Raw genomic sequence first — 72089 nt, 5'->3', positions numbered from 1 at the left:
GCTCCAGTCTTAATCCCTGCCATGGCTACAGGAAAAACAACACAACACTGGAGCAGAGGAGAGCCCGGTGGCAGAGCCCTTCTGAGAAGCCTTAGAACCAGGAATTTCCGTGACGACACAGCCCAGAGGGAAACCTTGGCATCTGGGAGCGCAGATCAGGAAAACAGAGCTTCTGGGTAGGAGGAAGAAAGACCTTCCAAAAACCAAGAGGCTGCTGGGAAAACAAGATAGGAGAGGGGCCCTGTCAAGGTGGGAGGCAGCTAACGCTCCTGCCGCCGCATCTTAGGATGAGTATGTACGAGGAAGGAATTTGGGGGTGGGGAGCAGTAGGCACTTCTGAAAGTGACCCCACTTCTGAAAGGAGCTGAAAGATTCATATTTCAGGACTATAGAACCCACAAATCTTATAGGCCTGGAGGGATGCTGAGGGGTTCCTGGAGGGAATGAATCTGAGCTAGCCAGGTGGGGTGGGACCCAGCACTGGTTTATTTTGGAAGCAGAAAGCTCATGGATGTATTTCTGGACCTCAAACAGGACAGGTGAAAGGAAGTAAGGAGAGAGGTTTTGTGTCTGTCTCCAGGGAGGGGATGGTGGTGTGGCTTTCCCAGGGAACACACAGAAACACAGACACACACACACACACACACACACACACACACACACACACACAGATACAGACCCACACAGACAGACACAAACACACACACACACACACACACACACATAGACACACACACACACACATAGATACAGACACATACACACACATAGACACACACACATAGATACAGACAAACACACACATAGATACAGACACACACACACAGATACAGACACACCCACAGACATACACACGGCACCTCTCATAAAATGCCTGTGACCCCGATGACCTGGCTGGGGTCCCCACCCCAGCACAGCTCCCCTGCTCTGGCTCTGCCGCTGTCAGCACCTGCCAGCAACAAGGAAGCCGTGTACTGGGGCTGCAGCTTTTCGAAGCTGCTTATGAAACCGATGACTAAGCCCCCAGTGCAGGAGAAGGGGGCAGCTCATGCCTAGCTCAGCAAGAACGAGTACACTACCAACTTGGTCCAAGTCAGCGGGGGCTGACTGCCAATGTTATGTTGGCCTAGTCCCCCAGAATGTGAAGATGGTAGGGTATGGTCCTTGCTGTGAAGAACCAGGCAGAACCATAGGAACTGCAGTCAGAGACACAAATCTACCAGAGAGAGGGATCCAGCAGCAGATGACTTCCCAGGGCATCTGTGATGGAGGCAGAAAGAGAACTTCTCCATCTGCATCGCTCAGCCTGGAGTTCCAGACTCCCTCTCCCCCATCCCTCCTGATCCAGTCAGCCTAGCCTCTGGCATCTTTGTGGCCTTCAAGTTTCTCTGTCTCCCACTGGTTCAGACCCTCATTTCAAGCCGTGGTCCGGTCTCCGTGCACTCAGTATCCCAGGCAACTTCCTACAGCTCAGCTCCAGTCACCTCACTCCTCCCTTTGAAAACCTTCTGTGATGTCCTGGGGCCCCCAGAATAAAGCCCCAAGTTCCTCACTCTGTAGTTCAAATCAGCCTAAGACCTAGAAGTAGAGCTGCCTTCAGTAGGTTTGGCTCGGGGGCTCATCAAAGTCCCTCTCCTGTCTGGATGTCGTCTTCTGGACCCCTTTGTCATGTCTTAATGCCCAGACAGGCTTTTCTTAGGGTGCCCAAATGGCAGCAGCAACTCCTGCCCCTCCACTATGTAGAAATGTAGAATGGGGCAGGGTGGGGGGAGGAGAGAGAGAAAGAGAGAGAGAGAGAGAGAGAGAGAGAGAGAGAGAGAGAGAGAGAGAGAGAGAGAGAGAGAGAAAGAAAGAAAGTGAGCTTCATGCTCCAAGGCAGCCTTCTTCAGTTTCTTAGGTCAGAATGAGTCATATGTCACCCTCAGACAAGAAGAGTTTTTCTGGTTAGTCTGTACTGGGGCTGTTTGCCCCACTTTGGGCTTGAAGTGGCATCCGTTACGGAGTGCCAGGGCTGCCCAACCGTTTGACATTGAGCTGTGACTTTGACGTCTACAAATATGTTAAACCACATGGACACATACAGCCCGAGGGCCACTGGTTGGTCATGCCTGGGGTCCTTCTGTTGAGATGTGACGGTCCTGACACTCGTCACCTCTTACTCTGTGCCCTCTTACTGACTCATCGGCCCCATGCCCTTTTCACACATGACTCCGGTTACAGGGGTGGAACCCAGACCCAGAGGTGACAAGGGATTTACCCAGTGTCACACAGCTGGTGGTTCGTGGAACTGGACTCCGAGCCCAAGCAGGACAAATATTTCTAATTATTACCACCTCCTGCCTTACCCGGTTGCCCAAACAGCGAGGGATTAGGATAGGCATGCAGGTCGCTGAGTCAACATTCTGATTCAGAAGTGTGAACACTGGCTGTTCCGCTGAGGAACGGTGAAAACACAGCCACGGCCTCTCCCTGCAGTCCCTGCAGCGGGATTCAGTATGCACAGACAAGAGCTGTCAGAAAACCCTGTGAACAGCAACCGGGGCACCCTGGCTGCAGAAAGCCTTGGCGATCCTCGGAGAACTGGATGCTGCCAATATCTAGTTGTCTCAGCAAGGCAGGCAAAGGAGGGTCAGGAAGGATCTGCTCGCCTCCAGCTGAGCAACAACAGGAAGCAGAGGCTGCCCACTTGTTAACACATTCCTAGGCCCTGGAGAGCAGAGCGCACACCGTACACTGAAGCCCAGCACCTGGTACCCGGTCAGCCACCCCATGTCATCATCCCTCTGAGCTTTCATCCGGGGCCTGCCTGGCAGAGTCGGAGCTCAGGGGTGGTCACAGGTAGGCAGGTGACAGAAGTAAGGGGTGAGATCATTCCTCCTCAAGGTGGTTAGAGAGAGCCGGGCCTGGTGGCTGGAGACTGATCCCAGCGCTGGGAAGCATAAGGCAAGAAGACCATCAGTTCAAGGCCAGGCTGGTCTACCTATTAAGTTTCAGACTAAGCTAGGCTACCTGGAGAGACCCTGTCTCAATACCGCCCCTGACACACACACACACACACACACACACACACACACACACACACACCAATTAAAACAACAACAACAAAACAAAACAACCTAAAGGAGAAGAAAAGATAAAGAAATAACAGTGTTTACCCCAGACTTTATGTGAGTGTGTTGATTTTTAAGCATTGGATACTATTTCCTTCTCATTTCTTAAACTCAGCATGGTAAACAATACACATGAATAGTCCAGAAATAGCAAGTGGGTCCCTTTGCTGTCCTGCTCTCTGAGTCACAAGCAGAAGCTTCTCATTACTGAGCTAAACAGCAGAACTCTATAATCCCCCCTGCCCACCTCCACCGCCCCATATCCCTCCATCCCCCCCACTCCCCCATCCCCTCTACCCAGGCCCCTGACTGCAGAAGTGGCTGAGTAGTGGCCATGCCCAACAGTTCCCAAACCCTACTGGGCCTGAGCTGCACTAGGACAGAACGGAGATCCGGAGTAAAGGGGGTAAATCAGGGGTGTTGAGGATCCTGTTCCCTTTTGTGCATGGGGGTGGGTTGTTCACAGGGAGAACAGTAGCAGGAAAGACAGCCAAGCAGAGGGTGGAGGTACCCCCCACCCCCACCCTCTCCACCAGGGCCTCCAAGGTCAATTCACTGGGGAGAGCCTTTAGCCCTAGAAAAGGGAAGGGTGAACCTGCTGCTGCCAGGAGGAAGCCACTCTCTAAACCAATGACAGGAACAAGGTCCTCGACGCTCCAGGGAGAACCACGGGACTGCCAGCGCCTCAGAGTGGAGAGAAGACACCGGCCATCGTGATTCTGAGACCAAACACAAGCCCCCACCCCCACCCGTCAGCAGATATTCCGAAGAACCTGACTTGCTCGTTATTTATTCTGGGTGCTTTGAGACAGCTGCGTCTCACTCTGGCAGCCAGCCTGGCCTCTAGATTGAGACCCTCCACCTCCAGACTGCTGGGGACTACAGGTGTGAGCCACCATGCCTGGCAAACTCTGGTTCTTTTGAAAGCCCATGGCCACACCTCAGTTCTGTGGAACTCAGCCACCTGGCCACTCCCCAAGTTCGGAGCTGAGCCACGGATCGATCACCCTGTCTGAGAGTCATCATCACCTCCGTCTGACAGCCAGAGCGCTTGCTCTCTGAACCCAGAAGAGCTCATCAATGTAAATTGGGATTATTTTAAGCCCGACACATCCGAAGGCAAAGACTTAACCCCTCCTACAGTCCCATGAAAAGCCAAGTGGTTGTCACAAACGCCATATGTTTATGGATATCACTTACAGGAGAACACCCAGACACTCTCTTTGAGTCCTTTTATTTCTGGCTTTATACATGATCGGAACAATTTTGATTTCTGAGTTGGCAGATCAATTACAAAGGGGAGAGAGGTTGCCTGAGACGTCCAGATAGCAATCTGAAGTAAAAATTGCCCAGCAACCGTATCCAGAATATAGACACACGCATGTATGCCCGTATAAATATGTATATCCGAGTAGCTAAAACTTGTATTTTCTTCATATTTTCCATCTTTACTTAATATCCTTTCATGATTCCAGAGTCTCACTAAGGTTGTCACAGTACTTTTAAAATGCCCTGTGTCCTTGGACCCCCTTTCCATGCTGGACTCTTTGGAAGGAATTCACAACACAGCTCCCCCTCCATGAAGGGGAAATGTCTCCATAAATTATTTGGAATGTTTCTATGCAGAAGATTTCTGGCTTCTCCACAGATTTATTTGCCTCATCATTTATTTATATCCACGTCTCCTCATGGATATTTATTTTCTACTTTGGGGTTAAAATTGTTGGGATCATCCCAGCTTTGGTCACCGGGAGCCCTTCCAGTTGGGCGTGAAGTCTTGTGCGGTTCGCTGTCATGGTTTCTGTCGCTTTTGTTTCAAGCATTTCCTTCCTTTCCGGAATATTCTCTAGGCTCATTTTGTATGTTTCCTGCCCAAGTCTTACAGACAGTCCTTTCTTCAAGGGCTCCTGTGTCCTTTCACCGGAGAAGGTATCGGAAGCAGGGCAGGGAAGCTACTAAGCTGGCTCATTGCTAAGGCCGTTGCTATGATGTGGTTGATATGACGTCGTTGCTATGAGGTTGTGGATGGACTTAGGGCCCCTCAGCCAACAGAGATGTCTGTCTACCTCTGTACACGCAGATATCTGTGAATTGGTCTGGAGGGAGCGCCGTTGTCAATATTGACTCAAGCAGGGGCTCAGGCAGATGTCTCCAGCTCTTGTCCTTTACCACGTAGACCCTTCTAACTTTCTTGCCATCTTACCCCGCCACGATCAACTGCCATGTGATTTGTTAATGGTTCAGGTCCTGTGTATATGAACATTCAAGTCAGGGTTGGTCATCTGAACCTCCTGGGGGTGGGGGGGGGGACACTTGTCAACCACAGATGGTCTTTGTGTGGTCTTCTCATGCTGCTTCTGTACCTTTATTCTCGGGAGTCCTCTCATTTCCAAAGCCGCTTAGCTCAGTACTTACTTCCCATTCTCTTTATGGAGGTTTTTTTGTTGTTGTTTGTTTGTTTTTTTGGCTTCTCGAGACAGGGTTTCTCTGTGTAGTTTTGCGCCTTTCCTGGAACTCACTTGGTAGTCCAGGCTGGCCTCGAACTCACAGAGATCTACCTGGCTCTGCCTCCCGAGTGCTGGGATTAAAGGCATGCGCCACCACCGCCTGGCTTATGGAGGTTTTTAAAGCCCCAGTTTGCGGATTTTCTGTTGACATGCCTTCAAGTTCACTGACTGGTCTGTCAGCTAGCCAGGTCTTCTCGTGAGCCCATCAAAGGCATTCTTCATTTCTATTACAATGTTTTTTATTTCTATTATTTCCCCGTTTCTTATTCTCAGAATTTCCCACCTTCCGATTATTTGTATCCTTCTCTTCTTCCACGTTGCCTACTTTTCCATTGCAGTCTTCCATAATTTAGTTCTTTTAAATGCTTTTGTCTGGGGCCTGAAGACATGGCTCAGCAGTTGAGAGTGTGAGCTGGTCTTGCAGAGGACCTGAGTATGGCTTCCAGCACACACACATCAGATGGCTCACAATTGCCTGTAACCCCAGCTCCAGTGGTATCTGATGGATGCCTCTGGACTCTTCAGGCACCTTCACACGGGTGCATCCACATATACACACAACTAAAATAAAGTAAATCTTGAAAAAGAAATTCCTTCCAAAATCTGTCATATCTAACTCCAGAGCTGATGGTGATTGCTTTGTTCATATAGACCATTTGCTTTTTAAATGCATATTTTATTTTTACTCTATGTCCATGGGTGTTTTGGGTGCATGGACGTCTGTGTGAGGGTATCAGAAGCTCTGGAATTGAAGCTACAGACAGGTGTGAACCGCCATGTGGGTGCTGGGAATTGAACCCAGGTCCTCTGGAAGAGCAGCCAGTGCTCTCAACAGCTGAGCCATCTTTCCAGCCCCCATTTGCATTGCTATGGGGTCTTAGAAACTGGGGTAACAGTCTTAGTGTGAAGTTCCTAACCATCTGGCTAACCAGGTTTTATTTACTGTTTTGCTGTAACTAGTTGTAAGTAACTGAGCTCCTCTGTGTTGGGGGAACTCCTAGGGAACTCCTCCTTACATAGATCTGGGCCTTGCAGCTCTCAGCTATAATCTATACTGCAGCTCCGTTGCTATGGTGATAAGGTATGGGAGGGCGTGTTATAACTTTCATTGTTTAACCTCAGTATTTCTGTGGACTTGTGCCACTAGACTGTGGCCTTCACATATGTGTCTTAATGTCTGCCGCCCTTCCAGTGAGACAAGAAGGCTAACAGGACAGAGCTGGGTAAACATCTATCCCCCAAATAGGCTGAGATGCTCGTGAAGTCTTTTCTCCTCAAGCATTACTTACCTTTGTTGCAGGGACCACTCTGAATGTATTTCATATTGAGCATTTTCCTCACCTTGCTGCCAAAGCCACAAGGGGCTCTTTCTGGTGAGAACTTGGCTGAGTTCCTGGGGTAGAGCTCACGACAGTGTGGGACTCCTTGTTTGCAGGTTCCAGGACCTTCACAATCGTTCATATTCAGCCCCCTGAATTGGAGTTCCTGCTGCGTCTGCTGCTGCGTCTGCTGCTGCGTCTGCTGCAGGCAGGCAGCCTGATCCCCTCTGGGCTCCTCTGCATCGCCTGTCTAAATGGGATTTAAGGTTTTCACTGCACAGTTCCATGATGGGTCCAAGAAAATTCAATGAGTTTTGGTTTTCCCAACTTGTTCTTTTTATACAAACAAGTGTGATACCCTCTAACTTCCAAACCCCCTCCATGCCAGAGCTGAATCCAGAAGTCTTTTGGGTTTTTTTTTTTCTAATAAAATCCGAAATATGGTCAATTCTCTACATCCACTCATGCATCTCTGAATCCAACCAACCATAGTGTGGTGGTTTGTTTAAGAATGTCCTGCGGGCCGGGCGGTGGTGGCGCACGCCTTTAATCCCAGCACTCGGGAGGCAGAGCCAGGCGGATCTCTGTGAGTTCGAGGCCAGCCTGGGCTACAGAGTGAGTTCCAGGAAAGGCGCAAAGCTACACAGAGAAACCCTGTCTCGAAAAACCAAAAAAAAAAAAAAAAAAAAGAATGTCCCACAAGCCAGGCGGTGGTGGCACACACCTTTGATTCCAGCACTCGGGAGGCAGAGACAGGCGAATCTCTGTGAGTTCGAGGCCAGCCTGGTCTACAGAGCGAGTTCCAGGACAGGCTCCAAAGCTACATAGAGAAACCCTGTCTCGGGGGAAAAAAAAAAAAGAAAGAAAGAATATCCCCCAGAAGCTCAGATGTTTGAATACTTGGTCTCTGGCTGGTGGTGGTGGTGTTGGGTAAGTTTAGGATGGGTGTGTGTTGTGGAGTGTAGTTGCTGGAGGAAGTTTATCACCGGGGTAGGCCTTGACATTTTAAAGCCTCATGCAATTCCCAGCATGCTCTTTGCTTCCTGTTTGTGGTTTAAGATGGGAACAAGCTCTCAGCCTCTGCTCTGGCCACCACATCTGCTGCCTGCTGCCACGCTTCCCTGCGTGACAGACTCTTATCCCTGTGGGCCCGTAAGCCAAATAAGCCCTTCCTTCTGCAAGTTGCCTTGGTCATGGTGTTTCACCAGAGCAACAGAAAAGTAACTGTGGTAGTCTGAACGTATCCGGCCCCCATAAGCTCAGGGAGCGGCACTATTAGGAGGTGTGGCCTGGTTGGAGGAAGCTGGATGACTCACGCCTTTAATCCAGACCTTGAGGGTGGAGGGCACACCTTTAATCTGGGCCACACCTTCTGTTGGAAGTGTGTCGCTGTGGAGGCAGGCTTTGAGGTTTTTTTTCTCAAGCTTCACTTGGTGTGACAGTCAGTTGACTTCCTGTTGCCTGCAAGATGTAGGACACTCCGCTATTTCTCCAGCATGCCACCATGCTCGCCGCCATGATGGACTGAATCTCTGATCTGTAAGCGAGCCACCACAATTAAATGTTTCCTTTGTAAGAGTTGCCATGGTCATGGAGTCTCTTTACAGCAATAAAAGCCTAACTAAGATAGTAACTAATACACACAGGTTGAAAGATGTATTTAATTGCATTTGAACTGAGCATGTTCAGATATTTTTTGTCATTATTTCCAAATAAAGTGTGAGAACAATTGTTTGCATAGTGTTTCCATCACATGTGCAATATAAGCCAACCTGAGGTGGTTTAAGGCCTGCTAGAGGATGGATATAGATTATATACAAATACCGTGGTGTTTTATACGAGAGAATTGAGTACCAGCGGATGTTGGTACCCTGTTTGGGGCAGGAACACAGGGAAGCCCTGGAACCAGTTTCCATGGATACGGAAAGATGGCTATACATAACATTCTGGACCTATTAGGGAAGGTCAAGGCATCCTACACATACAATCCTAAAGATAACAGAGTGCTATGATAAGCACCCTACGTCATCAAGAAAAGCCCAAGTTGCATTCTAAACACCCCACCAAACAAAGCGAAGAAGAAAGAGTTCAGTTCTGAAAGCCCATCAGAATAATCATTAAGCTTTGTCCGCCACCCAAGGGCTCAGCCTCTAACCCCTTAGAACCTCTCATCCTTCTGTGGTGCTAGCTCACCACACAGGCTCAGTACTGAGGATGAGGTGCTCAATCAGGTTAACGTCCTCTTGGTGATGATGTAAGAAAGTGGCTACACATTAGAAACACACACATAAATCAGCCTCCATGGACATGGCCCCAGGGAATCCTCTGGCATCAGCCACTCCTGGAGTCCCTAGTTCACCTACAGAGGGAGAGTCATCCAACTCTGCCGTGACCTGGAACTCTCCACCTGGCTTTCTCTCTCCCTGACCGAGAGAGAGCCCGCCCTTCAGAATCCTTGTGGCTGGGTTGCTGAAGCCAAGGTTCTGTACCTGATGTGCTAATGAATTCATGGAGGTGATAGGGAGGTGCAGGAAAAGTTCCTTTTTTTCCTCTTAAAAATTTTACCCTTTCTTTTTATGGGCGAGTCTATATACACACATACACAACACCATGCTGCCCTAAATAGTCAAGGTAATTTTCCCATCTCTGAGATCTCAGGATGTTCACGGTCTGGCCTGGTTTCTGCTCTTCTGCTTCTGGGACCAGCCTTCTTTCTCCACATTCGGGTTTGTTTAGTTTTTTTCTCTTGCTCTTGCTGGCATGGCGTTCCTCACAGTTGACGTTAGAATCTTCTCTCTTCTAGACTGAAAGCCCTAATGGCAGTACTCATGCCTGCTTTCTTTTAACTCATGTATTGCTCAAAGTGTCGAGAACCTGCAGTGGTCTGCACAAACGCACTGGACAACGTTTATTGTTTTTACTTCCTACTCTGCTAATTAATAATAAAGAACACGTATTGAGTGTTTACTGTGTACTAGGCACTGTTCTAGGTGATATATATATATATATATATATATATATATATATATATATATATATGTCATTTAGTCCTGTCTTAGTTGCCTTTCCTGTTACTTGATAAAATACCCTGACAAATGCCACTTAAGGGATAAAGGGTTTGCTTTGGCTCACAGTTCGAGGTTGCTGTCCATCATGACGAAGAAGTCACGTGGCAGGAGCTTGAGGTGGCTGCTTACATTGCATAAACAGCCAGAAAACACAAAGCAACGAATATCTGTCCTCTCCTCACTTTCTCCTTTTTACACAGCCCGAGGTTACAGCCCAGGGAATGGTGCTACCCACAGTGGACAGGTCTTCCCACCTCAAATGACTTAATCAAGATAATATCCAGCGGGCATGTTCAGAGGTCAATCTTCCAGGCGGTTCTAGAGCTCATCCAGTTGACAACTGAGATTAATCATTGCAAATCCCACCAACCCTAATGTCATCAATTGACTGAGGGAGACATGGGTGGAAATGTCCAGTGCTGCCCCGGGTCACAGAGCCAGTGAGTCTCAGCACAGCTGTCCCTCGGTCTGTATCTGGCCCCACTACCTTTTCAACCTCCTGGCCGCACTGCCTCCTGGGATGAATGATGGATCGGTTTGGCCCCCACCAGAGCTGTTCTTTGCTATCACCGCTGCTGAACAACTGTTGAGATACAAGACAGCTCTCCTTGTGCCACAGGATTTTGTCTGTAACTACAGTGACACTCCAAATGAGTTCCAGATTTTTCTTCCTAGCCAAGCAGTCCTTGCTCCTCTGGGAAGACCCAGGTGTGTGTGTGGAAAGTGTATCAGAGAGGAACAGCTCAAGTGGGCTCCTTTTCAAATGTGATGCCTGGAGAGGGGGGAAATTCACGAGGATGGTGGGAAGCCATGCTCTCACTCACCACTTCTCATCATACTCTTCTGCTGTCAGTCATGATCTCATGTCAGATCCATGAGACTCCTCCTTCTCTAGGCTCCTGAACCCTAGATCGTCCCGTTAGAACGAGACACGATGTTCAGCACACAGAAGCACAGCCATGAGAGCTGTTCTTTCGCTTCCATCACAGGGCTGTGAGAGGGTGTGAGCAGCGATGGTCCACAAACCACCCTCAGGAACCTCTACCTCAAACAGGCTGACAGCCAGGTTCTAGTCCCTCTGTGCCCGCTCTCGACCACAGCTCCTCAGACATAAATATGCGTACTATGAACTACTGATTAGCATGAAAAACTTTTTTTTTTTTTTTTTTTTTTGGTTTTTCGAGACAGGGTTTCTCAGTGTAGCTTTGCACCTCTCCTGGAACTCACTTGGTAGCCCAGGCTGGCCTCGAACTCACAGAGATCCGCCTGGCTCTGCCTCCCGAGTGCTGGGATTAAAGGCGTGCGCCATAGCATGAAAAACTTTTAAAACAGCCATTCCATAAGTTGAGTAAAAGCTAAAGTTCTGTCTTTTGAACAAGCCTCCAGGAGATGCTCACACTGCTGTTGGGACTACACTTTGGCAGCAGAGGCCTGGGTGAGCGGGATCTGTTCTAGGTGCTTAGCTGTTGAAGAGGTTGAGGTTGCAAGTGTGGAAACAGCCTCAAGTCTTGCTCGGAAGACACAACGGCAATGCTGTCAGCGCGTGAGAGGACACTGGCGTCCGCACTGGCGTCCGCAATAGTGGTGCAAAAGCTGCTGCTATTGGTGGTGATTGTAGCATCCGTGGGAGTGATGGTGTTTATGAAGACGGTGATGGGAGTGGTCATGGCGATCACGGTGGCCGTGGGTGATGATGGTCATAGGAAAGGTAGCATGGGGTCGTGGTGTACTGGCGGTGGTAGTGTAGGGAGATTGGTGGTGGTGGTGGTGGTGGTGGTGGTGGTGGTGGTGGTGTGTACAGGGTGTGATGGTAATGGTGGTGTTGGGGGAAGTAGTGATGATGGGGGTGGTTATGGCAAAATAGGGAGAAGGATGGTGGTGGTAGTGGTGGTAGTGTAGGGGAGTGGTGGTTGTGGTGTTAATGTTGGTGTGGGGGAAGTGGTGGTGGTGGTGGTGGTTACGGCAATATAGGGAGAATGATGGTGGTTGTGGTGGTGGTGGTGTCGGGGAGTGATGGTGATGGTGTTGATGGTGTTTGTGGCCATGGTGCTGGGGGCGACTGTGATGATGATAATCACACCACATCGCATGCTGCTGTAGAGTTTTCAATGCATTTCTGCATGGTTTCCCACGGTACAAAGAAAGAGAATAGGATCCATAGTCTAGGACACGGCTTTAAGACACAGCTCACTCTTCTCAGGCTGTGTGATGTCCAGCAGCTGCATTAACTCTCTCCCCCCTGTTTACCTCATACATTGTTCTCTAAAGGGACAGTAATATCCCTTAGTGCACGGTGTAGAGGTGTGTGCCTGTAATTGCAACACTTGGCAGGCTAAGGCAGAAGGATTGCTTCAAGTCCAAGGCTAGCCTAGGCTATATAGCAAGACTCTGTCTCAACACACACACACACACACACACACACACACACACACACACACACACACACACACAAGCTAGCACAAGCGCTCTTGAGGTTGTCCTGAGTCTCATATGAGCTTCATAAGGGTTCACATATTGCAAACGCACAGGACATCTGGCCTGAATCAGATCCAAGCTGTAGAGGAAAAGCTCTCCAGGACCCTTGCAGTGTGGTTTGCAAACAACGTCTGTGGTGTGACGTGAGTACCAGGGTGCCCTGTCCTGTAGGCTGCTCACTTTGTTCTTTTGTTTTGTTTTGTTTTGTTTTGTTTTCGAGACAGGGTTTCTCTGTGTAGCTTTGGAGCTCTCTCTGTAGACCAGGCTGGCCTCAGACTCACAGAGATCCACCTGCCTCTGCCTCCCGAGTGCTGGAATTAAAGCCGTGAGCTACCACTGCCCGGCTCACTTTGTTCTAAGAGCCCTCATCAGCCCGTCTGTGGGGCTAATTGCCATCTTGCTATTGCTCTTTCCTTGAGGCATACACCAAAAGACCTCCCAGTGAGGAAGGAGATCTGGAGTCTGGCCCCAGTGTGGCCACTGTCTCTACGGATAAGAGCATCAATATTCACTTCTCCACACCCCCTTGTATAATAAAAGCGTTAGGTTGGCTGTCTCTAGGGATACTTCTGTTATAAGAATGTGTGGCCTCTTATTTGGGTGGGTGGCTCCCCTGATGTCCTTCCTCTGGGATGAAGCAGTTAGTACAGAGGTCTAATTGGAATGCTGAGGCTGCAAGACCCATTGCTGGAGCCCTGGTCTACCCTGAACTGGCCCTGGCCAGGGGCAAAAGGAACCAGAACTGGTGGGTAGCACCCGACCCCAGCCAGCACCCACCACATGGCTCCACATTAGTCAAGCTTTGTTTTGAAAAGTTCCAGGGAGACATTTATTGGTATAAGCTGGAAGTTGGTTGGCCACATTAAGAACACTGCTTCCCCCTTCCTGCCATCCCAGGGGCTACAAAAGGAGCTTTGTCTGGTGTGGGGCCGCCAGTCCAGGATGTGACCACCAGACAGAATCACCCTTTAATAGGCTGCAGCTTCTGCTCAAAACTACTAGATGCTCCCAGGGCTGGGGTCCCCTTCCCCAGACTGGTGACTCTGAAGGGGAGAGCCTAGCATGAGCACTGGCTGAGGCCACTCTTCTCCCATGCTTCCCGTGTTCCGTCTGGAAATGAACGGAAGTTGCTAGGGAGCCAAACGGTGAGCAGGGCTGGCCTTTCTCCGTGGTTACCTCAGGAACACTCCGAGGTACTGTTCAGGCTCTCTCCTGGGTCAGGAGAGAACAGCAATTGACTCGGGAGGGACAGAACTGTGCGTTCCAAGCTTGCATCATGCCACTTTCCACCCTCTCCTCGTCTAACCTAGTGGCTGACCACACTCTATTGTGCCAGAAGGCTAAACCATGAGGCTGAGGAAATTCTGTTATCCCACCATTCTGTGGATCCTCTTCCACCCACCAGAACCTTTGGAGTCTCCTTCTACACCTTTCCAATCCACATACCCAACCTCTTGTCTGGAAAGCAGTCTAAGCTGGTCATGATTTCCTTATGGGCAGGGATAATCTTTCCTGTCTCTAGCCTCAAGCCTTTCCACAAAGCCTGGGCACACCTGGAAGCATCAAATCCATTTATAGGTTCCCTGGTGGAATGGGTGACTAGGGACATGAGTGAATGAATGGACGCCAGTGTGGTTACTAAGAAGGCATCCTTAAGGTGATAAGCCTCGGGCTGGAGAGATGGCTCAGCGGTTAAGAGCACTGGCTGTTCTTCCAGAGGACCTGGGTTCAATTCCCAGCACCCACATGGCAGCTCACAACTGCCTGTAACTCCAGTTCCAGGGGATCTGACACCTTCACACCAATGCACATAAAATAAAATTTTAAAAAAAAACTAAGGAGGAAGACAGCTAATGAAGAACACTGGAGGTTGTCTTCTGGTCTAAACACACTCACACACTCATACACATACTCACACACATACACACCCTCTCACACACTCTCAGACACTCACATACTCATTCACACACACTCATATACACTAACTACACACCTACACTCATACACATACACACATACACACTCACTCACACAAATATACAAAAAAAAAGAAAAATAAGAAAAGACAAAAGAAAAAGAAAAAGAAAAAAAGATGATAAGCCTCCTCTGGGTATGCGTTTGGTTCCTTTGCCTAAGCCCCACTGAGAGAGATATTGAATGGAGGAACATTTCCCCAGCAGCCAAAGACTTTACCTAATAGTGGCTTTCCTAAAAGTAAAGTGGGCCCTGCCCTGCCTGGAACGGAGTATGGGCTTGTTCATGGGGAGGGACCGCTGCACTGTTCAGAGAGACAAAGGCAGTAGCCTTCCAGTTTTCTGAAACTGTTACCAGGAGACTCTGCCCAGCCTGCAAAGAGGACTCCTGAGCACGATGGCTTCCTCAGCTGCAGGGAAGTGTAGAAAGAGTCGGCTTTGTCCACTGGCAGCCTGCCAAGTGTGTGGGTACTTGGTAGAGAGGGTACAAGCCAGAGGAGAGCTGGGGCTGGCTCATAGCTGAGGATCAGAGGACACTCAGTGGCAGGAACACTCAGGAGGGAACTGGAGTTTGGAAACACAGGCTTCATAGGGCTTCACAGGAGAAGGGAACACAGCCGAGGCTGGAGGACTGGAGGACACAAGTGTGCAGGGCACACAAGGAGGTCAGCGGAGCTCAAGGTCCGCGATGAGAACAGAAAAGAAATCTGAAAAGTCAACTGGGATCCGACTACAGAGGGCCTGGCAGAGTCAGAATTCATTTCGCAGGCATTTTAGGATCTTTCATCCAAACAGTGGCTTGATTAATGAAATAAACTCAAATTTGCTCAGCATACTCTACAATGTTAAGAAACATAATCGTCACAGTGAGTCCACACACAGTCTCCATTCAACTTGCTGAATTACACAGGTAATCATGACTTTTCATCTTGCGTACACCTTATGGATATGTAAACAAGAAATCAATCCAGAGAAATGGGAGTGGGCAATAGGGAGCATAACGTTAATGTGAGAACACAGGAAACAGAGGGACACACCCAAGAACGTAATGAAAAGAGGTGCCAGTGGTTTAGTGGGCCTTGATAGACATTTACAGCCAATAAAATGTCAATGGGTCCTAAGGAAAATGTCTCCTAGAAGACTAGGGAGGATTCCAATCCACACATAAAATGTATAGAAGCTTAGTGGTAACTGGAACGTGTCGTGGAATACTATTTTAAGATGTGTTACATTTATTTGTTTATGCTGTGGAATAGTTGTTTAATGATGCAAAGATGTGTTGTGTTCTTTTATGTTGCATTTGTTTAACTCTGTAAAGCTGTGTTACTTTGCCTGTGTAAAACACCCGATTAGTCTAATAAAAAGCTGAACGGTCAATAGTTAGGCAGAAAAAAAGGATAGGTGGGGCTGGCAGACAGGGAGAATAAATAGGAGGAGAGATCTGGGAAGAGAAAATCGAGGAGCAAGGAAAGGAGGAGAGGAGGGCATCAGGGACCAGCCACCCAGCTACACAGCAAACCACAGAGTAAGAAGTAAAGAAAGGTATATAAAATAGAGAAAGATAAAAGCCCAGAGACAAAAGGTAGATGGGATAATTTAAGAAAAGCTGGCTAGAAACAAGCCAAGCTAAGGCAGGGCATTCATAAGAAAGTAGAAGTCTCCATGTGATTATTTGGGAGCTGGGTGGTGGGACCCCAAAAAGTAAAGAGTTAAAAGAGGGACAGGATGACAAAGACCTAATTTTCATTCTAGAAGAAGAAGAGGGAGAGGGGGAAGAAGAAGAAGAAGAAGAAGAAGAAGAAGAAGAAGAAGGAGGAGGAGGAGGAGGAGGAGGAGAAGGAGAAGGAGGAGGAGGAGAAGGAAGAAGAAGGAGAAGGAGAAGGAGAAGGAGAAGGCGGCGATAAAAAAAACTATTGGAAAAACCAATCATTAAACAAGAAAGTTGTGATCCAAATAAGCAGTATTAGAGATAAGATGTTTTTTTACTTGATGTTGATACAGAAAACAATGAACTCTCCTTGATCTGGAGGCTAAGGAGATTGTCCTTGTAATGACAGAGATATCTGCCTTTGATATACAAGGAAGGGAAACCAATCAGAGCCCATCTCCAGGCTTTGTGCCCAGATAACCACACACAATTCACTACTCCAAATGTTGTTTGATGGTTTCCGTAATGGACCACAGACAAGCAGGGGGAAATTCACCGTGGCTTTATATGTGTTACCACAGTTGACAATGTCAAAATAAATAGCTAATAGAAGAGATAAGACCAGAGAGCGTGAAGAGCGTGGGTGCTGATGTCAATGTCCTCAGTGTCCTCAACGTCCTACCGTACAGAGTAAGAAGCCAAGTACCATTGATGGCTGTTGACACCTTATTACCAGAAGGACTAAAATAATGACAGGACCAGCCAGAATGCGGGTGTTGGGGGGCGGGGGAGGGGAAGGAACTGTTGTAGGGATTAGAGTTCGTGTGGTTGTGGAACCTGGTTAAATGGACTACAGAAAATGATGGCCGTGGTGTTTGGTATTGAGCCTGAGATCAGCAGAACTGGCAGCTTGGAAGAAAAGGTAAAACTGGGGAAGAAGAAGGTGGGCTTGAAATACACACGGAGAAGCAGGAGTCCACACCTGTCTCTCTGCCTCCGGTCTCCACGTGGGGACCTTTCACACGAGCTGATACCTCATCGTGGACCTGGCCATGCTTCTGACCCAGGACTCAGAATCACTGAAGGAGGAAGAGGAGGAGAAGCTGGAGGAGCCAGGTGCAGCAAGCATGTCTGCAAGGTGAGCTACATGCATGTTAGTGATACTCACGGGGAGACGCAGCAGTACCCGGCCCAATGCTGGCCTGTAGGCCGTACTGCTTCACTTCTGTCTACCAATTCTGCACAGATTTCCCTCACCACTAGCCTTAACTTGGCACCCAACTTGGGGAACCGTAATACACATCAGTACACTAAATAACTGGGAATAAACTGGGATAAAGGGAATGATTACAGGCTGCGGTTCCTGGTGGGAAGGGAAGAAGAGAAGGTGGGGGCGGGGAGTGTTTATTGAGGTTGAAACTTGTGAAAGGAAGGGGAAAGAAACGGGTTCCGTGGCGGGACAAAGTCAAACTGAGGCAGACCCAAGCAGACCTGCACTAACCTGGCCTGACACACCTTCGTATTTTTAAAGCATCCCAGGGTGTCCCTAAACAGCCTGTCCTTTGAATCTCCTTCACTGTCATTGGAGGTAGACTGCCCCTGCAGGACTAACAGGATTCTGAGCAGACAAAGTGGACCTTGAATGAGCTGGCAGCTGTCTGCCAACTACTCATCAAAGCTGGACAGCAAGGTAGCATTCGAAGGAGGTTCTGGGTGATCCAGCTCTGGGTCTACAGGTGGACTACATCTTTTATCAGAGCAGGGTGACAATAGACATTGTCGCCGGCTGATACACCACAGCACAGCAGTTTATCCAGCCCTCCACATTGTAAGGTTCCTTCAACCCACCGCCGCCAAAGGTCCATCCAGGCTCTCAAGAAAATGCCCTGCGGACTTGCCTACCGACAATCTGATGGAGGCATTGTCTCAGTTGGGGCTCCTCTTCTCAGATAACTCCAGCTTGGGTAAAGTTAAGAAAAAACTAACCAGGACACATCTGTTGAGCCACCCCTGCATCGATGGAATGAAGCCAACGTGATCAATGCCCGTCATCGTTTTAATGTGTTTCCATATTAGGTTCGCAAATATTTTGTTAAGAATTTTTGCATCTATTCGTTAAGGAGACTGATCTGTAATTTTCTTTTTTTGTTCTTCCTTTTGTGTCTTTATCTGGTTTTGATATCAGGATAAGAGGCCTTAGTCCAAAGCGTTTGGTAGGGTTTTTGTTTTTGTTTTTTTCTTTTTCATTTTTGTTTTACGGAATAATTTGAGAAGCATTGGTGTTGGCATTTCTTTGAGAGTCTGACAAAACTCACCAGTAAGTCCATCTGTGTCTGGACTTTTCACAGTTGAGGTTGGTTCTGCTTTGTTTTTTAATGTGTGGGGGTGTTTCCCTGCACGTCTGTCTGTGCGTACTTGGTGCCTGAGAAGATCAGAGGCAGGCATCAGATCCTCTGGAACTGAAGTTACAGATGGTTGTGAGCTTCCATTTGGGTGGGTGCATGGAACCAAACCCAGAACCTGTGCAAGAACAAGCGATCTTAACCACTGAGCCACCTTTCCAGCCCTTTATCTCTGATTTTATTCATCAGGGCCTCCTCTTTCTTTGTTTTGGTTATTTTGGCTATGAGTTTATCAATCTTGATTCTTCTTTCAAAGAACAAACTCTTTTGTCTCATCAATTGTGCGTGTGTCTATTTTATTAACTTCTGCCCTGATAGTAATTATTTCTTTGCATCTACTGATGTGGGGCTTGGCTTCCTGTTTTCCCAAGGCCCTGGATATATCATTAAGTTATTCTTTTTCAATATAAATATTTATTTTGTGTGGGGGGGTGGTTTTTGCCTACGTGTGTATGTACACCATATGTGTGCCTGATGCCTGTGGAGGCCAGAAGAAGGTGTCAGATCCTCTGGGATTGGAGTTACAGGTGCTGTGAGCCCTCTTTGGGTGCTGAGAAGTGAACCCAGGTCCTTTGCAGAAGTAGCAAGTGCTCTTAGCAACCAAGCCATTGCTCCAGGCTCCTTATGATTTCTCAGTTAGGCACTTAGAGCTTTAAACCCTGTCCTTGTTTTTCTTCCTGTCGCCGTGATAAAACATCCCAACCAAAAAAGAGTCCTGATGGCACTATGCCAGAAACGGAGACAAAACATCTTTCCACAGTGTCAGAACTTAGTGAATAACAATTGAGTTAGTTTAGTTAGGGTCTGTATTGCCGTGATAACACCCTGTTATCAAGAGCAACTTGGTGAGGAAAGAGGTTATTTCAGCTTACAGCTCTCAGGTCTCAATCCATCACTGAGGGAAGTCAGGGCAGGAACCGAAGGCAGGAACCAGAGACAGGAATTGAAACAGAGACCCCGAAGGAAGACTGCTTACTTCCCTGCTCTCCATGGCTTGCTCAGCTTGCTTTTGTATACCCTGGGGTGGCACCACCCACAGTGGTCTCATCCACATTAATCACTAATCAAGATAATACCCCACAGACTTGCCCATAAGCCAATCTTATGAAGACATTTTCTCAATTAAAATGGATTCCCTCTTCTCAGATGTGTTTAAGTTTGTGTCAAGTTAAAAAAAAAAAAAACAGCACAGACAATAAATTCATAAGGTTTGGAAGTCTCAGTGACAGCCCTGTGTTATAAAATCCACCTACCCCATACCCTGGCTGAGGCAAATTGTAAGCTCCTTATTCCAGTCTTAGTTACTAACATTAGCTCTCATCACAAAGCACACAGTAAATATATCTACATATCTCTCTACATAGGTATGGATTCCAGAATGAATACAGTTAAAGAGGCTGTGGAAGAGTTGAGGCCTTCCCAGGGGCCTGAGAAAGAGTCTGCACAGGCAAGATAATGGACCAGTTCACGGGGAGCTGCTGGGGAAACTGTTGAGAGAGAAGCTGCAGGCAGGTTTGAAAGCAACGCTGTGGAATTCGGCTGCAAGGTGAAAAGGCTGTGCTGGGTCCGAGCAGGAGACTGATCAGAAGCAGGTCCAGATGGGAGAGCAGATATGGATCGGCAGGCAGTCATATAGGCTTCCTCAGCAGCGAGGGACTGAGCTGAGCTGTGGCGTCCTCCGTCCTTGATACCACACCAGGTACCAGATGAGAGGTTTGTGGAGGACATGGCGTCTCAGTGTTATGTGTCCATCAGTTTATGGGGTCTAGGTGAGAGAGTAACACCCTTTCGTCAATCCAGTGTGTCTGATAAGTTCTTAGGCATGGTTTTTAATATACCTGTGTGTCCCCATAATTTTAAGTCTCCCCAGTAAACTTATAGGGTGGCCCCTTTCTAGTCTCAGGAATAAGTCGTTTATCACTCTGTGCTGGGTGGATGGTGCAATGTCTGGTCCACCCAGGGTCTGCAGGCATATTCTTCTTCCTCAAAATGGAGTCAAAGGCTGCTTGTAAAACAGTCTGCTAGGGCGATGCACAGCCCGAAAAAACACTGTTTTCTACAATATGGAGTAACTTTGAGTAGGCCGAAGCTTTATCTCAACACTAAAAGCAAATTGTGGAAGAAAGGATTTATTTGACTTACGGTTCTCGGTTTCAGTCTGCTATTGGAGGGGAAGTCAAGGCAGGAGCTTAAACACTACATCCTCAGTCAAGAGCAGAGAGAAAATAAACGCGTGGACCCTCGTTGGCTTGCTTTCAGCCAGCTTCCCCTTCTGTTATACTGTTCAGGGATCTCTGCCTAGGGAATGGTGCCGCCCACAAGGGCTGGGTCTTTTCACATCAATGAACAATTAAGAGAATTCTCCACAGATATGACTGCAGGCCAGCCTGATCTAGACAAGTCCTTACTAAGACTTTCTTCCCAGGTAATTCTAGGTTGTGTCAAACTGACAGTTAAAACCAACCAGAAACAACTTCCCCCTTAGGACTGTTTTCATTGCATCCCACAGGTTTTGGTATATTGTGTTTTCATTACCACTTGATTTCAGGATTTTTTACTTTTTTCCTGATTTCTTCAACTCATCATTCGATAACGCCTTGTTTAATCTCTATGGATTTGTGTATGTTCTATTGTAGATGTAACAGTCTTATTAAATAAGAAACACAGAGCCAAATGCAGAGTTAAAAGCCCAAGAGGTCAGAGCAGTAGCTAAGAACTGAGACTAAAAGTGCCTTTTTATCACCCGATGCCACTGCCAGTCTTTCCCTGAGAAAGAGGCCTACTTCCTGTGTGTCTGTCTTTTTACTGACTTTCTGTTCTGCCTTCTCATTGGTTGTAAACCCAACCACATGACCTCCTTGTCATTGCCTGTCTATACAGACCTCCAGGTCTTCTATGGTTGGTATTGAGATTAAAGGCATGTGTCTCCATGCTGGTGGTGTCCTTGAACACACAGAGATCTGCCTGTCATGTAATCGAGATTAAGGGCGTGTGCTACCACTGCCAGACTTCTGCTATGACTTGCTATTAGCTCTGACTCCCAGGCAACTTTATTTATTAACATACAAATAAAATCACATTTCAGCACAAATAAAATATCACCATATTCTATACTTTCTCTCTTTTTTTAATTCATTATGATCAGATAGAATATAAGGAATTGGGTTGGAGAGATGTCTCAGCAGTTAAGGACATAAACTGATCTTCCAGAGGACCAGAGTTTGATTTCTAGTATCCATATTGGGCAGCTCACAACTGCCTGTAACTCCAGCTCCAGGGAGTTCAGTCACCTCTGGCTTCTATGGGCACACACACACACACACACACACACACACACACACACACACGCACACACACACACACTTAAAAATAATGAAAATGAATATTTTTAAAAGAATATAAAGAATTATTTCAATTTTCATATTTAGCTGTGATTTGCTTCGTATCTTAATGCACATCTATTTTAGAGGAAGTCCCATGAGTATGCATCACATTGTAAATTAGGAAGAACACCTTTTTAAAAAAATGAGTGGAATAGGTGATGGGCCATAATTTGCCTTATTATTTTCCAGGTGTGAGCTATTGGAGAAATTGCTCCCCAGTTTTCAGATACATTGTCCTCTTTCTTTCCTCTGCCCCAAGACGCCCCTAACCTCTCCTCTCTACTGGCCTCTCCCAGGTCACACTTTGGCTATCCTTCATGCGTCACAGAGCAGCCCAGTGTTGGGGTCCCTGAGAAATACCAAGTGTGTTAATGGCAAGTCAGCAGGATGAGAGGCTTTCGGAGACCTGGTGGGGTCCCTCCCAAGCTGGGCCCCCCACAAGCTACAGAGCCGATGTGTCCTGTCAACGTCGCTGTCACCGTCAAGCACACGTCACCCTGAATTAGTGGCCCAGACTCTGCCAGCTGTTGCACCTCGGCCCTTATGTCTTCGGTGTGAATTAGAACATTCAAGCATCGTGAATGCGAAATTCAAACACTCACCCTGCGTGGCATTTTAATGAGACTCAACTGGGTTCAGCACATTCCATACTTAAAACTGTATGAAAGCTTTCTATCAGGATGACTTCCTGAGGTCTGGCCCATCACAGCCAACATAAACTATAGTTTCTGAGCAGATGGAAGGTGGTGGAGAATTGTGTCCAGGCAGATGGTGAACAGCCACAGGGCCCACCCTAGCTCTGATGAGCTGGATCATCAGAAAAAAAATCTAGGTCCTCACAAGCTTGGCAGGAGGAAGTGGTGTGGCGATGGGAGACTACCCCAAACTTTCTCACCAAACTCTCTTTGAATTACCAGTCCCCCAAAATGACACAGAGACTTCTTATTAATTGTGAAAGCTTGGCCTTAGCTTAGGCTTTTCCCCAACTAGCTCTTATAACTTAATTAACCCGTATTTTTTAATCTATGCTCTGCCACATGGCTTAGTCCTCTACTCTATATTGTATGTCCCACTTCTTCATGTCTCCCTCGTCTCTCTGGCATAATCCACATACCTAGATTCCTCCTCCTCTTCCTCTCTCTGCCCAGAAGTCCCACCTAACCTCTTCCTGCCTAGCTATTGGCCCTTCAGTTCTTTATTAAACTCATCATGGTGACATATCTTCACATCTTCACACGGTGTAAACAAAAGACAGACACTCATTCTCACGGAAAATGCTCCCCACACACCTTGATCTTGCTCTCTGTGTCATTTTCCTAATCCAAGTCACCTCTGCAGCACTGAGAGGCTCCCTTACACAGCTAGGAAAAGAGGTACCAGCATCCCATCCTACAGATGTGGCAACTGAGACCTGGAAAGATAAAGTGACTTGTCCAAGGCCAGGAACAGAAAATTAGTCGATCCTGTTCTGTCTATTGAATCAGTTTCAGTAGGTTTTGCTGGGGCAATGGCAGGGCTTAAAGCACTCTGTCTTGCTGTGCAGGCCACAGGCATGGCTGCCATCCTCATGCAGGGCTCCCTTTGCTGCGTCCAAGGTGCTTCTCCAATGGTCCTCATCCCCGGCTGTAAGAAGGAGAATGTTGAGAGGGGGCTTTCAGTGCCTTTGGCTAACGTCTCTGTAGCTTGGGCCAGCTGCACTGCCCCGTGGGCTCCTTCTCCTCTTCTCTTGTACCTGCTCTCCAAGCTCAGTCCTTGGCCTGCTGTTGTGCTTCCCGATCTCTCAACACAGACAGGACACTCCACAGCTCACCTTGCATTTCCCTGGCTCCTGTGCAATAAGGCAAAACAGTGGAATTGGGTAAGTGCCCCTGTGCCCCCGGCACTTAAGCCTAATAGGAGACAACACTAAGCTAAAGGACCCCAAAGTGGCATACTGGTCTGTGCCTGTCACCTCAAAAGTGGTTTCTATAAAGAGATGGTTCACCACTTGATGCTCTTCCAGAGGACCAGAGTTTGGTTCCCAGCACCCACATGGCAGCTCACAACCATCTGTGACTCCAGTTCCAGGGGATCTGATGCCCTTGTCTAGCCTCCACAGGTACTAGGCGCACACACACACACACACACACACACACACACACACGAGTACACAGACATATATGCCAGCAAAACTCTGACACACATAAAATAAAAATAAATTTTAAAAAGTTTAAGTAGCACCCGCCTTCAGATCACCAGGCTCTTTATACCCCATGTCTCTTCTCGGTGGATTAAGAAAATACAAGTGTGGGTGACCACCTGAGTCCCACCTGCCACCTGCCAGCTGAGAACACATCGTTAACCCTTTGCAAGCGCATGTCAACTGTACAGTGAGGTCAGTAAAAACGCCCGGTCTGACTGACTCCCTGTCGCAGTTAAAGAGTCAGAGGCTGTGTGTGTGAGGGGTCTGTGAGCTCCCATGTAACACAGCAAGTGCTGCTCATTACTGTTGCCGTAACCAGCATTATTGTTATTCCTAAGCAACCCTTCCTCACATTCTCCTTCAACAGCAACAGTGCCAATGACCCCCAGCCCCCTAAGCCAAGAGATCTGTTGTCGTTGTTTTTCTTTCTGGAATTTTCTTGTCTTCATCAGATACCAAAGGTTCCTTTTCCTTGCAGGGAACACATGTTCCTCCAGGCCCACAGTCCTCTTTTCTCCTGTGTGATTGGTTCAGAGCTGGGCACGTGACCCAAGCCAACCAATTAGATTTGGGGGGATCTTGTCGGCAAAGTTATAAAATAAAATGGCTCCTTCCTGCCGTGAGGATGTGAGTCCGAGTTTGTTTGCAATGGTGGGTTCTGTAATGCAGAGGAAGCCTGTCTGGCACACAGAATGCAAAGGAGGAAGAGTGTTGGCCTCCTGGCCAGAAGTCCTTAAGGCAGCTGTGGCCCACCTCCTTGGTGCTGAGATGAAGATGATCTCTCTTTCAGACTTGGTTTCTCCCCCTAGGGTTTCCTTCCCTCACCGGGGTCAGGTGTGAGGGGATGTCTGCCATTCAGAAGCGACAGACTCCAGGCTTAGGTGATATGTTCTACTTGTCTGGTCCGTTCCATCTCAGCGTTTGATCTGCTAGAGCTCAGACTGTCCTTCCCACTACAATTTTCTCCTGTTTTTTGAACGACTCTGTCTTCCACCTGGAGGGGCCTGACCTGAGGGAGAGCTGTGGGATTCCAGTTAGCCAGAGCTGCAAGGACTTCCCTCCTTAGCGTGTGACTTTGGGTTTCTCTGGCCCTCAGTGTCTGTCTATAAAGTGGGGCGCACACCGCTCTGGGTGTGGTCTTGCTTGCCTGTCCTCCCCGCTACTTGAGAGACGGAGGCAAGGGGATCACTTGAGTCCCTAAGTTGAAAACCACTTGGGAAACGTAATGAGATCCTGTCAATGAACACCTATAATGCAAGGTTATTGTATGAGAAAACATAGCTACAGGGCTCAGTGGAGTCTCAATAAAATGCTGTATATTTTTTGTGTTTCATGTCTTAGGCTAGCCTCCAATTTATTATGTAAGAGAGGATGAACTTGGACTTCTGATCATCTTGCCTCCAACTCCTGAGTGCCAGGATTGCAGGCACGCACGCCCATACCCGGTTTGTGCAGTGCTGGGGTTGAACCCGAGACTTCACGGATGCTACCCCAGCACTATACCAACTGAGCACAGAGCCACGGGCCTTACCGTTATTACTATTTTCAGTTGGGGGCCTTAATCACCTTTCTTTGAGTTCAAACATCAAAACATGAGCACAGACAGTCTGAGAAAATGAGGCCCAGGGCTGCCCGTGATGCTCAGGGTCCACATAGTAAAATGGGAGATGATAAAGCACTATAGAAACCAGGCTCGGGTAGGGACTGACTCTCGGAGCCAAGGGAGTCCTGGCCTCCCTGGCAGCCATAGGAAGCCAGTGCCACTGGTAGGTCTGAGGATCCATCCCAGGGAGGCCAGGCTGCTGGGTCTGGTCAAGACCGTGACAAAGGACCAAAGGACGGGTGCTGAGGAGGTGAGGTAGAGAGTGGGTCCCTTCCTAGAGACTCAGCGCATTCTCCGTTCTCAGTGTGCATCTGGCATGCTCCCCGCTGACTTAGCTTATTCTCCTTGAAGGAAGAGGAAAGGGCCAGTGGCTGGTGGCTAAGACGCCATCCTCCCCTGCAGTTGATAAAACAGTGACTTTGGGAAAGCCTTGGCCCCCTTGAGCTGGAAGAGAGAAGGCAGGTGTCTTCCAAACTCTCCTCCAGGGCTGGCATTCTGCGTCCAGCTGAGCCTAAGGCCCTAAGGGGTTAATGGGGTTGGGACCAGCCCACCATCACCCCAGGCTACACAAGGGTGTTGTGTCCAAGGAATACAAGGCATGGACCTGATTGATTTCTATGAATATTTACCCTGGAGGAATGATGGGGTGTGTGCCGGGTAGTAGGCAGCCCAGGGGATATTCGCTTGCTTGACAGTACCCCCTCTGTGACACCTCTGTGTGGAGAAATGAACCGGGAGCCAGGGGTGAGCATCCCCGCTTAACAGCTCTCCGTTTGTTTACCCAAAAAATATTGTTCCATCATAAAAATTCCCAAAATAGTTCCTTCCCTGGCCAGACTGACTGGCGGGCGCCCAGCTTGGGAGCTGCGCCACGCTGGAGACACGCTCCAGGGAGGTGAAATTAGCTGGGAAGGTCTGGAGCCACAGTTTGAGGACCACCGGGCCTGCATATCCTGTGGGGTGGCGCACAGAGGTAGAGCTATAGACTCGTCTCTGGGGTCTCTCCCTGGGGACCCTCTCCTGGCAGGGACAACTTATTTTTAGCTAAGAAGGGCGCCTTGGGCTCTTTGTGGGAGGCTGTGTCTCGTGGGCTGGAGGTGAGACAAACGCTCTCCCCTCGCTGGAATGCTCTCTCCCACACTCTGACTCTGGCTAATCCCTCCTCGGGCCGGTTTCCATCTCAAATGGTAGCTCTTCAGCCAGCCCTCTCTCCAGAGCAGCATGAACTAGGCCTCAGGTATAGTCGGCTAGGATTCTGCTTTTTCCCTTTGGAGAAACTGAGCACTGTTTGTACTTACAAATACCCGTCCCGGTGTTCCCCAGAGCCTATAAGGGCCTGGCACAGGGGCCAGAAGCCAGGACTCACGCCTCACACGTAACAGATGCTCATGAGATGTGTGTTCCTCTGTCCAGGACCCCAGGCATCTGCCAAGGGGTGCAAGTCTCTGGGGACCTGGAAAAATGAGAGACTAAGGGAGGATAAAGAAAGGATACCACTTTAACCCCCCAATTAATCTCCCTCGTGCCCCACCCAACCAGAGCAGACCCTCAAATAGGCAAGTCATTGACATTTAAGTGACAAGTTTTATCCTCACAGAGGACCTTCCCACAGCTGCCCAGAGGTATCAGTCTGGGTTTCCAAGTGACTGTGGGAAGGCACTATGGACATCCTGAAAGGTCTTGCTGCTATGTGCAGGGACAGCCCCACCTTCCCATGTCTTAGGACTGTTCATCTTACACTGAACAGAATGACCTGCTCCTTAGGCAGCATTGTTAAGCTTGAGGACCTCCCAACACTCAGTTAAAATGATACCTTTCAACCCAGCCTGATACAAGCTTCCACACCACATCTTGGGAAGAGAGAGAAATTGGGAGGATGAAGATGTTTCCTTGTGGACAGGCTCCCCCATAGGAATGAGCAGAAGGTGAGTGATGTCCTCACCTCTGGTCTCAGAACTACAAGATTAGCTCTTTTCAGTGGATTCTAAGGCTTAAGGTGAATCCTCCTATATGCCCTGGCCTTAAACTCAAAGCAACAACTTTGTAATCCACAAAACTATGTACGTCTTATTTTATATAATCTATAGGTATGTATACATATGCACATCCATATGTGCAATTTCCTGGCCTAGAACTCACTATGTACCCCAGGCTTGTGGTCCTCTTGCCCACTCTTGAGGGCTGGGATTTCAGACATAGCCACCTTGCCCAACACCCTGTTTTAATAGGGAAGTTAACTCGGAGAGTGGTTTCACCGGGCGGGACTCTCTTCTCTCTGGTATTGCTTTTCTCCTCTTAGCATCCAGCCATATCGCTGGATATGTATCCATGGCAGGGACATCAGGTTATCAAACCAAGCAGGAGAAAAACAGTCCCTGATATTATACAACTCAGAAATAACCACTGCGAACTCTAAAATTTTATTTAAAAAATGTAATTGGCACATAATTGCCATAAATAATTTTGGGCACGGTGTGCTGTTTCACCTAGTGTGTGATGATAAGAGCAGGGTGTGCTGGGCATGACCTTCACTTCCATGGTTTATCATTTCTCTGAGCTAGAAATGTCAGAAATCCCTTCGGGGGTGGAGACACAGCTCAGCAATTAAGAACGCTTGTTCTTGCGGAGGACCTGGGTTCAGTTCCCAGCAGTCACATCGTGGCTCATACTCATCTGTAGCTCTAGGTCCAGGGGATCCAACACCCTCTTCTGACCCCTGTGGGTACCATCCAAGAACATGGTGCACATACACATTTGCAGGCTAACACTCATACACATAAAAATAAAATAATATAATTTTAAAAATTCTCTCTGGGGGCTGGAGAGATAGCTCAGAGGTTAAGAGCACTAGCTGCTCTTCCAGAGGTCGTGAGTTCAAATCCCAGCACCCACAACTATCTGTAACGAGATCTGGTGCCCTCTTCTGGCCTGCAGGCATACATGCAGGCAGAACACTGCATACATAATAAACAAATAATTTTTAAAAATTCTCTCTGTTAGCGCCTTTGAAATACGCATTTAGCAGGGCTTGGTGACATAGGCCTGTAACTCCACCTACTCAAGAGGCTAAGGCAGAAGGATCACAAGTTCAAGGCCAGCTTGAGCAACTTAGTGAGAACCTGCCTCAAAATAAAAAGGAAGGCTTTTGAGTGACATGCTTGTTCAAGCCTACTCTTTCCCTGTGGTGTGCCTTCTATAGTTTTATTCTTATTTTTCATAAATATAAATATAATAATAATACTAAGTAGAAGAAGGAAAGTAGAGGACTGGGAAACAGGACATGATGGTTCCTCCTGTAGTCCCAGGACTCTGAAAGTGGAGTCAGGAAGATCAGGAGTTCAAAGACAGCCTCAGCAACACAGCTATGGGATCTTTCTCTTACACCAGGACACAGTGGCAACTGCCTACTAAGCTACTAGGCGACAATCCAGGTCTAGAGGGGACAGAAGCCAGATTGGAGACTGTCGCTGTTGTCTCCATGGTCTCAGCGCCTGGCTGGGCTGTTCCAGAGGAAAAGCAGTCACCACAGCACCACTGTGCCTTCCTGGACGCTCCAAGGCTGTCAATCAACTAATCACTTCTTCTGCAGTCAGGGAAGCTTGTCATTCCAAGAGCAGGGGCTGCTTTGAATACCTCACGGCTGCTCAGGGAGATTCTGACCCAGCCACTGATGCCCAGAGAGACTTCAGTCCAGCTGCAGAAACTGCCACAGCTGTCATGGCCACTGCAGAGGCTGCTGCTCCTATTTGAGGGGGTGCTGTGTTGACAGCTAGAACTCGGGACGTTCTCTTTCCCTCCCAACTGCCCCAGGCACACTGTCATGACTCCAGAGGGTGACACTTGGGCAGTGACAGCTTCAGCTGCTCCTCAGATGTCCCCACCATCTTGCAGGTGTCCTCAGTCAGGTCGAGAGAAGCACGGCCACCACCCATGACAGCTGTGACAGGCAAGCCCAGTCTTAAGTTAAAAAGTTGGTAGTGAGCAGACAGAAGGCTGTGGGCATGTATGAGTGACTATTTAACCCTTCCTTTCGCCTTCTCTCCTGTGGCTTCCTGGTGCTGCAAGCTGGGTTCCATGAAAACCTCATCCCAGGTGATTTTATTGCCTACTCACAGTGTTTTAGCACAGGTAAAGCGGGCTGCGCCCTTAGGAAAATAAACCGATCATTTTTACTGGGTATTGTTGCACACGCCTTTCATCCCAGCACTCAGGAAGCAGGCAAATCTCTATGAGTTCAAGGCTAACCTCACCTACATGGGCAGCTCCAGCCCAGGGACACCCAGCAGGTAGAAGGTGACTGAAGTTTCAGAGAGTGGCTGGGACCAGAGACTTTAAAAAACTAAGGCTGATGGGGCTAGAGGGATAACTCAGCAGTTAAGGATACTAGCTGTTCTTCCAGAGGTCCTGAGTTCAATTCCCAGCACCCATATAGCAGCTCACAACCATCTGTAACTATAGTCCCATGGGATCCAAATCCCTCTTCTGGTGTGCAGACATACATGCAGACAAAACACCCATATTCATAAAATACATAAAGAAATACATTTTTTTTTTCAAGACAGGGTTTTTCTGTATAGCCCTGGCTGGCCTCAAACTCACTTTGTAGACCAGGCTGGCCTTGAACTCATAGAGATCCACCTGCCTCTCTTTTCCAGGTACTGGGTATTATGTATACAGTGTTTTGCCTACATGCCAGATCTCATTACAGATGGTTGTGAGCCCCCAAGTGGTTGCTGGGAATTGAACTCAGGACCTCTGGAAGAGCAGCCAGTGCTCTTAACCTCTGAGCCATCTCTCCAGCCCATAAATCCATCTTTTAAAAATAAAATAGCCGGGCGGTGGTGGCGCACGCCTTTAATCCCAGCACTTGGGAGGCAGAGCCAGGCGGATCTCTGTGAGTTCAAGGCCAGCCTGGGCTACCGAGTGAGTTCCAGGAAAAGGCGCAAAGCTACACAGAGAAACCCTGTCTCAAAAAAAAATAAAAATAAAAATAAAATAAAAACTGAGGCCGAGAAAGACCACCAGTGCTGAGAAGGTGAGCACTGTGGACTGCTGAGAGAACGCAGAGGAGCAGAGGCTACGGAAAGAGCCTGTGGAAGATGACCGTCGGACGAGGAAGAACTTCGGAACTACAGGAAGTGATGGACCCCGGCTGAGTGAAGCACTCACAGATTCCTCACTGAGTGAGTAGTCACCGAGAGCCTTGGGGGCCACTGCTAGCATTAGCTGCCTGGTACAGGGCTGCCCGCACTCCACGCCGGAGCCATAACACTAGTTGCTGGGAGCAGCTGGCACCCACACCTTCCGGTCACTAACACCAGTGGGGTGCGTTTGCCTATGTGTAATGCCCATCTGAAGAGAACAGGAAGACCCTCTATCAACTAACACTCAGACTGAAAACTTTTTTTTTTTAATTCCATTCAGGCCATTTCCGGCCTCAGATAGTTTCTCTTTTCATTGATGAGAAAGGAACAGTGTGAAGGCAGCAAGGCTCAGTGCTGAGCACTAAGTAGGAAAAAGACTATGTGCATGCATTCTGTCTTTTTATAAGGGTTTCATTCCGTTTCTCTTTGCTTTCTTCAGGACTTACGGATCCCGTCCAACGTGGCTGTGGTTTGCAAAATCAGTGGTTTCGATGACTATCTGGGCTTTGGTCTTACAATGGGCACACGAAGGTATTAACCTTCAAAGAAAACAGCTCCCCTCAGAGCCCCTTGCTCCTGAGTACAGAGGTGCTTCCTCGCCTCGGCCAAATGGACTCCTATGGAATTTGATAATTGCCTTTCCAGTTAGAATGGCACATATTCACCACTCAGCAGATTTCAAGAATCTGTTAAAAATGCGGCTATAAATAGCACAGGTACTTCCAGAGTTCCTTGCAAATTCCCCGTGCTTATGAATAGCCTGTTGTTCAGAAGCCACCCAACTGCACTCAGCAACCGGGCTCTCCGGATCAGTGCCCCATCGCCACCCTTGTGTTTATTTAACCACCTCGTTCCAGAAATAATTGAAGATGACATTTAAGAAATGCACGCAATGTAATGAAAAAGGTATAGGTAAATAAAGGGGGGCGGGGTGAAGAAGCGGAGGGAGAAATTTCTGTTCTGGGGTTGGGAGAGACTATACACTTGCTCAAGATGAAGCTGTAGGGTTTTTTTTTGGGGGGGGGGGAGGGTCGAGACGGGGTTTCTCTGTGTAGCTTTGTGCCTTTCCTGGAACTCACTCTGTAGTCCAGGCTGGCCTCGAACTCACAGAGATCCGCCTGGCTCTGCCTCCCAAGTGCTGGGATTAAAGGCATACGCCACCACCGCCTGGCGAAGCTGTAGGTTTGAACACAAGCTTCCAAGCAAGTTAAGCAAAAGAATGAGGAGGTGGGGGGCAGTTTAGTATGTGATTTATATCACCCAGAAAATAAACACCAAGTGTTGAGAAATACGGCAACCCCTAGAGTGAAGACCTAAGAGAGTTTCTTGCACTGGTCCTTACAAAAACAAAGCAAACAGAAAACAATGTTCTCACGGTAGCTGTGACGAGGCGTCCCATTGGTTGTCTCTTAAAACATCCCTCAAGGGGGGGGGGGACTTCTTAACAGAGTGGGTTTATTGAAAGTGTTTCTGCAGGAGACCAAAGGGTTCGGATCAACAGCTGATGTGATTTAAGGATACTCTTTGGAACACACCCATTCGTCTGTGACCTTAGGGTCCCCTCGTCAAGCTTCCTTTTCCACCAAGGCACATTTTTTGAGGAAGCGCATGGCTGAGTGTGTGGCAGATGTCTCCTAACCTGGGATGCCAGGTGAGCACCACTCCATTTGCTTTAACTTTATCAAGGCCACAGAGAGTCTCAGTGTCCCCCGTGGGCAGTGCAGGGGAGTGGCCATTTTCTTTTCTTTCAGAAAAAGTCATGTCAAATTCTTTCCTCTTCCCACTGTCCTGGGTTACTTTCTATTGGTGTGATAAACACCGTGAACAAACACAGCTTGGGAAGGAAAGCTTATCTTTGGCTTACATGTCATCACAGTCGGTGAGTGAGCGGGAACTCGGGAGGAGTATGCAGGAACTCTGCAGGAACACTGCTTCCTGGCTTGCTCTCCATCACGCCCTCAACCTACTTCCTTGTACAACCCAGCATCACCTGCTCAGGGGTGGCACCCACTGCTCACAGTGCCCTGGGCCCTCCCACATCAATCATTAATCGAGAAAATGCCCCACAGATGTGTCCACAGGCCAATCTGATGAAGACACTTCCTTATGTGAGTCCCTCTTTTCTCAGGTGACTCTAGTTTGTGTCAAGTTGAGAAAAAATTAACCACAGACCCATTCGTCATCAGGGTCTTGTTGGCCTGTCACAGTTAGCGTCAGTTGTCAACTTGGCATACCGACAAAGAGGGGACCTCAGTTAAGAAATTGCCTCCAGGAGCCGGAGAGGTGGCTCAGCAGTTAAGAGCACTGACTGCTCTTCCAGAGGACCCGGGTTCAATCCCCAGCAACCACATGGTGGCTCACAACTGAATATAATTCCAGTTCCAGGGAACCTGACACCCTCACACAGACACACATGCAGGCAAAACACTAATGCACATATAAATTATTAAGTAAGAAAGAAAGAAAGAAAGAAAGAAAGAAAGAAAGAAAGAAAGAAAGGAAGGAAGGAAAGGAATCGCCTCTGTTGGATTGGCCTGTGGTCATGTCTGTGGGGCATTGTGCTACCCATGCTCTAGAAGAAAGGGAGCTGAACATGAGTCTGGAAACAAGCCGGTAAGTAGCATTCTTTCCTGGTCTCTGCTTTAGTTCCTGCTTCCTAGTTCCTGTCTTCAGTTCCTGCCTTGGCTTCCTTCTTGATGGACTGAAACCTACAAGCCAAATAAGCCCTTTCCTCCCCAGACTGTTTTTAGACATGTTGTTTTATCACAGCAACAGAAAAGTAAACTGAGACATGGCTCTATCTTGGGCTAGCTCATTCACACACACAGTACTGACTATGCGTGTGTGCATATATGTAAGCATGTATGTATATAACATGTATGCATGCAAGCATGTATGTATGTGTGTATATATATACATATATATATATATATATATATATATATATGCATGTATGTGAGACAGTCTCTCTGTAGTGCATGTTGGTCTTGAGCTCACAATCCTCCTGCCTCAGTCTGCTGAGTTATGGAACTGCAGCCACTGGAGCCAATTGCACAATATTGTCTTTAGACAAGTGTAGCTCGAGCCTCCCTTAAAATTTTCTAAGTCCCCCTGCTGCTCTAGAACAGTAGTTCCCAACCCTCCTGATGCTGTGACCCTTTAATATAGTTCCTCATGTTGGGGTGACCCCCAACCATAAAATAATTTTTGTTAGCCGGGCGGTGGTGGCGCACGCCTTTAATCCCAGCACTCGGGAGGCAGAGCCAGGCGGATCTCTGTGAGTTCGAGGCCAGCCTGGGCTACCAAGTGAGTTCCAGGAAAGGCACAAAGCTACACAGAGAAACCCTGTCTCGAAAAATCAAAAAAAATAATAATAATTTTTGTTACTACTTCATAACTGTAATTTTGCTACTGTTATGAATTGTAATGTTAATATCTGTTACACAGGCTATCTGATATGCAACCCCTATTGTGGGAGACCAGCCCCCACACTTATTTACCCCAGGGACTCTTGAAGAATGAGGGATAAGAGACTTAGTTAGAAATAAAGGGGAGAGACAGAGACAAAACACAAGGTAGACTTGGGTGGGCCTGGATCCTTATCCACCGGCCCAGAACTTTATTCCAAAGGTCTATTTATAACAATGCCAAGGGGTGGAGCAAAAGCCCTCCCCCTTGCTAGTTACAATCACCTGGCACCCAGGCCCATGGTCCAATCAACCTCTTATGCAGTCCTGCTGGGTACAGCCACTAGGAAACCTAGTGGGCTCCAACACCCTATAAAAGGGGTCACGACCCAGATGTTCAGAACCACTGCTCTGGCCCCTATCTTCCCCCCTTGGCATGGCTCCAAACCTTTCACTTCTCTACTCCCTAAATGTATAGGGTTGACCAGATGTCCTGAAGGGTTCCGGGCTTCATGTCTATGAAGCTGTTCTGAGTCTGGGTTCCAAGGGGATGTCAATGCTAGCACATCAGTCCTTCTAGCAAGCTGCCAGAATGATGCTGACATGTTGGTTGTGGGTGACTCTTGCTCATATCAGACACATCTTGTCTTAGTCAGGGTTTTTATTGCTCTGACAAAACACCACAACCAAAGCAACTTGGGGAGGAAAGGATTTATCCAGTTTACACTTCCACAGCCCTGTTTATCATCAAAGGAAGTCAGGACAGGACAGGAACTCAAATAGGGCAGAAACCTGGAGGCAGGAGCTTCTACAGAGGCCATGGAGGAGTGCTGCTTACTGGCTTGCTCCTCATGGCTTGCTCAGCCTGATTTCTTATAGAACCCAGGACCACCAGCCCAGAGACGACACTACCCACAATGTGCTGGGCCCTCCCCCATCCCATCAATCATTAATTAAGAAAATGCCTTACAGGCTTGCCTACAGCCCGATCTTACGAAGTTATTTTCTTAATTGAAGTTCCCTTCTCTCAGACGACATCAGCTTGTGTCAAGTTGACATGAATCCATCCAGCACACACTTCTATTAAGCTATACAAGCCAGTTCTTCGTTGTCCTAGTCCAGCGCATACCTAGTAACCTAAGAGGAAAATGCCTCTCTCTTCCTTCAAACTACTCATCTGTGAGGAAAATCTCAAGCTCTAGTCTACCGTTAAAACAGTAGAGCTAGTGAAACCACAAATATACAGCCATACAAAGCCATATAAAGTCATACAAAGCCATACAAAGTCATACAAAGTCATACAAAGCCATACAAAGTCATACAAAGCCATACAAAGTCATACAAAGCCATACAAAGTCATACAAAGCCATACAAAGACAAATCAACTGTACATAAGAACAGCATGGCCGGGCGGTTGTGGCGCACACCTTTAATCCCAGCATTTGGGAGGTAGAGGCAGGCAGATCTCTGTGAGTTCGAGGCCAGCCTGGGCTACAGAATGAGATCCAGGACAGGCTCCAAAGCTACACATAGAAACCCTGTCTCGAAAAACCAAAAAAAAAAAAAAAAAAAAAAAAAAGATAAAAGAACAGCATGACACCCACGGCATCCAGAGCAGTGGTTCAACTCTTTAATACAGTTCCTCATGTGGTGATCCCCAACCATAAAATTATTTTATTGCTACTTCATAACTGTAACTTTTGCTACTGTTATGAATCATAATGTAAACATCTGATATGTGTCCCCAAAAGGGGTTGTGACCCACAGGTTGAGAACCAGTTCTCTAGACTATTTGCAAATTCCCTTTCCCAGAATGTGCAATGCTAGCATGCAAGCTCATTCAAAATGATTTCTTAATTTTATACTTTATGGGAGCACTGATTGTGCTGAAAAGCAGTGCTTCATTTTGGCATGAATTCCATATGGCTAGGATTTCATCTATACAAGATTTCATCTATACGTTGCATCTATTCATTTATACATCTATAAATAAGGTTCAGGGATTCACTAAGCCTCAGAGCCATCATATTGCATTGCTTTCATAAGAAAATGCATTTCCGGTTCCAATAATTACTGGACAGTTGGACTTCTGGTAAGGGAAGCCAGGAAATTCTTATTTGGTGTCTTACACACTTACACACTCAAGATGGCAAGAATTGGGAGTGAGTAATGCCCGGGACTCTATACAAGGCTTACAAATACTTATTCTAACGAAACAGACAGATTCTTCCAGAAATGGTCTCTTTCACATTCACCTAAGCTCTGGGTATAATAAAAACAATCAGGACAAAATAAACATAAACATATCCTCTGTGTGTGTATTTGCACATTTGCACACGCACTAAGAGATACAAATATACACAAAGGGTTCCCAGATGTGAGAATTGGATCAGACATTAACACGACTTCAGCCAGGTGTGGGGGTACACACCTGTAACCCCCACCCTCACAAGGCTGAGGCAGGAGAATCACCAGCTCAAAGCCACTCTGGTTACACTGCTTGGTGTAACAGGGTCAGTTTTGATACACTGGGAATTTGTACTCAGGAGCACTGGGTTGTGAAGTCCTTCCAGGGAACAACACAGACATTGGGGGAAGTTTTGTTCCTTCCCTTTCCAGCTACTGAGAACAGAACAACCCTTATCAAAGAGTATTGCAGGCGCTGTGTGAGGTGGTACATGTCTGTAATCCCAGCACTCGGGATTCTGAGGCAGAAGGATGGCAAGTTCAAGGCCAGCCTTGCTGTGTAACAAGACACTGTTGTTCACACTTTTGATCACGAAGATACAGACAGGCAACTGTATTTAATTATATTGCATTCAGTGAGAGGACTATTGAGTGTTAAAATGGAAGATGAGGCCGGGCAGTGGTGGCGCACGCCTTTAATCCCAGCACTTGGGAGGCAGAGGCAGGCAGATCTCTGTGAGTTTGAGGCCAGCCTGGTGGACAGAGCGGGTTCCAGGACAGACAGAGCTGTTACACAAGGGAAATGCTGTCTGGAAAAACAAAAGCAAACAGAAAAGGAAGCTAAAGCTGAAAGCACAGCAATTTAAGGGACAGGACTAAGATCCTGAGATTAAGTTACCTCACCTCTCAGAACCTCACAGAAAAGAAAGGTCGAGCCAGATTCATACGGCAGACCCGTTCTAAGTCAGCCTTCAGGACTGTGTCCCTTCAGCCAGTCAGAGTCACTCTAGGTTGTCATGGTGTCCATGCGGGCTTCGGTGTCCACCAATCCCGACTGAGAACCTCTGCCGTGTTTCTAAGGCAAGGAGTGACCCCAGCCCCACGAAGATGAATGTGCGTATGCCCTCACCTCCTCCTCTTGCTGCTAACTCTCAGTCACCTCCTGTACACACAGGCTTACAGGCTGCCGAGCATCAACAGTGACGTTAGGACCCTGAAGGTATGAGGAAATAGTTGATGGTTTCATAACAAAAAGCAGAGTGCTTGGCAAGTGTGTCCAAACCACATAGCAAGGCCGGGGAGTGTAATGCTGACACAGTGTAGGAGGAGCCACGGGAATCACCACAGACTAAGCCCTCCCTCTGCCCACCTGCTCTCGCTGCGCTCCTAGAGCCCAGACCACAGGCCTGGATGGGTTAAGGATGAGTTTGCCCTCCTGGGTCCACCCTCTTAGAACAGGTGGCCTCTGAGAATGTTTACCAGCTGTAGCCTTGGTCACACAACAGTCAGAGAGAGCCCCAGCACAGTAGCACAGGCCCCGGAATAAAATGAAGGGTGGGGTGGGAGTTGGGTGGGGTGGGGTGGACCAGGAGGAGGGCCTCCAGATGCCTGTGTTACATTTTTATAATTCTAACAAGTCCTACGTGGGTTTTTACTTTGTATGTCTGGAGGCTAATCTAGGGTACACTGAGAACTCAGAAATGGGTCCTGCCCTGGGCTGAATGCTTTACTCTGCCTCCAGATTCTAAGTCCCAAGAGGTCTGGGGCTTTGTCTGTCTGCCTTATCCATGTAGATGTGGCTTCATAGTCACTAAGTCACAGATCTTCATTATGTGCATATCACATGCTTGTTAAGTGCCAAAAAAAAAAAAAAAAAAAAAAACAAGCAGATGTTGAGGGATAAGGAATTTATTTTAAATGAATAGCGATGGCGGGGCTTGGAATAAGGCTCCATGGTGGATCTGCCTAGGGATGGCACCACCCACAGTGGGCTGTGCCCGTACACATCAATCAGCAACAACGACAACAAAAAATGCCCTATGCATGTCCCCACAGGCCAGTCCTAGCAAGCTTGAGGCCCTGGGTTCTATCCCAGTACCAAAAAAAAACAAAAAACAAATAACAAACAGACAAAAGAAATACACATCACAAAAGCAAAGACAAGAGAAAAGGAAGAAAGAAGAAAAGAAAAGTTGGAAGGCTGATTGGTTCAAACCAAGGAGGGAAAGAGGGGGCCCCCTGCATGTTGGGTCAAAGCTGGACAGTGAGCATCCACCCCAGAAACTTCGGCCTCATGAGCCAGTCAGTCTAACCCACTCTTTGTCCCCAAAGCACAACGCATTCTAGACGTCAGACTGACAGGCTGCCAACTCTTGGGATGTATTGGGCAGACAGAGCTACCAAGGCTCCTGCCTAGGAAAGGAGCCTCCCTTTGGCTAAGAAGCTGGACACTGAACTATGGTTCTCCTTGAGGAGGCCAAACCCCACTCCATTCTCCACCCCTGAACCTGAGAGGCAAGCAAGGCCAACAAACCCCCACAGAGCTGCTGTTCCTCTCTCCTCTTCCTCTCAGTCGGTAACTTCTGAATTCTGCGGGCTGTGATTGTCCTGCACCCCCAAGGACATTTACACCAAGAGAGGTGTGAGGTGCTGGCATCAGATGGTGCCATTAACAGCAGGGGGTGGGGGTGAAACTCCCCTGAACACCTGACCTTGTGAATTCCACAGCCTGCTGACTCGGTCTGTCCTCAGGGCTTCTCACACCCAGGACCTGCTGGGAGAAACGGGGACAGGGCACCTCTGGCCTCTATTCGCTGCTTTTCTTACCAACTGAAGTTGGTTCCAGGGCGTATTGTGGGCAAACAAACCAGTGTGGGCTTCCGAGGGCTTAGGAGATAATGCCAGAAGAGAATCCGGCACAGTGCCTGGAAGACAGATACTTGCATATGCTATTTGTTGAGCATTGTCCTAGGCACTGGCCACCAGACTCTGAGCAAAATTAAGTGCTGTTCTTCTGGAGTTTCTCTTCCACTAAGGGAAAATATATAAACAAATCAGATGCTGTGAAAAGATAAGTAGGTGGTGGTACACCCCTGTAATCTCAGCATGCAAGAGGTGGAGGCATTAGTTCAAGGTCAGCCTGAGCTACATAAGACTCTCTCTCTCTCTCTCTCTCTCTCTCTCTCTCTGTCTCTGTCTCTCTGTCTTTGTCTCTCTCTCTGTCTCTCTGTCTGTCTCTGTCTCTGTCTCTCTGTCTCTGTCTGTCTGTCTCTCTCTCTCTGTCTCTCTGTCTCTCTGTCTCTCTCTCTCTCTCTCTCTCTCTCTCTCTCTCTCTTTCTCTCTCTCTCTCTTCAAACCAGAAATGGGGATGGAGGTGGGGGAAGAGCGTTGAGGAGAGTGAGAGGCTGCCATCTTGGAGGGAGGGCTAGCACACGTTGAGGTGATGGAAGGTGATGGGATAGCCTCACCCAAACTTGGCTATGCCTGAACATATGGAGAAGCGACAGAAGGACCAGGTCATCATTACCCATGCCTCTACCTTAATTTGAATATCACCCGTCAACCGGCACTCTGCTGACGTTGTTCTGTCTGCTGAAGATAGTTTCCAGAGCCTCAAGCCCCTGTGGCAGCCCCCATGGGGTGTGCTTTTATGGAGTTCCTCTCTCTCACTTTCAAATGGAGTACTTCCCAGGTGCTGCCTCAGTTTCTCCAAGATGGACAGTCTTTGGAAGCCTACATATCAAGCCATGCAAATGAAGTTCCTGGATCTGGTACTTATTGGCGTGTATTCTGGGATGGGACAGTTTCCTCCTTCCTGGGAGCCTCCATTTTCTCCCCAGTAGAGCAGAAATTGGAACTAGCACCAACCTGGACGGTGGCGCGAAGGTAATAAAAAGAGATGAGCCAGGAAGGCACTTAGCCGGAACCCAAGCCACATTCTTTCTCTCTCTGTAAACTAGGCTCGACCTTTTAACCTCTCTGGTGCCAAGATGGCTGTAGCCTGGAGATTTCCCCACTCCCACCCAAGAAGCTGAAATCCAAAGACCATTCACAGTACACAGCTGGAGTAGAGAAACAGTAAAACTGTAACTGGAGAACCTGCCGGAGCCATCCTCCTGTGAAAGAAAGAGCCGCTCTCAGAACACCTGCTGCCAGCCCCACCTGGCTCCCTTCCCCGCTGTTCTCAGCAACAATCCTCTGATCTCCCCTGACAGGCCTCTCCCGCTCCCTCCCCGCCACCAGTCCTCAAGTTTCAGAGGGAAAGTTTTCCCGGCTTAGGAGTAGAGCAAGCACCTGGCTCCCAACCCATCAGCACGTTCTCCTCTCTTCTCCACGGATACTGGTCAAGGACAGGGTTGTTGTGGCTGGATGTGCGAACCTGTTAAAGCGTGGTCTAGGCCTTGAACACAAAGGACCGTGAAGATACCAAATGCAGTAACATTTATCAAAGCATCGAAAACACGATGCTTGAGGGAAATGAATCCTTTCTGGCTCTCTCCGGTTTAGGAAGTACAGTCTCTTCCGTGTCCCCCCCTCCCCTCCTACCACGCTCTTTTCCCGTCCTGGCTTATGGGTCTCCGCGGCCTCTCTTTCCAGCTCAGACCCACCTTCCCCAACCCATCCTACCATCTCCCAAATCCAGAAGGTGACAAAGACTGAGTCCTGGACCCCGGCCACGCTACCAAATCCCAGGCCTGGCTTCTTTGCATTTGTCCCTTAGATATCCCTGTCACCACAAGATATTCATGCCGAGCAGGGACCGGAGTCCTTCCGGGTCATCAGCTCTCTCCCATTTCACTGTGAGCACATCTGTTTGTTTGCAGTCTGTGGAGAGAAAATGCAGCCCTCCTCTGACCTACTGGGAAATGTTCGGGTCTGCTCTCCCTGCCCATGTGGAAATGTATTCCACTGTAACAAGACAGCTAATGACCATTCTGTGTTCACCCTGAACTTGGTGTAGACTTACTTCTCACTCCTGTCATAGGCCAGGGAAAAACATAGCCATTCGGGGACCCAATCTCCTTCAAAGTGGTGGTCAGGGACTCAATCCCCTTCAAGGTGGTGGTGTGTGTCTTCAACTAAGGCCTGGAGTCCTCCACACCAGCATCTCAACATCCATCAAACAGACGAAAGGCAAGAGAGAGGATAGCGGATCACAGGGGAGGAGGTTTCATGGTCCAGGCCTCCAGGTAGTTAGTGCATTGCACTTTGCCCCACACTCCAGTGGTTACAATCATGTCACATGTCCCCACCTAACTATGAGAGAGCCTGGAAAAGATGCTCTAGCTCTGAGTCCTGAGTCCTGCTGGAAAAGGAAGGATCACTGGACACATAGCAATGACCTAGGGATGTGTGCCTGGATACTTAGTCTGTCCTCCCTCAGGAAGACCCAGACAACACAGAACTCCCCAGAAGCAGCCCAAAATCTTCTGTTCAAATGCCCATCTGCTTCATGGCATTGGTCTTACCCAACTGCTAGACTTCAGTCAATCAACAAACACTTCTTAGGTACAAAGGGAAATCTTGACAATACAGTCCCTGCCCTGGAGACACTCCCAGCTTTAGGATCTCACTTGACTTAAGGAAAACATTTACTATGTCTTCACTTTTTGAAATCCCTTTTCTTTGTGAAATGGGTTAGGTACTTCAAAGTCTATGAGAACATCACGAATATGTCTCAGACTTTCAGCCTCCAAGATTGCTACATAAACAACTGTCTTGTTATAGCAACAGAACACAAGCTCATACAGTTAGTTATTCATTACCCACAAAACCTAATCGGCACAAGTATCAGATAATATCTGCTGTGCTTTCTGAGATACCACAGTGAACAAGTTGTGCCTTTCCCCCTGAGATGACACAGGACCTGCCCCACAAGAAGGTAGACCTAGCCAGGCAGTGGTGGAGCATGCCTTTAATCCCAACACTTGGGAGGCAGAGGCAGGCGGATCTTTGTGAGTTCAAGGCCAGCCTGGTTTACAGTGCTAGGACAGCCAGGGCAATGGAGAGAAACTCTACAGAGCAAGATCCAGGACAGGCACCAAAACTACACAGAGAAACCCTGTCTTGAAAAACAAAAAAAAAAAAAAAAAAGAAAGAAAGAAAGAAAAAAAGAAAAGAAAAGAAAAAGAAGAAGGAAGAAAGAAAGAAAGAAAGAAAGAAAGAAAGAAAGAAAGAAAGAAAGAAAGAAAGAAAGAAAGAAAGAGGAAAAAAAGCAGACATCTACCAGATAAGAAAACTAAAAAACTGAAATCTTTAAACCAAAGGAAATTATCATCATATCTTCTGCTGAGCAAGTACCCATCCTCCCCCTTGTTCTGGCAACAACACCTGGTCTTCCACTTAGAGAATATCTTAATTTGATTCTCCAAAAACAGACACAGAGTCAAGTACAGGTAGATGATTTAGGAAATAATTCCAGGAAATATCACAAGGGAGGGAGAAAAGTGAACGGGGAAGGATGCCCACAGAACGTGTGTCATTCAAGGACTACTCCAGGCACCTGGAACTCTGAGAAACAGTGTAGAATGTGACCCCAGAGCTATCCCCGAGTGATGAAAGAACTGGGGGATTTATTCAGCTGCACTATGGGGACTGCATCTAGAAGCATTAGCTCCCCAGCACTCTGGCTGGCTATGTTCACACTGGTTCTGAGGTCAGAAAGCCCTCGAATGAAGAGTTGCAAGTTGACACTTGCAGTGGTTGAGAATTGAATCAATATCTACTGAGATGATAAGGGCCAAGGGCATGAGGATAGAGCACTGGTTTAGACCGTTTCTCGAGCCTTTAACAGAATGCCTCAGTCTGGACAATCTACCAACAATACAAAACAATACAAATCTATTTTGACCATGGTTCTGGAGGCTGGGAAGTCTAATAGCATGGCACTGGCACCCAGCAAGAGCCTCTGTGCTATGACATAACATGGCAGAAGAGCAATTGAGCCTGTGTATGACAGAGGACGTAGTATGAACACCCTCTTTTCATCAGAAAGTTCTTCCCGCACTGATCCATTAGTCCATTCATAAAGGCAGAGCCCTCCTGACCAGGCTGCCGCTTGAAGGCCCCACGCCTTAGTACTGTCACAATGGTCGTTACATTTCACCATGAGCATGGTGGCGCAAGCCTGTAATCCCAACTACTCAAGAGGCTGAGGCAGGAGAATTGCCAAGTTATAGGCCAGCCTGTGCTACAGTGTGAGACCCTAACTCAGTAAAACAAAAATTGGAGAGTTGTAGCGATATCTCTGTGGGCAAAAGCACTTGCTATGCGAAATTGAGGATCTGAGTTTGAATCCCCGGAACCCACATATAAAGCTGGGCATGGCCGTTTGAATGAGACTCACCCCCACAGGCTCATATGCTTGAATGTTTGATCCCCAATAGGTCAACTGTGTAGGAAGGATTGGGAGGTGCAGCCTTGTTAGAGGAAGTATGTCTCTTGGGGTGGGCTTGAAGTTTCAAAAGCTCGTGCCAGGTCCAGTCTCTCTCTGCCTGCTGCCTGCAGATCAGAATGTAAAGCTCCAGTACAATGCCTGCCTGCTTCCTGCCTTGATGATCGTGGATTAACTCTCTAAAACTATAAGCAAGCCCCCATTAAACGATTTCTTTGTAGGAGTTGCCTTGGTCATGATGTCTCTTCACAGCAATAGAACAGTAACTAAGACACTGAGAATAGCTGCATTTGCCTGGAACCTTAGCATTGAGGAGTGAGGTGCAGAGACCGACGGATCTTGAGAACTCACTGGCTAGCCAGCCTACTTGAAATGCTGAGCTTCAGAGTTCAGTGAAAGACCCTTTCTCAAGCAAATAATGTAGAGAGTCATAAAGGAAGACACCATATATGTTGATATGGCCTCCTTGTGTGTGCATATGCATACCAACACACACATAATACATGGATGGATGGATGGATGGATGGATGGATGGATGGATGGATGGATGGATGGATGGATCCCTAACTGTCCTGAAACTCACTTTGTAGACCAGGCTGGCCTTGAACACACAGAGATTTGCCTGCCTTTGCCTCTTGAGTGCTGGCATTAAAGGCGTGTGCCACCATGCCTGGCCTCAACATGAGTGTTGAAGAGGACATTCTAATTACAGCAGGAACCAACAATATCTGCCACAGTGACTGTATTAGCCTTTCTTTACGATAACAAAATACCTGGGCAGGTGCCTTTATAAAGAAAAGAGGTTTGTTCCTGAGCCTGTTCGGAGCATCACGGTCTAAGAGATTGGGAGTATACTTGCGAATGTGTCTCCATCTGTCTCTACCCACTTAGTACCCTTAATATAACATTTTTAGAATTACACATCAGTGTAGTTGGGGTTGTGGGGGTGGAGGACATGCAGCCATAGTAATGGTCTCTCATATGGTCAGCTGTTTTTGTCCTCTTGGGTCACATGTCAATCAAACCTGTTCTGTTTTCGGGTGATTGACACACCAACTTAAACTAACTTAAGATAAAAGACCTTATCTTTTCATCTCACCATAGAGCCCAAGGCTATAAATTGGATCCATGGCTAGAGCCAGGTTCTTGGAAGAGCTTGTGAGGATTCAGTCTTTCTCTCTGCACTGATTTGTCTGTATTAGTTGGTCTCCCAGCAGGCTTTCTCCATGTCAGTGAGAAACCCTACATTCTCTTGGCCATGGTTACAGTTCTGGCAGAACAGGAAGAAAATCTGAGTCAATCAACAAATCTCAGTCTTCAGAGTTATGCTGGAAATATTAGGCAAATACTGCTACACTGTGATGAAGAATAGCCAGGAGTTGCCAGGAGCCACCAGGAGCCACTCCATGGAGAAAGTCTGCTGGGAGACCAACTAATACGGACGAACCAGTGCAGAGAGAAAGACTGAATCCTCACAAGCTCTTCTGAGAACCTGGATCTAGCCATGGATCCAATTTACACCCTTGGGCTCTATGGTGAGCCGAAAGGATAAGTCTTTTATCTTAAATTAGTTTAAACTGGTATGTCAATCACCCGAAACCAGAACAGTCCTAATGTTAATCCACGGCATCATCAAGAATCTCCAAAATGCATATGGGCACAGTTCAAGCTTCTGTCGCCAGCATCTTCAGTTCTATTAAAATCTGGAGCTCTCAAGTCCACCACCCCCACCTCTGTCTTCCCATGATCCTCTCTGAACACACCCTCCACCCACTCAAAGCCTTGCTCACCTCACTGTGCCCTCTGTGTCCACTTATCCCTCTTCAGTATTTGTTTAAATCCTACTCATCATTCAAGATCCAGCTCTCTCCTGCCTCCTCCAAAAGCCACCCTGGCTATCCTGAGCCCCAGAGCACCTTTGAGCTCCTGGGTCACTTGCCTGTGGTATTCACATTGCGCTTACGTTCATCTTGGCCACCATTATATCACGGAGGGGAAGGCCTGTGTTCCTCACACTATCAGGACTAGGAGTCTTATGGGTAACTGTCCTTACTGTTCTTAAATGTTCAGAATGGACTAGAACTACCAAGTGTAAAACACCACTCTGGGCTAGTCACATCTCTTTGGAAGTGTCTTCAAGATAAATAAGTGGCCATAAGGCCTGTGAGGTGTCTCAGTGGGCGAAGGTGCCTGCAGCCAAGACTGACATCGTGAGTTCGATCTCCCAGAAACCACATGGTAGGAGAGAACCAACTCATACAATATACTGTGACCTCCACTCATGTGCTATAGTTTATGCAGCAACACACACAAATAATAAAAGCAAAAATAAATAAACATAAAGAAGTGAATGGTGGCAACCACCGCTTATGGAGTTGTATAGACTTTAGATCTGGTTACATTTTGGCATGTGGTGGTTTTATTATTATTATTATTATTATTATTATTATTATTATTATTTGCAATGCTTTTTTATAATAAAATTTATTTAAAAATTAAAAAATGAGATACTGTTTAAAAAAATGACAACTGCCGGGCATGCCTTTAATCCCAGCACTCGGGAGGCAGAGCCAGGCGAATCTCTGTGAGTTCGAGGCCAGCCTGGGCTACCAAGTGAATTCCAGGAAAGGTGCAAAGCTACACAGAGAAACCCTGTCTCGAAAAACCGGAAAAAAAAAAAAAAAAAAAAAAAAAAAAAAACCGACAACTGTTTCAGTTGGTAAAGAACCTAGAACACAGCATTTCTGATTTTTCCATTTTTGACTAAAATTAACTAATTCATGTTTTTGAGGGAAGCTCAGCTGGGACTCCATCACTCACCCACACAATGGGGTACTGCCTGCAGACTCAAGTCTCTTGAGTATCTCAGGCCACAGACCATATACCCCTTACAGTGAGTGCATCAATCTTGACTTCCCAAAAGCCTTTATTAATCTCTCTGTCTTGAAAGGGCATTTGTGAACACACACACACACACACACACACACACACACACACACACACACACACACATGGATGCACATTTCTTATCTTTGCTTGCTCCTGGATGCAGACCATGTAGCTTAGACTTTACTACTCAGACACGTCCACATAAGACTTTGAAATGGAAGTGAGCTGCATGAGGAGACAGGAGGGAGGCAGATACATTTTGTGGGTCTAGGTCACAGCAGGTACAGCAGATTTCTGGTTGGACATGACAGTGGTACCTCATCTTCAGCAAAGACAAACACTGTTCACAGTTGGGCAGTGACGGCAGCTCTCTACAAACCCAGGCTGGCTGTGTGGCTCCGGGGACATAGAAGTCCTGCCAAGGGCCCATTCTTCTGATAGTTCCATGGTCTCCCCAATATCTCTAAGCAAACTCTTTCCTCACCTAGCTAGTGTGGACTGCACTGTCAGCAACTGTACATTCTAACCCACGCCACTGATGCCCACTGGTAGGTTGTGTGACCACTGCTATGTCCCAGGTACAAACTGAAGTTCTGGGACCTCGCCTGGCTGACGGTCAGCTCTGATTTCTCTTTTTGACTTAATATCTGACTATCTCCCCCGAGGAGCAGGACTGAAGCATTGCGTCAGGGTCGACTATGTGTCCTGTGTGAGCAGCCGAAACAGGTGACCAGAGAAAATTGCTGGTCCCCTGAAGGGTTTTCCTAATCTGCCTGGGGATTCACAGATTGGCCTTTATTCTGTTGGAAGATTTCACTAAATAAATGTGAAATCACCCAGTGCCTAGCAGGTTTTCACGGGACTAGGAAATCACGGTTTAAAAACACCAACTGTTTCTTCAGTATATCAAGCTTCCCTGAACTCAACAGACCAAGTTCCCCTGCTCTGGTTCCTCTGGTCAGCTTCTGACTCAGCTAATTTCCCCTCGCTTTGGGGGCCTCCTAAAGACCTTCCTCAGTTCCCCAAGCCTCGATGCTACCCAGATGTCTAAGCTACATTTGCCCCTGACCACGTTTCCGTAGAGGTTGGGGGATCTGGAGCCAGGATCAGGGCTGAGACTCATCCTCCGTACATGCCTTTATCTTCTGGCTGACCCTGAGTTCTTCCCTCTGTTTCCCATTCCAGCTGGCTCCAGACTAGGCCAAGGAATTCCCCAGTCAGCACATTGGGCTGCTTGTCCAAATGTTACGACCTCCTTTAAGGGTGTCACGAGATCAGAGATAAAACAGTCATGGGGATTCCCTGGTCGTCCGTCACATGTGGAAGCTCCTGCCTGCCAGGTTCATCACCCTGTAATCATCAGAGATGTTCCACCAATTCTCTCCAACGCCCGTTCCCAGCATTCATTCATCAGCCATCTGTCCTGCAGAAACTGCTCTGGACTGAAACCCTGGGAGGGAATAGTTCGCGATGGCTCGCCAGCAACTGTCACTGACAGTCTTTTATGGCCATGTCCTTGCCAACAGCTTAAAGGAAGCAAGGTCCCAGGAGGCCCCCAACTGTCTAGTCATGTGACCTTCTTGGCTCTGATGCAAGGACGTCCTGTTCCTCTCAAAGTGATGTTTCTATTGAGGAAGTCACTGTGTCATATGTGGGACAGGAAAAACATCTACTTCGAGTCCCAAAGCAATCACTCTGAGTTAGCTCAGCCTTTTCAAGAACCGCCTGGACAGCAGAGAAAGACCAGTTCTGAGGGAAATGATGGAAGCCTGTGTTGTCAAATGAGGGATGACCAGTTGCCAGGAAGAAGGGCAAGGTTTGTCACTTTGGTTCTCAGGATAAATATTTCCGGCCAGCCATGCATGATGCATGCGTGGAATGCATGCATGGAATGCGTGCATGATAGGAGCATCCATGTATACATCCCCCACACCACGTTGTAGAGACCTTGGCACACACCCAGCAGATAGGGAAGGAGCATATCCCTACACACAGCACAGTTGGGTCCTGCTGGATCTGGAGTGAATCCCAGAGGCCCAAGTGGTAAAGGTCTGGTCCTCAGCACATGGCACTATTGGGAGGTTCTGGAACTGTTAAGGTATGGGACTTAGTAGGGGGTTGTCAGATCACTGAGGGTGTACCCTTGAGGGTGATGTGAGACCTGAGAAGGCTCTCCGTGGCTAGCTGGCTTTTCCTGAATACAAAAAGAGGTAATAAGCATCACTCACATATTTCCTTGAAGAATTCTGGGAAGCAAACCCCGAACTCACCATTTGCACACCACTCAGGTAGACCAATGGAAACAAGAGTTTATCCAGCAAGCCCATGGACCCCCACACTGACTAGAGGATGGTTTGGTCACATTTCTTTTTTTTTTTTTTTTTAAGATTTATTTATTTATTGTGTATACAGCATGTATGACTGCAAGCCAGAAGAGGGCACCAGATCTCATTAAAGGTGGTTGTGAGCCACCATGTGGTTGCTGGGAATTGAACTCAGGACCTCTGGAAGAACAGTCAGTGCTCTTAACATCTGAGCCATCTCTCCAGCCCTGGTCACATTTCTTAAGGACATAAGAGAGCATGGCAGCGGGGATGGGGGGGAGGGGGACGTGGGGGTGGGGGGAGGGTGTTGTTTTTATGAAAAGATCATCTGTGGGGCTAGAGAGATGGCTCAGACGTTAAGAGCACTTGTTGCTCTTGCAGAAGGCTGGGATTCAGTTCCCAACGCCCCTGTGGAGGGTCCCAGCTGTCTCTAACTCCAGTTCCAAGGATTGACGCCCTCTTCTGGCCTCCATGGGCACTGCAAGTATACAGTAAAATATTTGTACACATAAAAATAAACAGAAATCAATCTTTGGGAAAGAAGAAACCATTTATGTTCTCAGAGCCGTGCTGTTTAGTTGGACTTCCTAGCATGTTGGAGGTGTTGGGCATATAAAATTCTTGGGTAAATGGGTTTATTTTACTTAGAGAATGTTTACACATCTCTGTGGTCTCATCTTCCCCAAGAACCATTTACGTCTTAGGGAACTAGAACGATTCTGAGTCTGTTTTTCACTTCTCACTCATCAATCAACCAATCAATCAGCTAATTAATGTTCTGTATTTTCCTGGTAAAGAAAAAGGCAGGTGGGTAACTAAGGTTACTATAAGCCTATCTGTCTAACCCCGTGCTTACTACTAGGAAAACCTAGGCCACACAAGTGGTTTCTCCAGAAGTCCCGAAGGGACATTGTTTTGAGCATCTAAGTTGGTGACAGCAAATATTGGTGTGCCTGCCACTATTTTACACTATTGTAACTTTACACCACTGACCCTCAGAGGTTTCCCAGCCCTGCATTCCAGCAGCCACTAGCAACCAGCTGGGCTTCAGTCTTATGAAGGCGTCAGCTCATGCTCTAGCTCTAGTACATGGTGGCCTTTGGTTCACCTGAATCAATCTAGAGATCTTCATAAGCCTTTTTATAACAATCGGTGAGTATTGGAATCACAGAATTACAGATTGCAAATGAACTTTAGAAACCATCCAGTTAAATTCAGAACAAGCCCAGAGCATCTGGTGTTGTAGATGGAGTGTGTTAGTCACTTGCCTCGTTACTGCAGCAAAGTACCCGATGAAAGCAACTTGAGGGTAGAGAAGGTTTATTTGGCTTGTGGTTCCAGAGGATACAGTCCATCACCACAAGGAAGACACAATGAGACCAGGAGGTAGCTGGTTACATTGTGTCTACATCCAGGAAAGAAAGCAACAAATTCTTGTGTTCACTTTGTCCCTTTTATTCAGTCCATGAGCCTAGTCCAAGGAATGATACCGTCCTCTTTAAAGTGATTCTAAGTGCCACCAACATCACAAGTCAACAGTCAAGATGAAAGACCCTAGCCCTTTAGGCTTACACCCCCCAAGCCTCAGGAAGAGAAAAACTTCAAGCACCAGGAAATGAGAAACTAAAAATCTAGTTCCCAGGGCAACCTGACTCAGCCACTACTCAATCACCCCTGTAACAATATAACAATATAAAAAGATTTCTGTTAAGAGATGTGCTCAACTGTGACTGGGATAGTTGCAGGTGTTCCAGGAAGGACCACCTTGACCTGTGTGTAAGCTCCACTCCCGCCGATACCCCCCTTGAGGTTTACGTAATTGTACCCCCTCTGTGATCACCCTGTGATCAGGCCATGAAATTGTATGGGAATTGTAATCTTATGGGTTTTGTGGGTTTTTCCTTTAAAAGCCCTTATGGGGCTGCAGTAAGAGGCAACTCTTGCTCTTGGGAGCAGAGGAGCCCTTCTATATAGAAGCCTAATAAATCCTCCCGCTGTTGCATCAACTGGACTGAAGTCTGGGTTCTTGGGGCGCCCACTTGAGACCCTAAACTTTGGGGTCCAACAAAGAGTCACTATAACATGGAGAAACTAAAACGCAGAGAGGTTAAGCAACTCGCCCAAGGCCAGAGCGCCAGCCAACACCATGAGCCGTCCCTCACACCTGTGTGCTACTCCACAGACAAGAGCTTGTATGTGAAGTCTCTCCTAGGAGCCTTCCTTCACTCATTCAGTAAACACTAACAGAACTCTGCTGTGTTCCAGGAATGGTGTGGAAGACTACGAAAACAGTAACTAGAAAGAAATAGAAGTTCCAATCCCTTCTCTATATCAAGCAGACAGCCTTAGAGTGCCCACGCCCTGAGCAAGGCAGACAATATAACTCGGCATTTTAGGTTCTATGTGGATGACAAGAGAAATCATCAGGACACTAGTTAACACGGCAGCTCTAAAATACACACCTCTCCAACCGCTTTTGGATGCGGTCACCACTGCTGTGGCACGTAGGTGCCAACTAAGTTTCTAAAGTCATTAGGCATTTCCTAATCTTGCCCACTTGGGACTGTTGAAGGTATGAAGGAACTTTTCTCACCCTACTTCTCTATTTATAGAGGGATGGACTGGGAAGGGGGAAACCTTTCCAAGCCTGTTGAGTCAACTTCAACAGGTTTTTCCTGAAGACCCGTGACTCTCTCCTCATCCCCACAATCCACATAGTGTGGTGAGGGCACAGATGTGAGAATATGAACTTGCCCTGAGTCTGTCTCCTCTAACCAGCTGGCTCATCTGGGACAAGTGACATCATCTCTCTAGGTCTCAGGTTCCCATCGCTATGAGAAATGGGTAGAGGCAGGAGAGGGCTAATCTTCTCACCCAGCAGCACATAACAGTTCTGCTACGCCAAAGCAAAGACAGGCTACTCAACCATGCTTCACCTTTTCTTCTAACCAGACGCTCTCCGAAGCAGCTAGCTATGCAACAGAACAACCCAAAACCAAAAATCTCAGAAAAGACACTATGGTCTAGTGAAGCCTAAACTCCCTAGCTCTGACCATAGATCCGACTGACCGTGTGACCAGGACCAACCAGGTCATCAACACATGTCCTGCTGGCTTCTCTCATCACACAGCAGCGATGCAGAGGAAGCCAGATATTGAAATGCTTTGCCCATTGTGAAGGAAAAAAGGAATTGGCCTAAGTAACTTGGAAAATGGTGTTTGGGTTGGAATCTGTAAAGCTAAAGACAAAAGGATAGATTAGGGGCTGGAGAGATGGCTCAGAGGTTAAGAGCACCGGCTGCTCTTCCAGAGGGCCTGAGTTCAATTCCCAGCAACCACATGGTGGCTCACAACCATCTGTAATGAGATGTGGTGCCCTCTTCTGGTGTGCAGGCATATATGCAGGCAGAACACTGTATACACAATAAATAAATCTAAAAAAATGAAAAGGGTAGATTAGGTTCTCCTAAATATATAGATGAACAACTCCCCAAATATTTCTTTTGTCTACTAGAGTTAAATAAATTGTAGATAACAGGTAGGTTTCTACTGTCCAAGTAGAAGGAAGCTCAAATGAGTCTTGTAGGGCTCTGATCAGAGTCAGGGTGGCCAGCATGAATTAATTTTAATATTTATATTAAATATATATTATATATATATTAAATATATTAAATATTATATATATATAGAGAGGTGTATGTGTATATATATATATATATATATACACAATACATACATACATACAGACACACAGAAATACAGACATGCATATATATGAGTTAGTATCCATCCATATATTTCCTGTCTCCATCCCCTGGGACGCTCTAGAGCAACTGTACCATCAGCAAGGAGCACCCCCAGCACTTGGAAACTTGTTTCTAGATGCCATCTTCAGGGCTGGAGAGAAGGCTCAATAGTTAAGAGCACTTTCTGTTCTCGCAGAGGACCTATCATAGTTCCCAGCACACAATGGCCTATAACCATCTGTGACTCCACTTCCAGGGGACCTGACCCCTTCTTCTGGTCTCCAAGGGCATCTGCACATACATGGCGCATATACATATATTCAGGCAAAAAAATTCATACAAATAAAATAAAAATTAATAAATCTTAAAAAACAACATTTAAACACCATTCTCCAATAAAAGGAGCCAGGGCTCCTTTGAGAAAGGACCAGTTCTAACATGATGAGCCAGGAGCATCTCAGTGTGCTGGAAAAAAAGGAGATGGCAGAGGAAATGGGGGCCTGTCCAAAAAACAAGAGCTTTGGAAGCCATTCCAATGACTAAGATTGGAACAATTGGGTCAACAAAATAACAGAAGCATTAGATGATAGTTCAAGGAATAAAATAAGTATCCGCAAGCCCACATTAATGTGAATAAATTACGGATGTGAAGGTGGGAGGGGGAGAATGGGTTGACCAAAAATAAGGATCTATGAAGAAGATTATGGAAACCTACCCCTTCATAACCTAATTAAAATATATAATTATATAGGGGGTTTGACCGAGGTATCCTGCATGGGTGAACAATCCTGCTCCCAGAAGACATGGGTTATGAAATGAAATTCTCGGCGCTGGGCACAGGATACCTCCCTATGAGTGTGGGCACGGGAGAGGCTCCACACAGCCCCAAGAGAACACACCTGTATCCATTGCTCTGGGTTTCCCACTATAACTAAGTGGTAAGTAAGACCCTGATGTCGAGGACATCACACGCTTTGGTTTCGGGACTTGAAGAAATCAGTCTGGAACTGAGCGGGGAAACTTCTTCCCTGCTGTTCAACTTTCATGGTACCAGAGGGTGCTATTCAGACCACCAAGGGAGGAAAGACCCCAGTGGTCTTACCCCGTGCTGGGTGCTGAACACTATGATACTGGACTGGCAGATGAGATGTGCCCACTGGTGCGATAGTATCACGGCTATGGTGGTATTTTATTTGTACTGAAATGTGATTTTAATTGTATGTTAATAAATAAAGTTCCCCAGCGGTCAGAGCTATTAGAACCATAGCAAAAGCTGGGCATTGGTGGTGCATGCCTTTAATCCCAGCACTTGGTAGGCAGAGCTAGGTAGATCTCTGTGTGTTCAAGGATACAGCCAGCATTGGAGACACACACCTTTAATCTCAATACCAACCATAGAAGACCTGGAGGTCTATACAGACAGGCAGTGACGAGGCAGTCATGTGGTTGGTTTTACAACCAATGAGAAGGCAGAACAGAAAGTCTATATAAAGACAAACAGACAGGAAGTAGGTCTCTTTCGGAGAGGTCTCTTGGCTGAAGAGGCTAGCTGCAGCAGGCGGGTAAGGCTCTTAGCTCTGATCTCTTGGCTTTCGTCTTTGCATTGGTTCTGTGTTTCTTATTTAATAAGATGGTTACATCTACACATGGCTGTTCTGGGGGGAACCAACCAGTGGTTGGATCTGAGGCCAGCTCCACATGAGGGAATCCACTCCGGGTACTACGAATCTGGTCAAAAGCAAATAGCTGAGGAAGCCGTAGGCCCTAAGGGGGAAGCTACTAACGTTTTGCTGGTCAAATTGTTAAACTGGCTTCTTAAATATTTACGTTATACACATAGATCTGTGCTGCTCTCAACCTTGATCAGAAAAGTTTTTCATAATAAGCACTAAGAGCCAGAGAATCAATTGGTCAAAGTGGTCAGCACAGGCGGCTGTTAGTGTTCAGCCTTAAATGAGACATGTATCAACATATCAACATGCTCTCTCTCTCTCTCTCTCTCTCTCTCTCTCTCTCTCTCTCTCTCTCTCTCACACACACACACACACACACACACACACACACACACACACACACACACTTGGAAGACTACAAGAGCCGGAAGATGGAGAAGGGTGCTGTTAACTTGGCTCTTCCGGGCATTCATGGCATTTGCACTTTCAAACCCAGCAGCTGTGCTGCCCTAGGCAAGGTCAAGACAGCAAAAGCCCAGCCTGGATGGAGGCGGAGTCACAAGGCTCCACCCCAGCTAAGGTTGTTGGGGGAAAGAGAGTCATTTTTTTTCTGGGGCTGTAGACACTTGTAGGCTGCCCCTACTCAGTAGACGGCCCCACACCCATGCACACAGGGGCAGCGTTAATTGGACTCCGTGTGTTATTTTTAAAAAGAAGACAAGGAGGAGAAAAAGTTTGGAGGGGGAGATATGGGGAGGGTTGTGGGGAGTTGGAGTGGGCAGTGGGGGATGGATGTGAACCAAATACATTATATACGTGTATGAAATTATTTTGGTTTTGGTTTTGGTTTTTTGTTTGTTTGTTTGTTTGTTTGTTTTTCAAGACAGGGTTTCTCTGTATAGCCCTGGCTGTCCTGGAACTCACTCTGTAGACCAGACTGCCCTCAAACTCACAGAGATTTACCCGCCTCTGCTTCCAAAGTGCTGGGATTAAAGGCGTGCAGAACCACCACTTGGCCTGAAATTCTTGAAGAACAAATAAAAACTACTTTTTTTCTTTTAAAGAAAAGTAAAATAAATTACAGACAAAAGATATATTTTCCGTTATAGACAAATTCTAATTCCATCTGTAAAATCTTGTCTGGAGGGAGAGCATCTCCTTTCTCACTGTGAACATGGTCTGGACTTAGTGACTCACTTCAAAAAAAGTAGAATATAAAAAAGAAAAAAACAGTCTCTTCCCAGTGGAGAAAGACAGCTGGCCCCCTTAGCCTCGGGATCAAAGTGATCCCTCCCCAGCCTCTCTCTGGTGATGGCTTCTTGACCTCCTGTACTTCCTACTGCAATTCAAAGGAAAAGATCATCTTGCCTCTGTGGTGTTCTTCCCCTGAATCCATAGCCACGGTCTAACCATGAGAAAACTGACACCCTGAAGTGAGTGACATTCAGTACAATTTCAAGGTCACAAAAAAAATGAGGAACTTTCATAGCTCAGAAGAGATGTGACAACTAAATGCAGTGTGGCAGCCTGGATCTGATCCTGGGACAGGAAAAGAACTTTATATAGAACGTAGAGGCTGCGAGATGGCTGGGAAGACAAAGCCCCAGTGTGAAGACTGAAGTTCAGATCCCCAGCATGCACGTAAATATCCAGGAACGCGTGAGCCCCCCTGTAATACCAGGACTCAGAAAGTAGACCAGACCCACCAAGTCAGGGAGCTCTGGGTTCAATTGGGAGAAATGCACTTCAATGAATAAGCTGCAAAGGGACCCCGGGAGGCTATCAAAGTCAGCCTCGGGCCTCCACAGGCATGGGCACACATCTTACGTGCACCTTCACACACACATGCAAACACTGATACACACATGGATGTATAACACACATGGAAACAGGTAATTAAAATAAATTTGGCAGAGTAGTGCACACCTTTAATCTCAGCACTGGGGAGGCAGAGGCAGGTGGATCTCTGTGAGTTCCAGGCCAGCCTGGGCTACAGAGTGAGTTCTAGGACAGCCAGGGCTGCACAGAGAAACCCTGTCTGGAAACAACAGCAGGCAGAAGTCCAAGTGTGGTCTGTGGCCTGGGTAATAACATGGTGTGGAGTTGGCCCCACGGCTGCACCAAATGCCCGAGGTCATCAAGTCACTAAGAGAAAAGGTGTGCTTCATTCAGCTCACGGTTTCAGCCCAAGAGAGACCGGTCCTTTGCTGTAGTCACGGCAGCAATCACAGCAGGAGTGTGTGACAGAAGCCACCACGTGGCCAGGAAGCTGAAAAGAAAGAGTAACCGGCTGTGGTTTGACAATCCCCTTCAACAACAAACCCCCGGGGCCCTAAAGACCTTCTAGTAGGTTCCACCTCCCAACAGCACCCCATGCCGGGACCAAACCTTTAGCGCACTAGCCTTTGGGGAACAGATCCAAACTGTAGTGTGAGTCGGTATAAGCATTCATTTCTTTTCTCTCTCTCTTTCTTAATTAACAGAACCTTCCTATGTTAATTTTATTTTAAAAGTGTTATTGATTGTTATTTGTGGGGACATCTGTGCCACAGCACACAGGTAGCAGTCAGAGGACAACTCTGTGAAGTCAGTCCCCTGCACCTTTAAGTGGGTTCCGGAAATGGAACTCAGGCCAGCAGACTTAACTGCAGCCTGTACCTCCTCACCCGGAATTTTCTTAAGTAAACTTTCTTGATTTGAAAAAGTTTCAGCAGGACTAGAGAGTTGTTAGAAGTACTTGCTGCTCTTCCAGAGGACCTGGGTTTGATTCCCAGCACCATCTGTAACTTCGTTTCTAGATCTGATGCCCTCTTCTGTCCTCTGTGGGCACCAGACATATGGTACACAGATGTATGTGCAGGTAGAACACGCACAAGTTAACTTTTAAGATTAATATACTTTCAAGAGAGAGAAAGAAAAGAAAAAGTTTCAGAATAAAATTAGTGTGATATCATGCCTCACAAACCCTCCACCTGGCTCCCTCATGAACCGTTGGCCATGTTGCTGCTGTCCATTGTTTACTGCGGAAAAATAAGCAAAGCCAGACATGAGAACTCTCCCCTGTAATCCCACCACCTAGGAAACAAAAGACAGCGGACTGTCGCCATTTCCTGGCCAGTCCAAACTCCAAAGTGAGACCCCAGTCTCAACCTCCCACCCCCACAAAAGCATGAAACATAAAATGTGGTGGTTTGTAAGAAAATGGCCCCCAAAGAGAGTGACACTATTAGGAGATGTGGCCTTGTTGAAGGAAGTGTGTCACTGTGGGGGTGGGCTTTGAGGTTTTAAAAACTGAAGCCAGGTCCAGTGGCTCTCTCTTCCTGCTGCCTGCGGATCCAGATGTAGAACTCTCAGCTCCTTCTCCAGCACCATGTCTGCCTGCATGCCACCATGCTTCCCACTATGATGATAATGGACTAAACCTCTGAAACTGTAAGCCAGCCCTAATTAAGTGCTTTTCTTTATAAGAGTTGCATGCTCAAAGTGTTTCTTCACAACAATAGAACATTGACTAAGACTGCCGCCAACAATAAAAAAAGTGAGACTAAAATTCTACACCACTAATTTCAGAATGCCTGACGCTGGCTGTGGGCCAGGCGTGCCATGGTTTAACACAAGTTCAAGAAGTCAGGGCAATTGCGGAAAGGCTCGGGTGAGAGTTGGTGGCAGGGAGGATGGGGACAAAGACATGAGCAGCTGAGGCCGGAGCAGGGTTTTTGCAATATCCTGGCGGAATTACCAGGTTTCCCCAGGAAATCACTTCGCCTGGCTCACCCCATCCTCACCTCTGAACAAAGTCATTCTCCTAGGAGTCCTTTCTCCAAACAGGCCTGCGTTATGAGAGAATCTCTCCTCAGTGAGCAAGCGCCTTCCCCCACATGCTTGCCGGGCAGGGGACGAAGCCAAGTAAGCACTGGATGGCTGCTTTCTTCAACAATATCTGCTTTGTGTGAAGGGGATAAGAGGCCAAGACCGTGCTGGAGAAACTGCCTACTGTTCAACAACTGGGAAGCCCCTAGTCTGGGGAATTTCAGAATTGAGCCATAGGAAGAAAGAGAACACTATCATGTGCTTGACACCATCTCCTGGGGTCATTGTCAGCCCAGCACTGGTGGGAATCTGTCCTTCCTGCTTCGAAGATGTCATAGTGACCCTGGTGACATCACAGCAAAGTCCTACAGAGAGAACAACTTTTCAGACCAAGCATCCTTAGCGTGGATTTCCAAGGTAGCCAAACTTTCTTATTTTTAAAAATTCTCAAGTATTTATTTGCAGGGTAGAGGGGCGTGAGCATACTCCAGCACCTATATGGAGGCCAGAAGGCAGCCTGCAGAGTTGGTTCTCTCTTCCCATCACATGGGTTCCAGAGATCAAACTAGGTCCTCAGGCTCAGTGGCAAAGTGCCATGACCATCTTCCTGGCCCCAAGATAGACAAACCTTCAGAGAAGCCAATTCCCATGTTTAGTAATTGGGTTTTGCTCAAGACATTTTTAGAACTCTTTCCTTAGTCCACTGCCTGCTAAACAGCTTGCCCGACGTAAATTAATCTCCCCTGGGTGGTGGAATGTCACCTTAGAGAGCGCCTTTGGTGCCATGTGCTGAAAAGTGAAGCCAGGAACACAGGAGTGAAGTCAGCACTCGGGGGGTTTCGCTGAGCGGACAGCGATGTCGGCAACAGCCCCGAAATGTGCTTTCTTTAGAGAAACCCCGACATCAGCGAGTTTTCTCCCGCAGAAAAGTGCAGTGTGTGTTCACTTTCTTCGCCAAGGCAGAACACAACCCTAGCCCCAGAAGCTCCATGACCTCAGCCGGGTGATGTCATCTCTGGGTCCCTGTGATCTAGGCCTTTCATCTGAAACTGAGAATTATCTTGTGCTTCTTTGAATTAGATGATGCATGTTTAGAACCCACCTTTGATGACTTAGCTCAATGCCTGGAGCCGTGCTCAGTATATAAGAAGTGTTTGGTGCTTGCTACTAGCTGCAGATGAAGTCCCCGGATGGAGTTAACTCTACCTCCTTTTACATTAAGCTCACCAACCCGCTAAGTCTTGGTAACCACACCACCAGTGACCTCATCATCCCCGTGTCTCCCGTGGCCACTAATCATTCTGTCTGTGCTAATCAACCAGCCAAGCCCCAGCCTGTGTCTTTTCTAGTTAGAAAAAGAAAGAGCTCCTTTCCTGGGTCGGATCCCCACTGCACCCACGGGCCTCTGTGCAAGCGATGCTCCCACATGCCGGCAACATGCTCCCGCAAGCTGGAAGGAAGCACTCTGCACTCCCAGCTCTGTTGAACACTGGACCGAGGGTTAAGCAACAAGCAGCTGCCACAGCTGAACAGGCAAATGACATTTCTGCCCACGGCTTGCCCGCTCCACCAGCTTAGAGCACTCGGCCGAGAGGGAACAGTAAGATCCTCGGAGGAAAGCTCCAGACTTCCTCTGCAACTTGAGGTTTGTGGCCCCTGGGGTAGGCCAGGGTGTCACCTGCCATACCCCTGTCTCTCTTTTCCTCTAAAGCCTGGATGAAGGCTTTCTGTCCTCGACTTTCTCCTCCCCGTGGGTGATATCACCCCCAGATTGCGAACTTGAAGGAAGTCAGGCCAGACCTCAGCAGACGTTGCAGTCACCATGGCCCAAGCCTTTGGCCACCCTGCCCCACCTCTAGCTCCATAAACAACCCCTGTGGATTTATGAAAACCTAGGGACCCCTCCACTCCACTCCATCTCCTCAGGGGCCCCTCCCACACCTGGTGTTGCTCTCCAGCAGCAGCAAACAGGAAGGCCACTTTGGAGTTGCAGGGTGTTGAGGCATGCTCGATACCCAGCCCTGGAAGGGAGACTGTTGTCACCTCACAAGCACATTTCTTATCTCCCAGCAATCCCTTCAGCTGCTTCCTCTGCCCTTTCTTTGGAGGGTACCACTCTGGAACTGCCCTTTCCTGGATTCTGCCAAGGTCCGGGTGGAGGCTGCTCGAAGCACGCTGGTGGGGCCTGGCCCTCTGCAGTTACAGAGCCCAACTTCCTTATGACTGCGGTACATTCCTTTCAAACCTCACCAGTGGAGTAACTCATTGAGCAGGCTGGAGAAGAGGTTCAGGGCCTTTGAGAAAGCCCCTCTCCCAGGAGCCTAGAGATCGTGGACAGGGCCCCTGGCATGCAAGGATGGTCCATGGTCGTTTATTTCTGTTTATCCTAGAGATCGTGGACAGGGCCCCTGGCATGCAAGGATGGTCCATGATCGTTTATTTCTGTTTATCCTTTTTCATCTTTCTCCCTCTCCACCCCTGCTCCTCTTCTGCTCCTCTCCCTGCCTCCATTTCCCACTTCATCCCTGCCCCCACTGTCTCTCCTTTGGGTGAAACTTCTCACACACCAAGGACACTCAGTAGAGCTGAGGGGACACGCACAGGCACACACACACACACACACACACACACACACACACACACACACGTCTGCTTCTCCCAATCCCATGAGAAGCTTCCACCCACAACTCTGCATGTTCCTAATGAGTGCTGTTTGGAGGTGTTTCAGAGAGGCCAATGTTAAGTGGGAGCTTGGCAGATGGGCCAGGGGAAGACAGTCCATGTGGTGGGAACAGCGTGTTGGAAGAACACAGAGGTGTGAGAACTATTTTGCCCTGAGTCCTAATCCACCCTAGCTTACGCAGTGTAGTTGGTTAAAAGATTCAGATCTGAACTAACCCAAACGTCCACTTTTTTTTTCCCTGAAGTATATACACCGTTAAGGAATTTTCTGGATTTGTCAAACCTATCCCTGGGGATTTCAAAATACCACCTTTTGAATGTGTGCTTATTTGGTGCACATCTATTAAAGGGAAATGATGCAATGTCAGAAATTGGCTTCAGAACAGTGTAGAAGGCCAGTAAGCGGATGGGGGCACAGGCAGGGAGACAATGACCCTGAGTGACACTCCCTGCGACTAGGAAGAACCATCCTAGTTCTTCATACTCCTCGGCCGACTTCCCTCACAACGCAAACTTCAAAACTGATGCTCAGGCCATCGCAGTGGGAGAAATGACGTCGTGAACAAAGGTTGGCGGACTGTGAGTAACGGTTGAACCTGGGCGATAGTCACGTGTGAGAGGGCCCTGCCATTTCATTTTCCTCCACGCTCTTCGTATGTTTGAACGCTACCATAATGCTTAAAATGTGCAAAATTTTAGGGCTGGCAAGGTGGCTCAGCAGGTAAGGTGCTTGAGGACCTGACTTCAATCCTCGGAACACACTATGGAAGGAGAGAACTGACTCCCGCAAGAAGTCCTCTGACCTTCACACGTGTGCTGTGCGTACCTGGGGCCTATGCATGCATGCATGCATGCATGAATGAATGAATAAATGAGTTAATGTGAAAAGAGCAATGTCACCGTACTGTGAACTAACTGTGGAATAAGGGCTCTGGGGGCACATGTATTCAGGAGTTGCTGGTGGTCGGATCTTTCTTCTCACAGATGGGCACATAAAGATGCTCCAAGAAGCATGCTTCTTTGGCTGGACAAAGCTGTCTCACACCTCTGTGCTGTCACACACACTGTGTTCTCCACGTGGGCTGCCGTTCTCTGTCCCCCCCTGCCAAGTTCTCGCTCCACTTTGGGTCCTGTCAAGCTTTGCCTGATCCTCTCTGACTGTGTGTGATCTCTGGGTCGAACCACTCACCTTGAATTCCAATTGAAGCATGCCTAGCCCTACCCCACAGCAGACGCCTGGCTCCCCAGGAGCAAGGTAGTTTTTATTCAACTTTGCAACACCGTGACTTCAAATCCCACGCACGTACTCGTGACTTGCAAACAACATCAGCCCCTTGGTCCAAATGTCCTCTGGACTTCTCCTTCTGCTGGTGCCTGAAATCAAGTCCCCAACTGATCACATAAGGTCTCTCCCCTAAGTTTACTTCTGCAATGCCTGCGTGGGTGAACAGAAACCTCCTCTCATTGCTCAGCCCCCCAAAATGTGAGCCCTACCTCCTACCCCTTCTCACACCCCTCCATGTCCACCATAGAACCTGGAGACATCCACCCCTTTCATCCCCATAGCCCCATCCTTTCGCAGGGCGCCGCCATCCCTCACCTAATGAACTGTGAAAGTTTTTTTTTTCTTTTCTTTTTCCATTTTCCTGTGTGTGAAGTGCACATATATAGACATACGTGTGTGTGTGGTGTGCACACGTGTGTGTGCACAAGTACAGGCGGAGGCCCATGGTTAATGTTGAAAATCCTCGCCAGTGACTCTTCCTACCTCAGCCAATGAGACAGGAGCTCTCGATCAAACCCAGAGCTCTCCGATATGGCTAGCTGAGACAGCCAGCTTGCTTTGGAGATCGCCTCTCTGCCTTCTCATTTAGTATTTACATAAGCTCCAGAGATCTGAACTCTGGTCTTCACTTAACCACTGGGCCATCTCCACAGCCCCTGCTGATCTGTTCCCTAATCTTGCTCGCCCAGCCCTACCCCCAAATAGGAACGTGATCTTTCTAAAATGTTTCTTCTATTATGTCCTAAGAAGTTCTTTCCTGTCCTCCTCAAACTTCTTAGCATTTGAGGTGGCCCAGCGTGACCGACCTCAGCCTGGCTTGATTCCCTGTCATTTCTCTGTGGAGCTGTCCCGCATCCCACTACACACACAGCAAGTTCCAGCCGCTGGAAGCTACTAGTCGTTTCCCAACATGCCTCAGTCTTTCTGTGTGACTCACCAAACACCATGTGTGACCCAGGAGTCATTGCTAGCCTGGGTCCCTGAGTCACCCACGGATGACAACGGCGTGCTGAACTCACCACAGGCGACTTGACAGGAAGGAGAAACAAGCTTTTCTTGAATTCAGCTGCTGAGATGCTGAGAGCTTGAGGCTCTCCTCTTTGCTGTTGTCAATTTGGTTTTTGGTTTTGTGAGAAAAACTCTTACTCTATAGCCCAGGCTAGCCTCAAACTCACCGCGATCCTCCTTCCCCAATGTCCCAAATTCTGGGAATACAGTGAGCCACCACTCCAGCTGAGGGGTTCCCTTTGGCTATAGCACAACCAAGCCTGTCTTTTCCAGTTTTCCCTCTAACCCCCCCCCCACCTCCCTCCCTAAATACCTTGCGCTTGTCTAGCAGGCTCAACCTCCTGAATGGCCGGGACTGAGTCTGGGCCTCTTCCTAAGAACCTCCTCACCACCCTGTGAAATCCCTATTAGCACTATAGAACCGACCCTTCCTGGACCCTTACTCTCTGTCAGGTCTGAGAAACCAGGGCCCAGGCCATTCTCACCCACAGCTGCATCCACAGGACTTAACATGGCGTCTGCATGGAGGACATTCAACAGATATTGGAACTAGTGGAGGAGGCCTATAATCTCAGCTGGGAGCCTGGAACAGAAGGATTATGAGTTGGAGGCCAACCTGGGCCACATAACAAGTTCCAGGCCAGCCTGGGCTACATGATAACTATCTCACACTAACAACAACAACAACAAAAAAAAAACCTAGTGGAAGAAGGAAAGAAAGCAAAGATATGCTCAGGGACAATTTTAGATCCACAGATGAGCATATTCATGCCTGTCCTCTGCTGGACACCGAAGACCAACTGTTTCTACTTTATTCAATCTTTAATCCCTTTGAGGATGGTCTAAAAATAACAGAAGAACTGGGAGAGTATGAAGTTCCCCTTTTTAATGACTTATACTCTGCCGTGGGAGTTGAAAATCTGCAGCCAAGTCCTTCCTCTCCCCTCCCTCTGTATGCCTTTAAGTTTTCGCCTCCATCACAGTTGTGACCACAATAAGTCCTCCTTACTGGGCACTAAACCCGCAGTGAAGTCACCAAGGGCAGCATCTGAAGCCACGGTGCCTTTTAAGACCACAGCTGTTGCACAGTGGAATCAGGTGGCTGGGAGGGGTCAGGAGCGGGGGGGGGGGGGGGGGGGTGCTGCATAACCCCTCTCGGTCACTGTCAGAAGCCTGTGGAAGCAGCTGGGCCCTTCAGCGTCTCCATTTGTGATTTGCAGTGGAGACAGGAGCTCAGGTCTCCGGGGATCCGGGCAGGCCCGTGCAATTTTCTGCAAGTGTTTCTACTCAGTCTGGGGAAATCCCTGGAAAGTCAGAGGAGAAGCAAAATCAACACAATCCAAGGCAGCAATGATTGATCCAGCTCAACCCAAATGTGAATCCCCTAAACGGAATATTGAAGAAGCGTCTATCCCAGGTGGAGCCTTCAGGAGTCTGGACCCCATTGGAAAACTCACTGAAAAATTAAAATAAGATCTGGGCAGGGTGGAACATGCTTGTGATCCTAGCACTTAGGAGAGGGAAGCAGGAAGATCAAAAAGTCTGAGGTCAACCTGAGCTATATAGTGAGTTTGAGGCCAGCCTGAGCTACATGAGACGCTGTCTGTAAATTAATTAATTAAGACAACACAAAGCAGGTGCCATGTTACCCAGTTCAGACTACAAAGCGTAAAGAAGGAGCAAAAGAATTCTGAGATTTAGAAACTCAGATGGGATATTTGCTATGGGATGCTGGTCCACTCTGTTCCACACCCTACATACGTCATTGCTTAGTCCTTACAAGCCCCATGAGGTCAGCTCAGAGCAGCCAACCAACCCGCTCAACATGGAAGAGCCGCTGAATGGCAGAGCCAGAACCTTAGCTCAGGTATCACCTCAGAACCTGTGTTCTAGATTACCTCACGCAGACTACCTCTTGACATACATTTATTACATGACTGAGACCCTGAGCTGGCTTTCACATATGTTGGCTTTAGTCCTGAGGTCTCTCTCAAGGTGGGAGGCATCATTAGCCCCATTGAATGACCTGGGAAAATGCATGCTCAGTGAAGTTAATAGGCCATGGTATAAGGAAGGCAGGAAACGGGAAGGTCCCTAATGGCACCATAATTCAAGTTAATTCAAGTAGCTTGTGTGTTTTCATATTCCTTCATTGTTGGTTTTTATTTGAAGCAAAAAGATGTGAGAAATACAGGTGTGAGTGTTTTAGGACCAGGGCACACTTTGAACTTAACTGTTTCTGAAAGCTAGATGGGTAAGCTGTCTCTCTGTGCTCCATTGACAGAGACCTCCAACCCTGTCAGTCCTGTGCTGGCTATGCCCATCGAGTCAGAGCTAAATTTTGTTTGTTTGTTTGTTTTTGTTTTGTTTTGTTTTCTAAGACAGGGTTTCTCTGTGTAGCCCTGGCTGTCCTGGACCTCACTCTGTAGACGGGGCTGGCTTTGAACTCAGAGATCTGCCTGCCTCTGCCTCCTGAGTGCTGGGATTAAAGGCGTGTGCCACCACCACCCAGCAGTAGCTAAGTATTTTGAGGAGAATTTCCGTGGCACAGTTTTTGTGGCTTCGTGGTTTCCAATTGGCATCAACATTTGTTAATCCATTTCAAATACTCCCGTGGACCAGACAGTCCTAACCCTTCTCTGCACACAGCCCTGTTTTATAGAGGAAAATGCTGGGGGTCGGAGAGGTCAGGTTACCTGCTCTGCAGTCTAGATCATACACAACTATCCAGTCGTTCAGACAGGTTTCCTGCCTCCAAGACAAAAACACAGTGCGCGTGTTCTTGTGGAAGTACAAGATGGGTGTGTCTACCTCGCTGGGCATCCTTGTAACTTTGGACAAGTTAACAACCTCTCAGCCTGTTCACTCACCTGTAACGCGTGATAACGGGACAGTGCCCAGGGGTGCCAGTGGGACTAAGTGAGACAGTGTACGTAACACACCAGACTTCACGCCTGGCACCTGACAAGCACTTGACAAGTGACACTGAGCAGCAATGATAATATTGATTCATTGTCTGCCCTTTACCACACCGAGTGTTACACATAAAATAATCCACATCCACACTCAAGAGCAGAGAGAATGTCAATGCCTGCTACTTCACCTTGCTTCTCCGCTCTTGTGTAGTCCAGGACTCGAACCTGAGGACGGTCCTGTTCACTTTGTAAGCTGTGTCTTCCCACATCAATTAAGATAATCGGGACAGCACACCGACGACATGCCCACAGGCCAGCCTGACCTAGGCAGTCCCTCCCTAAGAGTCTCTTCCCAGATGATTTTTACATCGTATCAAATGGACGATTAAAAGTAACAGTCCCATCATGTAAAAGAGGAAGGTGAGAAGCGACCCCACAAAGTTGTCCTCTGACCTAGGCACAGGTACTGTAGCAGGAATGTACCCACTCTCACACGCTCACACACAGACACGCACTAGTAATAATAAGTAATAATCCTTAAGAGTTCAGGGCCAATTTTGGCTACATAGTAAGACCCTGATGCATTCCAAAATATATGGGGGCTGGAGAGATGGCTCAGCATTTAAGAGTATGTATTGCTGGCAACTCCAGCTCCAAGGGGATCTAACATCTCTGGCTGCCTCAGACATCTGCACACAAGTGAACACACACACACACACACACACACACACACAGAGAGAGAGAGAGAGAGAGAGAGAGAGAGAGAGAGAGAGAGAGAGAGAGGCATACACACATAACTAAGATAAATAAATAAAATATGAATTTTAAGAAGTCTACTGGAAGTACAATTCATTTTGGAATGGAAGGACAGCTTTATCTGCAGGAAACAATAAAGGTTTAAACCCTTTAGAAGGTACATTAGCTTAATAGCCCCGGGAGAGAGACAAAATAGCTCTTTCCTGGCAGAGCCAAGTGAACCCAGCTGACTTTGCCAGTAGTTGCTGTGACACCTGATTCGAGAATAAGGACATCAGAGTAAAAGCTCTGCAAGGCAACCAACTACTCTGTTGGTCGCCCGGAGAGCACAGCTGGCCGCCACTCAAAGCCACACCCAGCTAGGACTTAGAGCCTTCCATCCTGGCCCTCGGCCATGGCATAAGCGAGCGCTCTCCAGTGAGGCGCTCCCTCACACTGAAGCTGCAGGGGGTGACTGCCCATCTCTCCCCAGCCGGGAAGGCACAGCTTTCCCGGGCCTTCAGAAAGCACTGTGCGAACATGAAGACTTGCATTAAATCTCCAGCACCTATATAAACTGAGTGCTAGTGTGTGTGTGTGTGTGTGTGTGTGTGTGTGTGTGTGGTCTCCTTGTGCTTTTTCTCTCTTTTTTTTTTTTTTTTCTTAATTCTGGTTTATTGGTTTGTTTGGATATTTTGGCCTGTTTTTTGTTTTCTAAAGAGAGAGAGATAGAGGTGTGGAGTTGGATGGGTAGGGAGGTGGGGGAGGATCTTGGAGGAGATGGGGGAGGGGAACTGTGATCAGAATATATTGCATGAAAATAACTTTATTTTCAGGGAAAAAGAAAGCCAGGGCCTGTGCCATGCATTGTAACCTCAGCCCTGAGGGAACAGAGACAAGGGGATCCTGGGGACTTAACGTATCAGGCTAACCCAAATGATGTGCTTCCGGCTCCAGTGAGAAACCTTGTCCCAAAAAATAAAAATAAAAATAAAAATAAAGGGGGAGACCCATAGAGGAAGACCCAACGTTGACCTCTGCCTCTGCTCAGGCACCACCACATCCACCCCACCTCTACCACTACCACCAAAATAACAACAAGCCAAAAAAAAGCAGGAAGCACCAGCTACCACAGAGAGAAATCGATGGACCTAGGAAGGGAGCAAGGCCAGACAGGGCAAACAGGGCAGGAGCTGAGTACCCCTGTGCCTGCCTCAAGGACTTTCTCACCCAGGCCGCTGCCACAGACGGTCCTTTGATCTTCCTCACAGGACTCATGGCCTGACCCTGTGCCTGGCTCTACCCCCCACTCCTACCCTTCTGTGTATGCTCAGCACCCCGAGTTTCCCTTAAAACCTGGTGAGCTCTGGCTGTGGACGGATGGCACAGAACACTTGGGAAGAAGCAACCCCTGGAACTGGACAGGGAACAAAGAGAAGGGATCCTGGACCTGCCACCCTCCAAGCCCAGTCACACAGGCAGAACTCACACGGTGGCTTTCGTGAGGCACAGGGCACTGTGGTGAGACCCACACCCAAACCCACACCTAAAGGGGTTAGGGCAGCCGAGCTCTAAGGGGTCAGGCTTAGCTGGACCAAGTGGGACCAGGCGTCTGGGCATAAGGAACAGCATACACCGAGGTAGGAAACTTGACTGTTTCTGCAGCCAGGACATCTCTGCAGCAGGATGTTCTCTGCGAAGGCCGTTTCTCGTCCAAGAATAGGCCTTCAGACTGGGGAAATGGTTCAGTGGTAAAGTACTTGCCTCTAGCCCTCACAGGGCCCTAGATTCAATCCCTGGCTACCTACCCCCGCCCCGCTCCCCCCCCCCCCAAAAAAAAAAGAAAGAAAGAAGAGACAAAGCTTTAAATTTGGGAAGGGGCTAAACCTCTAGACTGGGCTAGAATGGGTCCTCTGGAGGCTTTCTAGGGACTAGGCCTTGCAGTGCATGGCCAGGGGAGAGGCCTGGGTGTTCCCCCAGAATCCAGGTGAAGAGCTGGTGGAAGGAAATGAATGTGAGAGGTGAGTGTCAGGCTCCGTGCCATGGAGCCCACCCAGAACAGCCCTGGTCCCTCAAGCCACAGTGAAAACCACATCCGAAAGATAAATCGGCCGGGCGGTGGTGGCACACGCCTTTAATCCCAGCACTCGGGAGGCAGAGGCAGGCGGATCTCTGTGAGTTTGAGGCCAGTCTGGTCTACAGAGCGAGATCCAGGACAGGCACCAAAACTACACGGAGAAACCCTGTCTTGGAGAAAAAAAGAAAAGAAAGAAAGAGACAAATCATATGAAGAGTTCCTTTCCTAGCAAAGAAATACCCATGAAAAGGCCTAGGGTTGTGCTGGGCCTAATGGACACGCAGGCCCAGAATTGGGAGCCGGGGGTTTCCTGAGGTGGAAAACGGTTCACTCCCTAGAGCCCTTGGTGGAAGGAAGGCTGAGGCTAGGAAGGGACACAAGACTAGAAAGCCATGCTTCAGCAGGGACACAAGACAGAAAGCTGGGCCTCCACCTTCTCCAGGTGTGGGCACCCAACAGGGAAGCTGTGGCCTGACCGGGAGGCCTTGAGCTCCTGTCCCCGCCACTGACTCCAACCCTTAGTGTCAGGCAGCCCCTACAGAGGACATCAGGGCTTTGTTCCCAGCTGCAGAGCGTCCTCTCACAGGACCCTGGAAGTCCACCCTGCGGGGACACAGCTGTCTCCAGTTGTGACTAACCCAGGTTTGAGGCCAGACTTTCCATGATGGGGCAAACCTCAGAAAAAGCCCACTGCCTCTGCAGGGGCTTTCTTCCCCCATCTGCAGTTGGCTCACCCTGAAGTCACAGAGGGCTCACCTTCCTCTTCCTCATTTTCTGAGGCCACCCTGTTCCTACGGGAAAGGCCCGGAGCCTGGCTCTTAGTCACCAGGCTGTTCTATCCTGGGCTCCTGCACATCTGCTTTCTAGGGGTTAGAGATGCAAGGCCTGTCTCTACATATCCCCATATCCAGAGCCACAGACCACTGTGGGACAGACAAGAAAATTAACAATTCAAATACCCAACATGGCCTCCCTCACAATACAAATAAGCCAGGCTCCTTCCTCTATCCAGCCTCAGTGAGTTGGGAAATGCTAACCCAGGAAGGTGATCCCTAATTAGGACCTGAGGGTACAATGCTAGCCCCGATGAGAATCCAGGACAAAAATTTTAGTTAGGGGCCTTAGGAGATGGCTCAGTCAGTAACCTGTCCTGAAAACATGAAGACCTGAGTTCAATTCCCGGGACCTACATTTTTAAAAAGCCAGGCACAGAGATACAAGCAGGATTGTTGGGGCTCTGCTGGCCATCAGCCTAGCTAAAATAATGGCCAGCTCCAGGATCAGTGAGAGACCCTGTCTCAAGAGAACAAGGTGAAAAGTGATAAAACATGATGGCACCTGGCATTTTGCTTTCCTCCTCTGGCTTCTGAAGGTACATACACATACATCACACACACACACACACACACACACACACACACACACACACACACACACAATTCCCAAGGATTTCAGACAGGGACAAAGACAGGAACACCTCCAGAGTGTCATGAGCAGATTGATTGGTGAACTATGTTGATGTTTACATTTCTGCACCCTGATGAAATGCAAGGGCCATCACAGAACTTGCTCAGCTGATGAAATTTCAACAGCTCTGACACCCATGTTCTTTCTAGACAGAAAGCATAGTTCAAGAGCCAGGAGCCCCTTTCCCCACTTCTGAATAGGGGAAGCACCTATCTAGATGGAGCTTCAGGCTAGACTCATGGATAGAGACCCCTGCTGATGTGCTGCGGACACAGTGTGAGCAAACGAATGGGTTCATTTGTTACTGCGGCACAACCTACCCTGCTCCTGACGGAGCCATTGGCATGGGATATCCGGGGATGATCAGGGGACCAGCCTGTACCTCTAAGTTCATTTCCGTACTATTTTTCCTTCAGATCTCAGAGAACTACAGAGGCTGTAGTCCTGCTTCTAGAAACTCTACCATTTACTGGCTAATGACGTTGGGAAGCTCAGCTGCTTCCTTTTAGGTTAATTTCACTATTTGGAAATTGAAAATAATAAGAACACTATTATTACCTCCTCTCAGTGCTGGATATATAAATGCTGAATCTCTCCTAGTCTCAGTTACTATCTTAGGACCACCTTTTCCCAGGGACCCTTGGGCTTAACCTCAAATGCAAATTCCTCCCAACTCCCAACCCAGGCTTACTGAATCAGAGCTACTGTACAAGGGCCCAGAAATCTGCACTTCTAGAAAACTCCAGGAAGTCCTTTCCATGGATATTAAACAGCCACACTCTCAAGGTTTTGATTGGCAGGCAAACTTCCACTTTGGGGTGAAAAACAAAACAAAACAAAACGAAACTTAGTCTTTAGAGGCTGGCTTTGTTTAATGCCAAGGATCTTGGCCCTACAGCTGACACTTAGCCATTACCCCTCAGTTGAAAGCCTGAGGCTTAGCCAGACGGTGGTGGAACAAGCCTTTAATCCCAGCACTCGGGAGGCAGAGGCAGGCAGATCTCTGTGAGTTCAAAGCCAGCCTGGTCTACAAAGTGAGATCCAGGAGCTCACCAGCCAGCATACTTAGAAACCCAGTAACCCATGCAGTATGTAGGACTCCAGCACATCAGGTGCTGAACTGAGAGTCTTGGGCAATGCATCCCTTCCCACAATGATGCCCACCAGGGGGTGGTGACCCTTACCTAGGCCAAGGAGACAGCTGCAAAACTAGGCCCTGGTAAGATGCCTTCTGAGTACATAGAGTTCCCCAAAAGCCTCCCAGAAGAAAAGATACCAAACCGTGTGCATAGCTGCACCCTGGTCCCCACGGCTCCCCTCTGAAAGCGGCTCTCTCTCAACTCACGCCTCTGCCTTCAGACTCGTCATGAACTCTCTGAGCTCACACAGAGAATCGCTATGACTTCCTAAGCGTGGAGTCTGCCCTTCTGGCTCTGGTTCTCGGACACTTTCGAATTAGACTGCAGTTTGCCTTTCTGGTTCCCAATCCGCTAAACTTTCTCTTCTCGTTAGGACTCACTTGGTGGGTTGTATATAATTGAGTAGTTGGACAAAAGGGCCCCATGGAAACCCCCTACAACCCAGCCTATGGGCAAGGCTCTCAGTTGCTCTCCGAGGACACCTACACAACTCACTGAACTTGGAGAAATTGAGCTGGCTCCTTCCTAGAGCCTTCGCC

Source organism: Peromyscus eremicus, chromosome 14 (genome assembly GCF_949786415.1).
Source record: "Peromyscus eremicus chromosome 14, PerEre_H2_v1, whole genome shotgun sequence".
Taxonomy (NCBI): domain Eukaryota; kingdom Metazoa; phylum Chordata; class Mammalia; order Rodentia; family Cricetidae; genus Peromyscus; species Peromyscus eremicus.
This window is presented reverse-complemented; position numbering follows the sequence as displayed.